The sequence below is a fragment of the Vitis vinifera genome, chromosome 18, assembly GCF_030704535.1.
Source record: "Vitis vinifera cultivar Pinot Noir 40024 chromosome 18, ASM3070453v1".
Lineage (NCBI taxonomy): Eukaryota > Viridiplantae > Streptophyta > Magnoliopsida > Vitales > Vitaceae > Vitis > Vitis vinifera.
In genome coordinates, this window is record NC_081822.1 from 24,802,195 (window position 1) to 24,874,283 (window position 72,089).

At 33.5% G+C, this 72,089-nt stretch overlaps 3 protein-coding genes across 6 annotated transcripts; all 3 read right to left on the reverse strand.

Moving 5' to 3' along the window:
• Positions 1 to 2,788: 2,788 nt before the first annotated feature.
• LOC100267567 (eukaryotic peptide chain release factor subunit 1-3) lies at positions 2,789 to 7,147 on the reverse strand. Of its 3 annotated transcripts, none has more exons than XR_009464967.1 (3): positions 7,020 to 7,147; positions 3,849 to 5,333; positions 2,789 to 3,259 (listed from the first exon to the last, which is right to left on the reverse strand). XR_009464967.1 is itself a non-coding variant. In XM_059734693.1 (2 exons), exon 2 carries the CDS (start codon positions 5,293 to 5,295, stop codon positions 3,982 to 3,984), a length of 1,314 nt encoding a protein of 437 aa, XP_059590676.1. In that variant the 5' UTR covers positions 5,296 to 5,333; positions 7,020 to 7,147; the 3' UTR covers positions 2,789 to 3,981. The 3 variants fall into 3 exon arrangements, 1 of the variants encoding a protein (XP_059590676.1); XR_009464968.1 differs by lacking the exon at positions 7,020 to 7,147 and adding an exon at positions 6,824 to 7,019; XM_059734693.1 differs by having other exon boundaries at positions 2,789 to 5,333.
• A 7,431-nt stretch (positions 7,148 to 14,578) lies between these two features.
• On the reverse strand, positions 14,579 to 33,469 carry LOC100248770 (uncharacterized). 2 transcript variants are annotated; one of them, XM_002267646.5, is made up of 7 exons: positions 32,913 to 33,438; positions 30,600 to 31,373; positions 26,821 to 27,176; positions 17,836 to 18,047; positions 15,737 to 15,993; positions 15,459 to 15,637; positions 14,579 to 15,127 (listed from the first exon to the last, which is right to left on the reverse strand). In XM_002267646.5, exons 1-7 carry the CDS (start codon positions 33,145 to 33,147, stop codon positions 15,044 to 15,046), a joined length of 2,097 nt encoding a protein of 698 aa, XP_002267682.1. In that variant the 5' UTR covers positions 33,148 to 33,438; the 3' UTR covers positions 14,579 to 15,043. The 2 variants fall into 2 exon arrangements, with proteins under 2 accessions (XP_002267682.1, XP_059590442.1); XM_059734459.1 differs by having other exon boundaries at positions 14,579 to 15,993; positions 32,913 to 33,469.
• Positions 33,470 to 43,883: 10,414 nt separating this feature from the next.
• On the reverse strand, positions 43,884 to 66,046 carry LOC100262413 (calcium-dependent protein kinase 4). The gene is made up of 7 exons (XM_010666801.3): positions 65,225 to 66,046; positions 61,749 to 61,892; positions 61,488 to 61,640; positions 61,283 to 61,398; positions 60,771 to 60,938; positions 60,429 to 60,653; positions 43,884 to 44,278 (listed from the first exon to the last, which is right to left on the reverse strand). Exons 1-7 carry the CDS (start codon positions 65,754 to 65,756, stop codon positions 44,147 to 44,149), a joined length of 1,470 nt encoding a protein of 489 aa, XP_010665103.1. The 5' UTR covers positions 65,757 to 66,046; the 3' UTR covers positions 43,884 to 44,146.
• Positions 66,047 to 72,089: the final 6,043 nt, after the last annotated feature.

The following is a 72,089-nucleotide window of genomic DNA, read 5'->3' on the forward strand; positions in this document are numbered from 1 at the left end:
ACTAAGAAAGAAATGAGAGCTTTTTGATCAAGAACAGGTAGGTAGGCTTTGAATGCAATTGTTCTCTTGTCAATAAATGAAGAGGAGCTCTCAATTTATAGGTTTCTAAGCTCGGGAGTCAAAAACAGCAAAAGGCAACCTCGTCCGGTCGAGTTAGGGGTCGACCGGTTCACTAGCCATTGGAGCATTTAATGTATGACAGGTTACCGTTGCCTCAACCGGACCTCGACCGGTAAAGGAATCACCTCGACCGAGAAGAGAAGGCTACTGGGAGAGAGAGAAGGTTTTTAACCTTCCTCGACCGGTACTCGATTGGACGACCTCAACCGGTCGACCGGTTCCTCAATCGATTGACCGGTTGGTCTTAGCCTCGACCAGTTGAGACTTTTTGGCCCCGAAAAACCTATTTTTTGATTCCTTTATTTTCTAACAATTAGGCAAGGTCTATAGGTGAGTTAATATGCCAATTTTGAATCAATTTGCCTAAGGTATATTTGATAAAACTCGGGTTTTAAAGAAAATCAAGTTTTAAAGAATAAACCAAGTTTTCTAAGATAGATGAAAAGGTATGAACATCCTAAGTGCACTCATGCTATCATCTTACATTCATTTCCTATGATCTCAAGTCTTCCAAGCATCTCGATCTTGTATCCATTTGGTCATTTGATGAATTTTCAAGTTTATACTTGAGATTCTTAAACATTAAACCAATTAGTTACTTAACCATGGTTTGTTATCATCAAAACCCGATTAGGAGAACCCTTGGGCTAACAACTTTAATAATAAATTATTTATATTTAAACTTAAAAATATAGTATTACTTCAATAAACATAAATTGGTAAATATAATATAATAAATTAATAATCTTCAAATAATAAATTATATGACATACAAATAAGCTATAAAATTTTATAATTTATGAATTTAAGATATTTAATTTGTTATTTTTTAAGATATTAATTTATTTGTATTATGACAAATTTATCTTTATCGAAATAATAGTATACTCTTAAGTTTCCATAGATAGATTTTTTGACATAATTAGTTAATGAAATTAATTAGAAAAAGTTTACTTCAAAATATAATTTTTAGTAGTTTCATCAAAGTCACAAAAAATACCCACTAAACATCTATATGCTATATATATATATATATATATATATATATATATATATATATATATATATATATATATATATATATATAATTTCATATGTCTCCACAAGGAGAAAACCTATGGATAAATTTGACATAATATAAATAAATTAATATCTTAAAAAAACAACAAATTAAATATCTTAAATTAATAAATTAAACAATTTTATCATGTAATGTAGAGCTATAAATTTCTAATAGACATTATCACAATTGAATTTGAGTTTTGTTAATATTTGTTTTTTATGATGTTAAAAGGCACACCCAGGAGCATCTCAACTCAAATACAAACCTATTAGAAATTATAATAAGTTGTCCATTCTTCTTGGAAAAGATCGAGCAACAGAAAGTCTTGTTGCAAGTGCAAAAGAAAGACAACTTCATTAGGCCTACGAACAAAATTTGGATGGCACAATTCCATTAGGATCATCACAATATGGAATCAGAAATATAACATTTGCTTATGTTGAAAATGAAGCAACAACTGAGACATATTTCTCAACTGTAAATGCATTTGTTTCTGCACCAAAGTCAAACAAGGAAACAAAAAAGCGAAAAGCAAAATATGCTAACATTGTAAGTGCACAATTAAGGTCAATTAGAGTTGGAATGAAGACTAAAATTATTTTTTAAAAATTATCTTGACACTTCAAGAGAAATATATATATATAAAAGAATATTTAAAAGTTTGACCTTCATGTGTTAATCCATCTCCAATAATAATTGTATGGGTACTATTGGTGTAAACTTCTTATATTACATAAGGCCCATATCACTTTAATTTAGGTTTGATAGGATGTTAACTCCCACTTGATAGATTTGTATTTACCCTTTATGAATCACACCTAATATATTTTTTCTTACTTTGTTTCGCTTAAGAAATAACTAAAAAGTAAAATATTTAGATTATGTTTAATTCTTGAAAATTTTGAAGAAAAATATGAGAGAAAGAAAGTAAAGATGCAAAGTTTAAAGAAAGAAAAAATAAAAGAATAAAAAAAAATTTAAATTAATAAATTATTTTTAAATACTTCTTCAAACTTAATTTATTTTCTTATATTATATAAATATTAAATAATTTTAAAATACATAAATTTTTAATTAATTTTTATTATATTTGATTTTTTTTTTCATAATGAAACCATACATGAGACAAGTACTTTCCTTAACATTTTTTTTTCTTAATACTTTTTGGAACCAAACATAGTCTTAGCCTTAAAGATAGTTGTTTGCATCTAAGATCTTGGAATAAAATCTCAAATTTCTAAACATGGTCGCACTTTCTCGAATCAACATCTCAAAACATTGAAAACATCATTCATCTCAAGATTTGATCGAGGCGTTTTTGCACATTTTAATCAAATTTTGAGTCATCAACGAAGAAAAAAGGTATCAATAACAACAATAAAGACAACAATTTTTAAACAGGAAAACTAAAAAACTAAAAAAAATGATCCAGTTCCTTACTAAAAGTGTTTCAAGATATCAACACATGCATACACACCAAAAGAACATGAGATAAATCAAGACATAGTAATCCTCATGTTTTTACCTGAGAAAACCATTATTTTGGTCCATAATTGCATCAGTCAGTGCTTAGCTTGTAAAACTCTTCATAACAGTTCATCGCAGTATACCAACAAACCATTTTATTAAGATACTTCCTTCCTCTGGGAATAGTTCAGAGAACCCCAACAAAGAACATCCCAAATCTTGGGAATAGTTCAGAGAACTACAACAAAGACAATCCAAAATCAGTCGATCCATCTGCTGATCATTCTGCAGAAGAAGGGTCTTCTTATTTCATTCTTAGTGGTTCAGAAACGCATTGAATTCGCTGTATCAAGCCACATTCATAAGTTTCGGAACTAATATGTATGACATTGTTTACCAGGAACTCCTGCAACGGAACAACTATAGTATAAACCTTTTACCACCATTCATTGTTTCCCCAAATATTGATGCATGTATCTGCGTCTCTTGGTCCAATCAACAACCACGCTGATTTAAAATGAAAGCAAGCTTCAAAACAATCTCCTCCAAGCAAAAGGGTTAGAAGTAATTGATATGTCCTGTGTCCTTCCAGCAAGACAATCCTCAATGCTGCATCATAAAACCCACATATTATCACCAATTAAACTTGTTCAAGCTTTAAATAAATATGGCAACCTCCCTTAATTTCAAAAGGGCAATAGAGAGAGATGCAATTGAAATATGAGTGAACCACTGGTGCAGGTAAGGATCAGGCGCCCAACCAAAACACTGTGTCCTGAGTTGGGCTTATCTTGATGTGATGGCAGGAAGGGTAAGAGAGGGCGTATAAACCTTTGGGGACAAATTAAATAAAAAGGAGAAACTCACAAATCAAACCAAATAGCAAACTCAAACAAGTCTTTTCACCACTTGAAGTTTAAACCAAACAGAAAGAGTAAAACCATCATCATCATGAACAACCTAAAAAAGCCCTAAACTCAGTTTTTAAGGAAGATTTTGTTATAGAAAGTATTTGAAAATTATAATCATATATTATATAATGGATAATGGTTGGGGGCCTTGGTTTGCACTGACTTCAACATGCCTGAGTTGGAGACCTGATTAGTCATAGTTAAAGGAAAATTCTTTCTCCCTGAATAGTTATAGTTCTATTCCATATATTATTAGATTTATAGAGGAAAAGTTCAAAGATTAGGACCTTGATTAAACCTCCATGAAACTTTTCGGGCATCACCATAGGAGCAGCTGCAAGAAGCCTGAGATCTCACACACCAGTGCAGGCATTTTACCCCATCCCCCTGCGCCAGCACTGGGGAAAAAATGATTGATTGCTAATCTGAATCCTCATAATTTTCTCCATCATCAGAAACCTCATCAAATAATCTCATATCCAGCTGGTAACGAAGGATTCCACCTATCCCACCAAATCCTCTGCAGAACTGGGATCCCTCTTGTGATTTGTTGGTGACGAACTCAAGTGCACAACCAAAGCGCTTGTACTCATTGGCAAACCACTCTAACAGTGACATTTTTTCTTGAACCTCCAATTCAGCCGAGGTGGCTGAATCCCTGAAGTTGCTCTGATCAGTCGCTTGCTCCTTGTTCAAGTGTTTTATGACAATCTCAGTTGTATTGCTGTTGTTCAACACGTACCTATTAATATCAAGATTTTCCCACATAATCAGAATCTCAACAGCACCCATCTCCAAGGCTTTCAGTGTGTCATCAACACCAAAGACATACTTCCCAGTATCCCGGCTGATCTCCTCAAAATATTTGCCTATCAAGCGCTTCTCCTGAATGAACTTCACATTGGATAGGATCTCAGATGATAACTCTATTGCCTGATTGAAACCATTTTCTCCTCCATAAGAAACATCCACTACATTCAGTAGTTTGGCCTGAAGACGGGGATCAAACATGTCAGACTGACTCAGCTCAGTTTTGAAATCAGCAGAACCAGCAAGTATCAATCCTGCAACATTGGGCTGGCTGGTGGCAGGATTTATAAAAAACTGTGTGGCTAGCTCTGCTGTCTTCCTCACATAGTTGTGACGCTTCTCCATTCTAAGACGAGCAAATCGAAGTGCTGATTGCCCACCTCTTCCATGTTTTTTTGGAAGGTCAACAGTAAATTTATGAAGCACCTCTCGGGTGTTGCCACTTAATGTGCCAAAAAGGGTACCATTTCCATCCATGACAATAAAACCAAACTTGTCATCGGATTCTAACAGTTCATTCATATCTTCTGTATGGAACTTGTTGTCACATAGGTAAAGAGATGCATTAATAGGCCTAAAAGGCTCAAAATCAATTGTCACCTTCTTATCCTTTCCATCTTCAGTCACAATGGTACCTGTATACAGCACAAGTCCATTAGGAGGAACCTTGTTGTACAGCTTCAGTCTCTGCTGTGCAGATGTGATTGCACCTAAAACAGATTGACGATTGACCCTGCTTTTAATGTTTGAAGCAGTTCCAAACTCATCCCCAAGCATCTTAGTAACTCTTGATATTTGATCACGGGGAGGCATGACAAGAGATATCATGCTAGTGCCATTGCCTCTAGCAGCTTCCAATGCCTTGATCAACTTCTTGATCTTCCAGATCTCAATGTTTTTATCCGTTTCATGAGCATCTGCCATTGCAAGGTACAGTACTAACTGGAAACTAACAAAATTGCCTGCAAAGACGGCACAACATAAACTCAAAATTGGAATTCTAGTAGTTCCATGACAAAAAGAAAAGAAAAGGGGTTGCAATCCTAACAAGGTTAGTGGCCAACAATAACCATTTAACAAGTACAGAAGGAAAACTGTCTGTGGTTCAGGCAATTTACAATTAGTTATGTTGAATATGGAAAACTGGAAGAATGCTATATAAAATTAGTTTTATACAGAATTTTAGATGTCAGAAGTCAGGTATAGAAAAAAAAAAGACCACCCCACTCATACAGGAGTAACCCCATAAGATGCATTTTTTTAAGGATCATTCAGCCAAAAAATTCAGGATTTCACAAAGGAACCATGCTTCACTATCTCAATAAAGACATGTATACGCGTTTTATCCGGAAACAAAAACCTTAACAAGAATACAAATAACAGCCTAATATTCCAAATATCATGCCAGCAACTGACGAAACAGATGGGGGGAAGGGGAGCAAACAGTATTGAATTAGCCAAAAGTATTAGGACATCAATATAGTACTGCAGAGGCTTAATCCTAACGCCTCCTCAAGTCTAAATTATTTAACTACATAAAGTAGTTCTTCAAAAGACAAAGGTATAGAATTTTCTTTTCATTTTTTTTTTTTATAAAAAAGACAGATGTAGATCATGCACCATACTCTAATTTTTAAGAGACAAATAAATAAACAGAACAAAATTTCCAAAACAATAATAGTCCTTTACCCAACTTGTAATATGAATTACACAAACTTGTTTGGGACTAATAAATCATCCATAACGATTAAGTTTCTATGGTAAATGGGTTCAGGAACAAAAGGAGACAAGTGACTGCTCAATCATCCTTTTCGCTTTCAAACTCTTTCTTTGCCATTAAAGAGGATCAAAGCCACTTGTAAAACAACACAATAGTCATGGATGACTTTAAGATAACAATTGGATGCCCAAATTTGGCATTGGATTTTGAACTTTTAAACCTCATACTAATATCTCTCTGTTGCTATTTCAAATCGAATTAAACTGCACTCAAAGATTCACCAAAATAACACCACTGGTTTGGCTTTCAATTTCAGTCCTGAAATTTAAGATTCTTGCTTTTGTTAATTCAGTAGCTTTTGTCGATTTGTGATCAATGAAATTTAAATTCATTACCAAATCCATCCCTGTATATAAAGCAATCAGAACAGCTTTGGCTTTGTCTCGAAAAGGATCAAGAATCGAGTACTCAAGCTTTCTCATAAGTTTCCACAAAACTACTATTCAGAATTCGAAAAAAATTTCAGGTATTAGAAAATTGCACAAGCACAAAATTTACCACAGCAAAACATTACAAAAAATAAAAGACTACAAAGAGCAAAAGGATATCACATAACAAGTTTCAACAGATCTACACATCGCTCAATACAAAAAGGTTTATTCTCCGTTTGGTTGCCAAGAAAATGAAGGAAATAGAAGAACACACAACCGGAAGGCCGAACTCGGCTTTAACCTTAAGCGATCTTTAGAAAAAAAATACTCAAACGTGTTCCGGTCGTTATTTCAATTTGATTCAACAACAACAACCATATCATCTGTATCCGGTTTTCCAACGTTTTCAGGAGAAACAAACAGATTGGTATTAAAGTAAAAAAAATAAAATAAAATAAAATAAAAACCAAAGGAGTTTGATATAGAAAGTAACTCACCAAAAGCAAAAATCGAATAGAATAGCAGCGTAGAGAGAAACAGAGCCCTCGCCTTTCCTCACTCCACCACTCGTAGTCTAGTATTTAAAAGTCCTTGAGTCGGTCTCCCAGTAACCAATTCAATTCATATACACCAATGCTTAAACAGAAAAAGTTACGTGTTCAAACGGTCGACTGATGATTCATTTCTATCCATAATATCACAAATATATCACTTATAAATTATTAAAATTAAAATTAATTATAAAAAATTAAAAATCATTAATATTTATTTTTATCTTTATATTATCAAACTAAATCATGCATAAATAAAAACTTATTAATATTTTAAATTTTATTTTAAAAAATATTTGTAATATGTAAATGTGAATATCTTGAAAATGGAATAAGCTTTAATTATTTCATTTTAAAAGTTATATACTCTAATTTATAATTTTAAAAAATATTCCATTATTTTATTTATATTATTTACATATTTAATATTTTAATTTTTTTTTCCATTTATATTATTTATAGTACTTTATAATTTTAATAATATAAAATATTCCATTATTTATATTATTAACAAGTCATGTTGAATATATAATAACTTTTGGGATGTATATGAATAAAAAAAATTAGAATATTATTAACAAGTCATTATTTACGTAGTTGTGGAGTAAAAAATTTTTAAAATTTTAAAATAAAAAAAATAAAAAAAAGGAAGCATGGGTAGAATTCATGATTGAAAATTTAGAATATTGTCCTTTTGTCAACTAGCTAAGTTTAGTCAATTCATAATATGCTATCTTATCAAAGGTAGGTTAAGTAAGAAGTCCTAGGAAGAATTGCATGCAACTAACTAGTCCTAAGATATGAAAAAGAGTAATACAAACATTCCTTATAATTGGTATCTGAGCCCTAAGTTAGGCTTTGAGCATGCTAGGATCCTTTCTAGATTGTGCTAAATCCATTTTGTAGAGGTTGATATTCATTTCATGGCCACATGGATAAATGTATGGATGTGTATTAATATCATATGATTAAATATGATGATTATGGTTGTGAATTGTTGCTTTTGATCTCATACATGGGTTGTACATGTAGGGAAACCCAAATTACTCTGTTCCCAAGCCCTCGATCATTAGGGTTCTAGAGCTCTTTAGATCTAACATAGTGGAATATGACAATAAAAACCATAATATGTGCTAGATCTCCATGTTAAAGTTACATACCTAAGAATTGGATGTTCCTACATCGATTTCTTATGGTGAATAGAGTAATTGAATTTTGTGATAGTCACTAAAGATCTTGAAAACCATTGATCTTCCACCTGATGACTCCTCCTTGAGTCTATGCACTGAGATGGTCGAAATCTCAACGTCGAGGTTAGGGTTTTCTCTCTACATTATAGGGAGAGGGTGACAAACGTCTAAGAATCTAAAGCTTAAACCTTTAAAGAGATATATATAGGATTCTCACATGCACTTGGGTCACTTAATATAGCCCCAAAAAGGGTCCTAATTGATTAATTAACATAATAGGACTCCAATTAATCAAGTAGTTCAATCTAGAGATATCATTCACTAACTCCTATGCAACCTTATATAATTATCAAAGCATCTTTATGCACATAAGTGAACTAAAAATTAATCTAACCCTCATAAATCATGTCATTAAGGTATATGAACTTCAACAAGGACTATTGGGACTCATAGGATAGTATTAGCTCTCTCAAAATCCAATTATGAAGTTGCCTCAACATCTCATTATAGAGAGTCAACTATACTCTGGTACTCTATGTATATTATAATGAAACACTAAGTGTTCAGGTTTCGTGATCTACTATCTAGTATATATAATTCCCCCATGAATCGATGTTCATAATTTAATAAGATGAAAGTTATCAATCTCTTAAGATTATCTCTACCATCCTTGAGTTATTAGTCCTCTTATTATGTAATCAAATGACATACTCTAACTTACAAAGAGTATTTGGCAAATCCTACTAAATGAATTACTACAATACTATAGATTTCATGATCACACATCGTTAGGATCATCCAAGATGACACACTATCTCAAAGTCCATGAGATATCATGTTGTCCCTATTGAGAATACTTATTGTTATCGGCTTCTATCAACAATGACCCAATTCATAAAAAATATATGATCACTTTAAGATATCACCTGTAAGTCAAAGCCACCACTAACTTTAGCACAAACTCAATATTCTCTCAAGGTTGAGAGACAATACAACATAACAGTTTAGTGAAGTCATGATTACCTAATAACTTTATGTCATAACTCATTATAGGTCTTATCCAATGTGTAACTATCACGACCCAAATTTCAGGCGACCCAAAATTTGGCCCATGACCCTAGGTCAAAGGTTTGATCCTAAGGGTTCCTCCTATTCCATGCTGGCAGTCAACCAAAACACTCTAAATTTTTTTTTTTCTACACATACGTCCCACTAGAGTTCTCACCAACTAACAATATCCCAAAAACTACTAAAAAACAATAAGATTTAATAATTATCATTATAGTCCAAAAATAAAAGTTCACAATTAAACAACTTAATCAAAATAGGGTCTCATTACAAATCCATAGTTCATAGTTACTAAAACAAGTCCCAATACCACAAACACAATAAAAATGACATGCTCCACTAGGCCGCTCCAGGAGCATCCTGAAGTCCTCCCTGCCCCACCTATGGATCCTCAGGAGTGATATCTGCATCTAAAAAGATATAAAAATGAAGGGGTGAGCATTTCACATTGCTTAGTGGGGTGCCTAACACCCAAGGGATAATGGGGATTACTAAGTTTCCAAAGAACACAAAAGAAGCATTTCAACAACATTGATCAAGTCACATAAATTAATCTCTATAATTATACACAATTCCACAATATTTAACAATTAAATGAAATGCATATGAACGTGTGACACACAGTCATATAATGCACTGTCATTCTCAGGCTTTCACCAAAAGATATGCGTCCATACCAAAATACAATCCCCATTCGGAGTCTTCTCGGGGTAAACTTTTGGGTCTTTCACCCTAGGGATCTTTCTCTCTTCTTAATTCGCATCACATGAGCTTTTACTTTTCATCACTATTTCTTTTCTTTTTTTTTTCCATTTCATACACTTTTCACAATTTTTATCATTTTTTCACACAACCATGATGCAAATGAATGTCATGAGGTTAATTTCTCTCATTCATATGTATCACCAATATAATTGGAATTACAGTCATGCCAAAATTCCAAAATTTCCCAATAATTTCAACAATTCCAACAATCTCAATAATCCAATATAATTAATTTTCCACAATAAAATTTTTGAAAATATTTCAACAATTTCCCAAAAATTCACATATCAATAAATTTGAAATTATACCACAATTTCGGAAATTTCCAACAATTCTAATAATTTCCAATAATCAAGTATAATTAATTTTCCGCATTAAAATTTCCGAAAATATCCCAACAAATTTTCAAAAATTCACATATCAATAAATTTAAAATTATACCATAATTTCGAAAATTTCCAAAAATTCCCATAATTTTTAACAACCCAAAACAATTATTTATCAACAAAAAAGAAATTCCTGAAATTACAAAAATTCCAAAAAAAATCCCAATCATCCAAAAAAATTCCTACAACATCAACATTACCTACTTAACTCATAACGACAAGATTTACAATTTTTTTTCAAGGAAAAATGCATTTAATTAAAGTTTTAGGGTTAGATTCCCCTACCACAAATCTAATAATTCAACCGTTAAAATCATGATCGGCCACTCTCTCGTTGAGTAGAACACCTCCTCAAAATTTGAGTCGAAACGGATGTCATTTGGTCGTCCAAAGTTCCGGCAACCAATAAATTTCTCCACAGTCCCGTGAGTCTCCTTCGCTGCCACTTTCTCCTTCTTTTTCCTTTTTTTTTTTTTTTGTTTTTTGTTTTTTTTTTTTTTTTTGTTTTGTTTTTAAAAGCCCACTTGCTTGGCCCTTTAATCCAGCCACAGCTTAGGCCCAATATCCAACCTTTTGATTTTCTTTTCTTTTATTTATTTTCATTTGCTTTTTTTTTTTTTATTTCCAATTTATTTCATTTTTCATTTTTTTAACAACACAAATTAATTTATTAAACACCAACCCAAAAATTTAATTTTCTCAATTTTATTAATAAGCAAATTAAATTTAATTTTTACTTAATTAATTCACTTTTCGTTTTCGTTTTCGTTTTTCGTTTCCGAAAATTTTCAATTTCTAAAATCTTAAGAAATTTTCTACCATAAGACTGGCGTGACACAAAATTTTCAACTCGCCTAATTAACTAACAAAATAATTTGAATTTCACCAATCCAAAATTAACACGTGTTCTCCAAACACTTTTCTTTTTTACTTTTCAACCATCACTCAAAAGAAGACTTTTCAACGTGGTAAAAAAAACCCGGTTATTATAGTAACCATACACATTAGTGCATTGATCATCATGAGAACTCCATCTCAATAGCCAAGACCAATCATCCCTCCAAGTAGGAGGTAGTTCACTACAACCTCAAATGGATTACCTAAGTTCATGATCCAATTGTGAACAAATCATCTACTTGCGAGGAACCCATGACCTAGATCTTTTGTGCAACTCCTAATGCACTCAAGTCATGTACAATACAAGACATGTTAGGCAATAATTTTCATAAAGTATAATGCGTGAAATAAGGATAGATAAAAGTTAAACTATAATAAATAATAATTCCAAATCTATTACATCATGTCATACTTTTAAGGCTCTATCTTAGCAATCTCCCACTATCTCTCAAAGCATAATGCTATCAGAGTAAACTAGATACTCAGTTAAAACTTATGTTATCCATATGACCATCAAAGATTTTCCCTATCAATGTATTACTTGAGGGATCCACTAGATTTTCCACATAAGGTATCTTTTCAACTGTCACGCCACCCCTTTGTACTATCTCAACACTCTACAATACAAGCACATAATCCCTCGTTCTCCTAAGATACTTGAGTATATGCTTAGTAATTGTCGTGATTTGGATCTTGATTTGACTGATTTTTACTCACCATATCTACAATAAAACAAATATCCAGTCTAACACATAACATCACATACATAAGGCTACCCATTGCAAAGGCATAAAGTGTTGCCTTAATGCAATTTCTCTTCTCATGTGTCTAAGGACACCAATCCTAAGAAGGAATGACTCCAAACCTAAAAGGTGGCAAACCCTTCTTATAGTCCTACATTATGCACTTGACCAAATTCTTGTCAGTGTTAATGACATAACACAATTTTCCTATTCTTGCAGTCCCTAAGGCCCTTAAAGCCAAGAATGTATTGTGCTCATTCAAGATTTTCCATTTATAATTGAGTAGATAACCAGATCTTGATTAATGACGATATCCCTACATCATCCCCAATGAGTAGACTGTCATCTACCAAAAAAAATCTTAGAGCACTACCATGCTTCCCTACGCCTTCTTGTACACACAAGGCTCTTTGTTATGAAAATATTTGGTTGCATCATATAGATGTTAAAATCAAGATAATCATTCAAGAATATTATCTTGATATCCTACTATCATATCTCATAATTGAGATGCACCACAATGGATAGGAGTACTTTGAATTTGAGTATGGCCACTAGTGAAAAGATTTCCTATAGTCAAAATAATGTTTTGAACAATAACCTTTAGTTACAACCTAGACACATAAATTTCAATCCTTCCACCTATTCATTTGTTCCTCTTGTAGACTAACTTGTATCTATGGGTTTTATCTCTTCAGGTGTTTCTATAGGTGTTGGAATTGAGCCCTAAAAAGTATGACATGATGTAATAGATAAATATTTATTTATAAATGTATTTATTTATGTTTATTGGTTTTCCATTTATTATCCTTTTTTCATTAATCGGTTATTTGAGCATACACATCCAACATCACTTGCATTGTACATGACTTGGGCGCATAAGAAGTTACATAGAAAATCCAAGTCATAAGTTCCTTGCAAAGTGATGAGTTGTCCACAACCAAGTCGGATTTAGGCAATCCATCTATGACTATAGTGCACTACCTCCTAATTGGAGGAATGACTTATCTTAGCTATCAGAATGGTGTTCCCATGATAAGTACAGTAGTGTATATGATACAGACTGGACAGGACCTACATAACCATTAAAGGCACCCGAGCTTAAAATTGGACAAGCCCACTATAATACCTAGTAGTAATTTAATAGCAACAATAAAAACCTTAATTATCTTAGTGCTTAACCTTAAACATATTTAATTAGAGGTTATAACTAGTTTAATGATAATCATGTTTAATTATGAATTAAACTTTGATTATGATTAATCATTATTAATTAAAGGTTTAAGGACATGTATTAGCTTCATGGGGGTTAAGTTTAATTAAGAAGACTTGAGGGGTTAATTGGTAGGTGTTAAAGCATAAAACATCACAAGTAGGGTGACTAAAGTGCAATTTAGAGAATGTTGGTTAGTTGAAGCCTTAGAGCTTTGTCACCTCGTGCTTGCTTTAGGATTCTATATAAGGGTTGTTAGCCTTCATTTTCAAACCCATTTTCTACAAATATTTGGTGGATCTAGAGAGAGAAGCTAGAGAGAGAGAGTGAAGGAATCAAGGTCAGGAAGAAGACAAAGTCAATGATTTTGGTAGATTTAAATTCCAAATAATCTTTTGAAGCAAATTATTGGTTAAAGTTTGTTTGAAAATTGAATTTAATTAGTTATAATCATGTTTAAATTATAAATCGAAGTTAATTAGGGTTTTAAGTGCTTTAATTTAAGTATCTTTTAAAGAAAGAATCAACATGTTTGCTTGTTTAGTTTGTTTTAATTGAAAAACATATTAATGAATCATGTGATTAATTAAGTTTATCTATACACTTGGAGCATGCTAATGGATTAAGTTCGAGGAGAATCATAATGATTACAGCATTATAATTAATTGGGGGACAACACAAACACCCACTAACTCAGGCGCTCACACAAAATGAATCACTGTGAAAGGTAAAAACACTATGGTTGTTACCTTCCAAACCACAATTAAGACACTGTGAATGCTAGTTTTGCAACTACGTAACTTGAGTGCATTAGAACCTATACAGGTAGGCGAAATGCGAGTGAGGCAAGCATCTCAAACTAGGTGAAACTGCAATTTAATTTCACAAGTGCTTCTCCACTTCCGTTGCCTTCATTTTCTTACTCTGCCACTACAGCCGCTGGAGATGTTCTGGAGGCAACTCTGATCATTAGATGGACTTCCCTGCTCTACAGAATGTCACTCCTAGAAGATTATTATTGTTTGGCAGGAAAATTTTCCCAAAATTCTTCCACATGGACACACATCTAGAAAAGGGGATCAGAGCAAAAGAAAAAGATTAAGAGCAGTACAACTTCAACCTTTACCTTCCTCTCATTTGCATTAAAGCCATCCACTCAACTTTCACAGTTCAACGTCCAGAAGGTGAGTAACAATGTAAGGTGCAGTCAAGACTGAACAAAAAAAGGTGGCATCACCAGTCATTTAGCTAAAAATATCACATATATATATAAGCCCCAATGATTCATCAAAATTTCGTACAGACAATGAATAGACCAGATATTTTGATGTAAAAAGAATACATGGTATTAGTTGTTGTAGTGGAGGTAGTCTTCTGCATGCCTATAAACAGGAGGATGGAAACCGAAGGCTTCGATGAAGACTGTCTTATGACAAATTTCTTTTCTACAGATACCCAATTTATGACAAAGAATGCTTTAATACTGACCGTGAACTTTGCTCCCCTAATAGGAATGTGCACCCAACCACAACATTTCTTCTAACCCAGGTTGCAAGATACAATGGCCATGTGGTAGACAACAGTACTGCAACATGCTGTGGCATTAGACAACATAGTTCCTTGATGCAGTAAACATCCATGTGGCCAAGTATAAGAACCAAACGAAAACAAACCAGCTTTCTGTGGAAAGCTCAATATAACACTTTTTTCACTCTGCTGCTGCTTGAAGAATATTTCGCTTCTCCTCAGACCTGTGACGGAACAACTTAGCTATGGCTCTTCTCTCACAATCCTGCAATACAAGGAACCAATAAAGAATATAAATAGATGTTTTGTTTTAATTTTGCCTTTCCATCGTTTTGTTTTATCTTTAGTTTTTCATTTTTTGATGTTATAATAGTCATGAAATATAGTCTAATAATAAGGTTTTTAAGTGTTATAAGGTCTACACTTTTTCGCCTATTTTTTTGTTTATTTATTTATTTGGTGTGTTCCCAGTGAGACTTCAATATGGAGCCTCCAACAACTCCATCCAAAAATCTTGCTAATTGACCCAGGCCTAAAGGGCTGTTATAACATTTCCATTCATTTTGGTTGATGTGCAATATAATAAAATTCTTCACCTTGAACATATTAAGATGAAATGGTTTGCCTGGATTAACCCTTCTCAACTTTTGATATGTGTATGCAAAGCTTAGTTGATCACGAGGAGTAAATCGATCAACTTCATTGAACCAAAGGCAGGAGAACAAGTTTGACATTGGAGTGTGTGCTCTCACAATAAAAGATCCTTCAGGAACATCTGTCAATAGAGCAAACAAATAAAGAAAGCTGTGGAAACAATAGATGCAAGCTGCAAATTTAGCATAAAAAATAGAGAGATTCTTGAACAAAATCATACTGCTGGGAAGAAGCTTGTTAGGATCTGAGGCATTGAATCTTTTCAGCCCATCAGCCTGGTAGAATGCAAACTGCTGATCTATAATACTATGGTTATACTTGTTCAGTTTCTTATTTTGTGCCACCTCCTCCCATACACAGTGCCGGTCATAGTGATTAGAAATGGCATACTCGTGACCTTTTCTCCATAAGAAGTATTCCAAGATGAGAAGAGGGTCAAGTTGGAGACGCAATTTGCTATCCAACCAAATTGAATACCTGAGAAGAATTCAAATGCCAAAGTTTAGGACATGGGTGCCAGATCTTAAAGGAACACCCACCTACCTAGCAGAAGAATAATTCAGCTGTACAACTTATACCCAAAAAAAGACATTAAAAACTGGGCTCCTGAAGACAACAAAGACTCTGTACATAACAAAAATATAAAAAAATAAAACATAAAAATTGCATGAAGTTCTATTCATGGCTTGCACTTCTTGGGTTCTTCATTCTTTATCATGGTGTATTACTCATGTGTATAGTCCTGTATTCTGTACAAGTAAACTTAAATTTACAAGCACCACAACTGGTTCTTTTCTTGTTTTATCACCCAAGCCTTTCACCAACTTGCATGCATAAAAGTGCAGTGATCTTGTGACAATAACTTGGTTCACATATATGGAATTAGAAATATTTCAATGAAGAATATTCAATGACTACAGTGTTCAAAGTTGGGTACAACTAAAAGTTTAAAAGCGTGAATTAATATTGAAATCTCAACAATTAATTCGATGATTATATATCTAATTACCATGTGGAGATGGTACAACTGATTGTTTGGATGTAAGCATGATGAACTCAAATCTTCCATTGAAAAATTCACATGTAACCACTCAACTTTCTCAAGAGCCTCTCCGGATCAGGGTAGAGGGGAGAGTATTGGTTCTAGGTTGTACAATCATACACAATTTGTACAATGTCTAGTTCCAAACCCTCCTTCAACAAACCCCTTCCTTAGATCTATTCCCAATATATTTATAAATAAAATATCACATCAGCCTCGTCAACTTCAGAACCCTAACCAAATTTTAAAATTTCTGTCAATCTGCATATTCTCTCTCCCACCCATAACGGGAAGATTTTCTTCACATTCAAATGAAAACTTTTGAGTTCCTTGAAATATTCTGGAAATATTTAGAGAGGACCCGAGTATGGCTCTCACTATTATAATGAGTAGTCTGGATTTGGTTGTAATACATTATAAAAAAATTTTGGTATTTGACCAAAAATGTTCAATATAAGGTAAAAGCATTTAGTTTGTTTAGATGTTTCCTTTTCCTTGTGTTGAAATTTCTTTTCTTTGAACTCCGGAAAAACTTTGATGACTAACTCAGTCCACAACAAGAGAGCCCTACATCATATAACTCTAAGACTAGCTACACAAATTCTTAACTTTCATTTAATGGTCCAGCCCATTAAATTAAAGAAAATCATATCTTTTCTCACTCCCCTTACACAAGATACTTCACATTACTTCTCATCCTCCTCTTGTCCTCTGAGCTTATTCAACTTATATCAAATCATTCCTCATGCATTCATTCTCACCCATCTTGCCCCTAATTGGTGCTTCCTCTAGCCTCCCATGAATACATCCATTTTTCATTTAAGTGTCCTTGGTTGGCCTCTCATCCATCTTAACAACCTCATTTAAACCACAAGCTGATTTAATTTTTTGTTTCTTCATTACTATATTCTAACCCAAAGCAATGAAGGTTTCAATGCTATCTTGTAAAATTTCTTGAACCATCCTGCTTCAATTTTTACATGCAATTTCTTCCACTATTATACCCATTAGGTATCTTTGACCATACTAGAGAGCACTTCCATCAGGAAAAGAAACTGCATTACAGAACCATATTAAACAGGTTATTTATAAACATCTTTACTAGAACCCATATTTCATTATTAAATTACTGCATTAAAGTTATACATACTCCACAACATATACCTATAATCATCATTGCAGAAGAGTGTAACAAACAATAAAAACTATCTAAACAAAGTTATCTGAAAGAGGTTACTAGAAGATAATTCCCATATACTAATTGATCTAATTCTTACCTTGCAGAAGGAAAAAGCCGATGTGCCAGAAGTTTGGGTATTTTTCCGACTCTCCGCATATCAGTATAAGGCAAATTCTTCACTACCACAGTCTTCCATAAACCAATAAAACCCATTCTATCTGGCATTTGGCGTTCTGAAGAAAGTGTTTGCAAAGTAATTTCATCCATGAACATAACAAAACAGACATTTTTCCTTGACAAACGAGAGATCTGAAATGAAGAGAGATCAAAAAATTAGGTACGTATTATAATTATAAAATACATTTTTAACAGAGGCAAGCAAATATGTATCAAAAATTCAGAATAAAGTCGACATCCAAAAGCATCCCTATACAATTCAAGATTGTGTGGCGCAGCAGAGAAATACCATAGCAAATATGAACAGGGAAGAAAATGCATAAAGAATGAAATTAGATTAGAAACTGCATGGAGAAGGGTCTGGTCAGGAGGAAGGTTAATTATCTAATATAAGATGCAACTACCATTGGATCACATTGCAGTTCATTTAGGAAAATCACAGATAAATAACACTGTCCCATAAAGCAGCAAATGGAAGATTGGTTTAGGATAAGCAATGGTCTAGAGTTCATAAGGAAGCAAAAAATAAAGGAGGTAGGCTGGGTTTAAACTACCAGACTATAGGACTTTAAAGAAAAATCTAGAAGGCACCAGGATACAGGAGCAATGGAAATCAAATTCTAAAATTGAAAATGTGGATGACAAGCCAGATGGATAGAAATAGATACACCATGCTTCTTGATCAAGGATCAAATCTCTTTTAAAGGAAAATAAATAAATAAATAAATAAAGAGCAAAGATTTCAATAGCCAGGTAACAAAACCATCCAAAAATCACTGGCATGAAAGCCCATAAAACAAGGTAGCCAGATCCCTCCACTAATCACATTCATGAAATTCTCTAAGTCTTCATATGTTCCCTAATTCTTAATTTTTCTTCCTCGCTGATGGGCCATATGTTCATCAATTCCTCACTTTGGGCAAACCCAATCAGGATTGGCTGTTTTCATAGTTAATTTCCAGGAGTGCCTAGAAATCATCAAATCTAGTAAAATGACAGCAAAATCCCACATTTTACTTGACCTCACCAAAAAAAATCCCTCACTAGGGGATGGGCAAACTAACAACAAATAAATAAACTGATTTTCCATCTCTTGATCAAATTTTCAAACTCTACCAACAAGGAATTGTCCATTTTTATCAATCATAAGAATCTTCTCCAATGTTGCCAGACAAACTAGGGGAGAGGGAGGGAGAGAGAGAGAGAGACCTGAACGTTCTCCAACTAGGAATTAGCCATTTCTAGGCAATAAAATTATCAGACATAATCTTCTCCATTGATGCCAACAAGATTCACACGTGCTAGGGCAGAGTGGGGAAGAGAGAGAGTACAAGGTACACATAGTGTATACAATTAGTGCCAAAAGCAAATGAAAAAAAAAGAAAGAAAGAGAGAACACAAAAAGCAACCTCCCTCTCCTTAGTGCTCAATCAAGCTACAAGGTCTATCATAGACATAGGATGATCATCTTTTTATACCCTAGCACACTCTAAAAAGATATACATAAGTGAAGGTTTGATTACTTGATATAATTGTTCACCTCCTTTGAAAGATCCACTATTTCGTTTCCTCCATAATATCAAAACAGATAGAAGAGAGGCCCTTCAAACTTTCTTCCTCTTCTTTCCCATACAAGAGTGCATCACCCAAGCCACTCCAAATAGAGAAAACCAATTACCATAGGGTTATTGCTTTAGAACAGTGGAGTAGCAAGTAATTGGTCGACCCTTCATCGCATTTGCACATATAGCATCTATTCAGAATGCTCCAACCTCTCCTAATTTGATCAAGAGTTAAAATCTTTCCCCAAATAGCTTCCCAACTACATAAACCTATCTTCTTGGCACTCATAGGTTCCATACTATGCTTGAGGGAAAAGGTTCACTTCTTCTCTAGATTGAGGAAGCATAGAAGGATTTAATTAAGAACTTGTCAATCTTAGTTTCCTTCTAACCCAATCTATCCTCATCATCCCTTCTAATTGAAACTGATAGTAGTCTTCAGATGAAGACCTCTACTCCTTCCAATTCCCAATCATTGAACTATCTGTGAAAGCGAGGACTCCACTGGCACCCCTCTCTAGCCTATTCCCATATTTTTATATCCAAGAGTCTTTATTACTACTAAAGAAAATAACATTGAGAAAGACTTTTACAAATAACTTTCACTATTTTATCCTTCTTCCATTACCCACAATGAGGAGAGTTCAACTTTTAAAAACTTCCCAACCATTTTTGATAGTCCTCCACAACCCACACACTATAGCCATTCCTCACCAACCTCAAGCACCAACCCCTTTTTTTTGTCTCACACTTCCCTGAAATGGCACGTTCCAGAAGATACTCACACTCGGAAGCAAATCTCCAGCTCCATTTACCAAGAAGAGCCTTGTTAAATAGCATGGAGATTTCTATTGCCAAATCCTCAATCCTTCGTGTCCAAACACATGATAGACCAGTTAACAAAATGGGGTTTTCTCTCGAGCGGCTCTTCACCCTAAAGGAAATTCCTTCAAATATACTCTAATCTTAAGCTCACTCTAATGAGAATGACAAAAAGAGAAAAAATAAATTAGTAGACTTGACAATGTGTTTTTGATCAAGGTTGAGTCTCCCCCTTTTCAATAGATATTGTCTCTTCAACAAGATAAGCTTTCTCTTGTTGACATAAATTCTCCTTCATTAAATCTCATGTCATCACTAATTTGTGAAAAGAACCAAAAGGCAAGCCCAAGTATATAATAAGTAGGCTCCTAGCTCTATATCCCAACATTAAAGCTAAACCTTCCACATTTGCGACTTCCCCTATAACTCATTTTTTCTCCATATTCACCCTTAAAACCTTATATTACTTCAAACCACATGAAACCCCAACTTAAATATTCTCATTGCTCTTAGTATAAAATAAATAAATAAATAAGATGTCATCAATAGACAACAAATGGGACACTTCTATTCCCTTCCCACCTCTTCCTTCCACTTTGAATCATGAGATGAAACCCCCTTCATTAACTCTCCTTAAATTTCAATTAAGAGCCACCATAGCCAAATTAAAGAGATAGGGGAAGAGAGGGTCTCCCTACCTCAACCCCCTTAGGCTTTGGAAAAAACTAGATGGGATCCCATTGACTAACACAAAGAATTTTTTTATGGAAATACATCATTTCATCCATCTCACCCATTTTTGGCCAAAGCCCATTTTCTCTACGATCGCTTCAAGAAGTCTCAATTTACATGATCACATGCTTTTTCAATGTCTAACTTACAAATGACCCGCTATTAGTGCCCTTTAGGATGGAATCTAAGGTCTCGTTTGCAATGACAACTGCATCTAAAATGTGTCTACCCTCCACAAAAGCTTGTTGGTAACTAAAACCACCTTGCCCACAACTTTTTTGAGCCAGTTAGCCAAAACATTTTCCAAAAAGTTAGACAATGGCCTAATAATGGGTTAGAAATCTTTCAAGTCCTTAGCTTCACATTTTTCTGGAATCAAGACTAAGAACACATTTGAACTTTTCTTGAAGGAGTTATTGTCAAAAAAATCCTTAAAGAAGCCTATCACCTTGGTTTTTACTCGATGAAACCATAAAGTAATTTTTTATGAGAAATAACAATTTAATATATTAAATAAGGATTTAAAAAGTACAAAAGAAGGATATGAAATCATCTTAAAAATAAAGAACTAAACAATTGAAACCCCCAAAACACCCAATACACCACATCGAAAGTACACAAAACAACCTCTCCTTGCCAGCCCACACCTTTGGACCTACACACCAACAACCAATGAAGCTAAACCACATTAAGGGGAATGTCCTTAAAAGTTGTGCAAAAAGCCCAAAAGGAAGCAAGGAAATAAATGGTATACCAAAGAACCTCTAAAATTCTCACCTTATCCTAAAAAATCCTAGCATTTCTTTCCTACCACAAAACCCATATCAAAGCTAGACAAGCTGTTTGCCACAATACCAAGCCTCTAATGGAGCTTCCTAATCCCTTATATGCAATGGTCATCATGTCACAAATACTCATAGGAGGAACTCAGTCCAGCTTAGTCAATCTAAATAATATATGCTATAGCCCCGAAGTCAATGAACAATGTAAAGAAAGATGATCTACCGACTCTATCCTCCATACACAACATACAAACATCAGAACTGAGAGCTTTGTAGAATCTTCTCGGTTGTAACAAGTCATTGGTGTTTATCTTCTTGTGTGCCACTAACCAAATAAGGGACTTGACCTTAAGAGGAACTTAAGATTTCCAAACTAAATTAGTAGGAAGGAAAGGAACTGGGTGATAATGATTAGACAAGGCTACAAAGAAAGACGTTGATGAAAATAAACCTGAAGAAGGTAAAGACCAAGCTCTAGCATCTGGAGTGGATGAAGATAAGGGCAAATAAGTAAGAGGGGACATTAGTCTTTCTAGATCTTCTATCTCAAAATCAGAGAGGTTACAATGGAAGTTAAAGTTCCAAGAGAAGGATATGAATACCCAAGGATTGATGAAATAGGAAGGTTTTTAATTGTGACAATTTTAAATAGACTTTGAAAACCCAAACATTAATCCCCCCACCACAAGTCTTCCAAAAGATGGATTCTCAACTCATCTCCCAACACAAACCGAGTGTACTTGGTAAAATCTTGAAAGACCTATGTAATGGCCTTCCATGAGCAATGTTGTGACCACGTAACTATAATGTTGGCATCTCACCCATTAGTATGTGTCTCATTAATGCTTAGAATAACCTAATCCCATAAAAAAACTTTCCTTAGGAAACCTCCACAACCATTTCCCTAATAGAGCTCAATTCCTTAAGGAGATCTTCCTAAACCCTAGAACCCCTTCTACCTTAGACTTACACACTAAATCTCAACTAATAAGATGGTCTCTCTTGCCCTCCACAGCCCCTAATGAAAGAAAATCTCTTTGCAATTTCTCAATTTTTCTAGCCATTGAAGAAGGGATCTTGAACAAGGAGAGGAAATAGCTAGAAATCTAGGATAGACATGATTTAATAAGAGTTATCCTTCCACCTAAAGAAAAATAGGCTTTTTTCCACCCATCTAATCTTCACGAAATCCTCTCAACCACATAATCCCAAAAAACAAAAGTCTTTTAAGTCCAATGGGAGATCCAGATAGGGAAGAGGCTAGTCAAAAGCCTTACAATCAAGTAACAATGTCAATCTAGTGAGCTAAACCTAATCAATGTTGATGCCAAAGAGGATACTCTTGTCAAGGTTGACTTAAGTCCAGATATCTGCCCAAACATTAACAAAATAATCTTAAGAGTTTGCAATTCTTCCGAACAAGATATAGAAAAGAAGATGGTGTCATATGCAAATTGCAAATGGGACACTCTAGCTCTACGCCTTCCTACAATAAAACCATCTAGCAATGGAGCTTTATCTTTACACAAGCTACACAAGGCAAAAAAAACTCCATCTTCCGAGAAAGAAACCTCCAACATCCTAACATCATCACTTCATAATATTTCAAAGGCCATCCCAATGATACTAGGTCTTCAACCCCTTGTTTCAGAAAAGAGAAATTGGAAGGCCCCGGACACCCTTTGCTTGAAATCTTAAGATTTGATATCGACTTCCCAATTCAACCCCATGCCTATACCTATAAAACACACACACACCATTTCTTTGAAATCTTATAATTTAATGTCAACTTCCCAATTCAACCTTGTGCCTATACCTATAAACACACACACACACCACCCTTTCCTTGAAATCTTATGATTTAATATCAACTTCCCAATTCAACCTCGTGCCTATATCTATAAACACACACCCCCCAATAGAGACCGAAATGAAATCTTATGATTTAATACCAACTTCCTAATACAACCCCTTACATGTACTTGTGAATTCGACTTATTTTTTGTTTATGTTTAACCACTTTTTCTAATATTTTTCATTATGTCTAATATTGAGCATGCAATTTAAAAAAAAAAATGTACTTTTTTTCCTGACTGCACCTCATTACGCACTTGAATCATCTTCCAAAAATGTTCATGGTTTATTTCCTTTCCTACCCTTCAATGATTTTTCTGGAAGTTGAGAAAGATTTTGCTTGGTTTATTCTAGTCTTCAATGACACATCCTAGTAATGGAATCACATACTTTCTAGGTGACTAAGATCCCAAATGGTGATCCCTTTTACTGAATGGAATGGAAGAATGGTTGGAATGGTAAATTTCATTGTTGAAGAAGATATCTTCAAGGCATAACTTCCCTATAGACAATTTTCCCAGACAACATTAATAATCTTCCATTATGAGTAGTAACATGGTTTCAAACACTCAATCAACAAAGTCCTAATTAAAAACATTAGCATCACAGTATATGAAAAGATAAGAATAAGAAAATAACCTTGTATCAGATAATATGGGGTTTACCCAAAATTAGATCAAATGAATTAAATAGTGCATATCAATAGCCAAATTCTTTGTCCTTGTTAATGGACCCCTATCTAGGTTTTTCCAAAGCTCTAGGGAGCTTGAGGCAAAGGGACCCACTCTGGCCCTATTTGTTTATGCTTGCCATGGAGGCACTTAGTTGCCTTCATGAGAGGGCTAGGAAGGGTGGTCATTTGCTGAGCTTCACAATGAGGAGCAAAGGTGGAAAGGGAGCGAAAGTTTCCCATATGTTGTTTACTGACGATACTTAGGTTTGTCGTGAGGCCTCTCAAGATCAAATGGCTAATTTAAGTTAGTTGTTTAAGTGGTTTGAGGCCATTTTGTGGCTAAAAATAAACCTAGTGAAGAGCAAGTTGATTCCAATTGGGAGGGTGGAGAACATGAAAGATATGGCTTTAAATATAGGTTATAAGGTGGGAAATCCTTCATCCACTTACTTGGGTCTTCCTTTGGTGCCTAGTGTAAATCAGTGGCAACTTGGGATGGGTGGAAGAGTAATTTCATAAAAGATTGTCAATGAGGAAAAGGTAATATATTTCCAAAGGGGGTAGAGTCTCATTTAGAGCACTCTATCTAACTTGTCTATATACTTTATGTCTTTGTTTCATATGCTAAGTAACATTAGATTGAGGTTAAGGCATATTCAAAGGAATTTCCTTTGGGGGGTGACACCAAGGACGAGGGGCTTTAGAGAGAAAACTACATTTTGTAAAGTGGGTTATTGATTGTTCAAATAATAAGAGGATATGGGCTTGGGAGTTAGGTATCTTTCTTCGTTTAACAAGGCCTCTTTTTTGCAAGTGGAGAAGACGTTTTGCATCGAAAAAGGAGGCTTTCTTAAAGCAAATCATAAGTTGGAAATATGGAGAAAAAGGGGGGTGGCATTCTCAAGAAGTGAGACACAAATACAAGGTTGGGTTATGGAAAGCCATCAAAAAGGATTAGGAAATTGTCAACAATAGTCCCTCTTTTAGTGGGCAATGAGAGGAGGGTATAATCTTTCCCCTCCTTATTTGCCAAAGTTGCATCAAAAGAGGAGTGGGTGGCAAATTTATGGAATCAATCTTATAAAGGGGGTTCATGGAATCCTTGCTTCACTAGACATCTAAATGATTAGAGATTGGAATGTGGAGAGATTCCTTTCAAGACTCAAAGGAAAGAGGTGAATAGGAGAGGAGAAGATAAGGTAATTTGGTTGGAGTCAAAGAGTAGAACTTTATACGTTAAATCCCCAGGGAAGGTCAATGCATTTCCTAATGGGTGTTGTTTGGAATTCCTTGGCTCAACCTAAGGCAAGTTTCTTTGCTTAGGAGGCTACTTGGGGAATAGTTTTACCTTGGAACAACCTTAGAGGAAAGATTGGACATTGGCTAACAGACGTTTCCTATGTCATATCTAGGAGGAATCGATTGATTACATCCTTCTACATTGTGGTGAGACAAGGGTTCGGTGGCAGTTATTTTTTTTCTCTTTTTGGAGTCTCTTAGGTGTTATCATCCTCGATTAGAGACACCCTCTTAGGATGGAGTAGGTCCTTTGTCGAGAAGAAATGAAAAAAGGTGTGGGAAGCCACTCCTTTGCACATGTTTTGAACAATTTGGAAGTAGAGGCATGGAAGATCATTTGAAAACAAGGAGCTTTCTAACTAAAGACTGAAACACACTTTTCTTAGTAATTTGTTATCCTGGACCAAGTTGTACATAAATGAAGGCCTAACCTCCTTAATTAACTTTGTGGATTGGTCAGGTTCTCATTGAGGGAGGGAGTATTTTTTTTTTTGGTTGTCCCTCTTTCTTTACATTGGAGCCTTTTGGTGGTTGTTGTACACATCCTATGTACTTTGGTGTGCTTATTTTGGCACTCTTTTTATATAATACTCTCTTTGTCCAAGAAGAAAAAGGGTAAAAGGAAAAGGAAAGTTCTAAGACCAAGCAACATAAAGACAAAAACAAATATAGAACAATAAATTGTTTTGCCATTATTCATTGAGTACATAATCCAGAAAAACATGCAGTGTAAACTCCAACAGAAGATCTTATCTTCATAGATCACATGTTTGATTGCTGGCTATGACTTCAAAACTCATAATGGGATCATCAAACACAACCATCTCCAAGAACAAGAAATATAATTAGAACAGTGTGTTTTTTTTAGTAGATATGCATATAAGGTTTTAACTGGATATGTAGAAGTAATGGCATCCGGACATATCAGTGATGCAGATTTTGACACTTCAAAGAAGCATGACATCACCACTACTACAAAAGTGCAATTATCACCACAGCTATGTTCAGCATTGCTCCACAATGAACGTAAGGACACTGTATACATCTCAAAAAAGATACACTGCCAAAATTGAAAGTACAAAGGTACAACCAGTTTATTCAATAAACAAATAGTATATATATATATATAGATATCAAATATAGTTAAAAAAAAACATACAATAATAGAAGAAGACTCATACCGTTTTTCCTGCAGGAGATCTCAAGCGATCTGAATTTCCAAAAATGCAAGAAATTACAGCAATATGGCAACTGCTAATATAGCGCACGTCATCTTCTGCCAAGTCAAATCCTGTACTCGGATAACCTTTAGGACTTTTCACAAAGGCACAGTTTATTTTTTGGTCATGCGCTAAAAATGATTCTTCTCTCTCCTGCAAACTCTGATGCCCAGAAAATCTAGGCTCCCAATGTTCTTGGCCATTCGGCTTCTCTTCTACTGCTGTATACTGCAAAGAAAATCTTGCAAATTTGCGACTTTCTAAAGGCTCTACAAGCTGTGCGGTAGAGTTTAAAAGCTTCATCTCACAAGAGGAACCTGAATTGAAAACATATATTTCAAGTAAAAACCAAAAAATAAAAATAGTATAGAAGCAAAAGAGACATAGCATGAATCCAAAAAATAAATAAAAAATTGCATATCAACCCCAAGGTTTAAAATTTACTTAAGGACACAGCTGCAACCTACCATGATCAGATAACTGAAACAAAACATAAGCTTTACATATTTATGCAAGCATTTAAAATTGAACTTGCATAAAAGCAAAAAGACAAACAATTTGAACAAAAGAGATGAATCCCCTGCATCTTCTAACCAGAGGACTTGAGGACTTGGTTCTAATGGAATTTTATATCATAAATGCTCAGTCTGTTGCCTCCTCAGATGGCTTCTTGCATAATTTTTCCCTACTTAAGTTTATTCTGGAAGTCCCGTGTAACTCTTTAAAATAGTCAAGGCCACTGGATTGCTGTATTGGGAAAAGTAATGCTATTGATGTTTTGCAGAAGAGAAGAAAATTTAAAGCTATTCCTCCAAGGCTCTCCATGGCTACATTAGTATGATCCATATTATGGAAGGCAAGATTATTGGAGAATCTCTTCTTACACCTCTTTTGGGATCTCCTATAGATTTTGCCTCTTTCGAGCCCCCATTCTTTGGTGGGTCTAAGGAGAAGGTGTTACATCTGAATGCATTCTCAGCCACTGTAAGGATTATTTGGTAGAGAACGAGGGAAAATTTTAACAGGATTTTTGACAACAAGGTCGGCTCTTGGAGGATCCTAGGAATGGAGTCAAATTTGAAAGAGTTTCTTCTCCAAGGTTTTCTAGATCATTGGTTCTTGTCTCTCAGGTTCCTCCAACCTCAGTTTCTCAAAATTGAATGTCAATGGTCACTGTCCTTGATACCTGAACAAAATAGGCAATTGAAGGTATTTGAATATATCATCAGTTCATGTTAGTAATAGTGGTCTTCGGCCTAAGTGAGCCAACACATGCAGCATCACTCACTCTTAAAATGGGTTGTAAGCAGTACAAGTTTCATAATTGCCCGAGTAATGGTAAAATGGAATACTGATAATATCATTAGCAGGTGGAAATTGTGACGGATATCATACATCTTTACTTGCTCACTACCCAGCTATCTAATAAAACTAGTCTCACTGGCCGCTGTAGATTTCCTACTTGTAGTGCACAGTGTTTGCAAGCCTGTCTAGCTTTCTAGAGCAGAGATCTAGCAATGCATTCTAGGCACCCATAGTAAGAGTCTCTCCTATGTTGCTTGTCATTGTGTTTTCTTCTTTCTCTTACCATGTTACCACACCATTTCAACCTAGTCCAAACATTTTTTTTTTTATTGGAAATAGAAATGCATTAAATATGAATAAAAAGTACATGAGGGTGATGAGGAGACCTAGTCCAAACAATATGAAAAACCAATGGCGGAAATTTCCAAAGTATGTTTGAAAATCTACATCAATAGAGAAATATCCATATACAAAAAAATTGTTAAAAAGACTTGGAACATATTTTATTCAAACCATTGCATAAAATAGAATCACTTTGTTTTTTGGGTAAGCAAGCAATGACAAGATATATAATAACAAAAAGAGCTACACACCAAGGTACCTAGGTTCTATACAAACAAAAATCAAAATGTGTAGCCTGGAAGAGAGGAAATATAAAAAAGTCCTCCCTCTCCCATCTAGATCCCACCCAATCTACAAAACCAATTAAAAGCACTAATCTTTCTGCTATGCCCATTCTAACCCATAACAATAAACTTTTACAAAGAAGCTCTTCAATGATTGAACAATATGATTGAGCTGATTGTTCTACATTTCCAAAGGTTCTTCGGTTTCTTTTTTTCCACATAAAGTCTAAAAAAATTACAACAGGGTAGCTGTCACAGATGTTCCTACGGTTTCCTCCCACGAAGAAGTCAGGCCACTTAGGAGGGTCTTCCTAACAGAAAAAAGAAGAATCTGAATGACTCTAAATAGAGAAAATAGCAAGAGTCATAACTCCCTAGCTTAATAGCAATGAAGAAGGAAGTGATAAATAGATTCCACCTCGCTTTCACAGTAGTAACATCTGTTTACCAAAGATCCTCTCTATAATCTAAAGTCAACACCTTCCCCCAATAAGCTTCCCAAGCAAAAAAAAAAACTCACTTTAGAGGGAACTCATGAATTTGAAATACTGCCTTCTAGGAAAGGGATTGAGCACCCCAGCTCAGGCATAGAATAAAAAGATTTCACCGAAAAGACACCATTCCTTGAGGTCCTACACACCACCCTGTCCATCTATCCTCTTCACAACTTTCCCTTGTAACCTAAAGAAAAAAACTCCACAATTTCCAACTCCCAATCATTTAGATGTCTAGCAAAACATGGATACCAATGTCCCCCCTCCCCTTGCTCTTCCTTAACATCTACTACCCAAGCCTTTCATCTACTTCACCTTCCTCCCATCACCAACTCAAAAGAAGTTTTGCTAATGAAAGGGTCCCACTCTTTCTTAATAGCTTTCCATAGCTCAGGCCCATACCCACCTCTCCCTATGCTAGACCTCCAGCCCCCCTTCCTCCTTTCCATATTTTTCCTTAGTAACCTACTTTTAAAAAGCCTCTCCTTCTTAGGTATATCTCCAACTCCACTTTCCCATAAGAGTCTTATTAAGTGTAGAAAGACATCTAATGTTGAGCACACCCCTTCTTTTTACTTTGTAAATAATTGACCATTTCACTAAATGTAGCTTTTTCTCCAACTCAACCTTATTGTCCATTTTTAGTCAAATGTTCCTTTTTTTTTTTTCTTGATAAGCACCTTTAAGTCCAATGAAACTTGAAAATCTTTCTTTTGTATCCGTTATTAAGTAGGCAACAAATTTTCATTTTCATTTTCATTGCTCTCCTTTTATGGTAGACCACCAAAATGTACAACCAACCCCCACTGATTCAAATTACCTAAAGCCCCTATATCAAAGCCCATTGACAACTTGACATCTAATCGCAGCTTTTGTTTTCACAGAGGACTTCCTACATTCATCAAGCTGTGGTTCTTCTCTGAGCACCTACATATTTTTCAATCTAAATGAAAGACGATTGACAGAAATGCATAGCCAGCATATGGTGAAGCCAGTTACATGGTATCAACTTAAGAATAAAAGACAAAAAAAAAAAAAAAAAACGAAACAAACACAGAAAATATCTATTTACTCCATCCATACTGCAATTCTATAGGCAGGTCTATGATTCCTAGCACATCTAAATCATCAGAGGTTGTTGTGTAAGTCATCAAAAAGATCTGTTTCCATCTACAAACCTAAAAACAAATTCCAAATTATTTCTATCGCATCCATCAACAAATTTGAATCATATTAAAGTGAAACATAAAATTCACACATCTATTTGCAACACACACTAATAATAAAAATAAAAACAAAACTAAAAAATGATTACCAGAAAATTTGTGCCGTCTTTTTCTTTTTGACTCTGGCCTCTTTTCAGAACTGAACTTTCTTGTAGACCGGCCATCAACAACACTTACATGTCTGGAATTTTGACTGTTTAAAGAAGATGATACAGAGGATGATTCATCAACCTCTTCCACAATATTCCCATCCTTGGTTCCAGCAGAGATACTGTCAGAGGAATCATGAGATTTTGCAACATTAGAAATATCCCCATTTTCATGTCCATTATCATCATCTTCAACCATTCGTGCATCATGAGAATCAATACCATCATCATACTCATCATCAGCATCCATCTCCTCATTATGCATTCCAAAACCTGCATCATCAAATAGTTTATTTCTATCACCATGCTCATTTATTGATTGCCCAACATTCTTAAGAGACGCCTCATACTCCGCTTCATATATTTTCAGCTCATCACGACCAGCTTCATTGTACAAGCCACTGCCTCGCCCACCAGAACCCTTAATAGAATTGTCAAAAAATATTTTCTCGTTGTCATTCTTCCCTTTCACTACAACACGGCTCTTATCAATAGATCCATCCCTTGTTGACATGGTACTGTGCTCCAACGCTTCCTCATTGTAATCTTCATCCCTTCTCCTATCATCCCTTTCCCAATACCTTGAATCCCCACCATGCACTCCCGATCCCTGGCCAAACTCGAGGACTTTAGACTTATCAATCCGAGTTACATTTGTAAGAAAATCAAGTTCATCCTTCGAGTCATCATCCTGAGCATGATAAGTATTTATTTCTGCACCATCAAATAAATAGATGTTATTGCTTAAGTCTAATTCATACACTTCCATGTGAAGAAAGTTCTTTGCAAACATCCATGCCATTGACACCCTGTTTGGAATCAAATCTTTAGAAGTAATAAGGGAAGGGGAAATAGGGAAGAAACTCAAATTTCTTATTTGGTTTGTAATAGAAAATACAAAAGAAAATAAAATATATTAAAAATTATTTGGAAACCTCAAGTCATCATCCTGAGCAGTTGGTATCTTTTGTTGGAGATTATTTGCCTCCTTGAGTCTACTTAATGTTTGTTCAAGCATTGCTTGAACTTTTGTAACTTCTTTCAGTTGTTCTGTTTTTTTGGTTCCTTGTTAAGGAAACTATTCTTGATCTAAGTTGCTCAATGTGGAAGGATGCCTCGCCTTTCTAGATGATTTTAATTAGTAGAAAAGTTTCTTATCAAAAAAAATTATTTGGAAACTTATACATTTTCAAATTCTCATTTCTACATCGAAAAAGTATAAAATAGGAGAATTTTTAGTGAGCTCAAGCTTACTTTTGATTTTTTCTTCTCCTTTTCATTTCCCTCCCTACTTTTGTGATCAAAACAGAATCTAAAGGAAGTAGATTTCATTTCCCTCTTTTTGTTTTTTGTTGAGAATCACTTAAAAGTAGAGAGTAGGATAGGAATGCAGAAAAAATGTCCTGAGTATGAAAAAATGATTTCCAATTCCACCATTGAGGATCCAAGAAAACTCAATCAAATAAAGACGCATTATTACTTGAATTAAACTCATACACTTTCATAAGCAGAAAGAATTTTATTTTTTTTCTTTTCTAATTCCACCACTTAAAGATAGGATTCAGACATTTATTCGAACACATATTCTAGTTCAATCAAATGAATTTGTAATTTAAATTCAACTCATTCTTCCCTAAATCACGCATTTTGAACAAAAGATCCTAGACACTCAAAAGCACAATTCTTACCCAAAAATTTCATTTCTTTCATTTTCCATCATCACCGGATCACACATATTACACCAAAAAAAATGAATTACGAACATGAATTCCACCTTAATGGCAACAGTTTAGCATAAATTTGAAATATTTACCCAGAAAAACCTTCAAACAATTTGTTAATTTCAATTTAAGTCCGCTTTCTACCCCAAATCTTCTGTTCCAAAAAGAGCATAAGGACTCAAAAGCAGAATCCTTCCTACAGCAACTTAATTTTATTTCTTCCACCCTCATTTTCGCCAAAATTGCTCAGCAATAAAGCAGATACCACACGAAAAATAGTTTTAATTCACCATCGCCAACAAAAAAAAAACACTCAAACCGACATTTTCTTTCAATTTTCCTTCACTGTTTTACTGACCAAACCCAGAAATCAAAACAATCTAATATCAGACCAACCGACCGACACTAACCCGAACAAAAATTCTAATTGACCAACATTGACACAACAATCAGACCGACATTTTCTTTTTATCCATTTAAATTCTTATCAACAGAAAAATGAAATCAATAAAACATCAAATTTTTAACCAACCACTGTCTCCAGAGATGTAATTATAAGCGAAAACAGTGACGGTGAGGACGAGCGAGAGAATCAGAACCACTGCGCCGACTGAAATCCTACTGCCCTTACTGGATCGCCGAGCTCGAGACTGCTTGTGCTGAGCGCGAATCCCAATGGAGACGTGATCGGACGCCCCGTTCCCGTTGTGCAGATCGTGTCCCCTGAGCGCGTACCTGTCGGATCCCGATTGCCTGTACTGAGCCATTTCAGCATTGTTCAACTTTTATAAGATTACAGAGCGCTCCAGAAAGTTCGAGACAGAGATATTTGAATGAGCTTCCGGAGGAGTACGAACAATAGACGGGAGAAGCGGGGCACATCGCCGGCGATGAAGTACCGCAGATTGAAACAACGATCGCTTATATTGGAGAGCTCCGTAATTACCAAACGGCCCTTCCCGACCCAAACCCGAATCCAAATGTGGACGTTTGGGATGGCTACGAGATTTGAGGGGACACAAATGGCTGTGCATGCAGACCTGAAATTACTAAATTGCCCCCACAAGCACATGGGGGTGCTTTCTTCCCTCTTTCCTTTTTTTTTTTTTTTTTGTCAAAGATATTTGGGCAGGTTTATTCATTGCATGCTCCCAGGTTTAATTAATGCGAGTAGAATTCATTTATTTGAAAATAAATTTTTAAAATTGATCAGGTAGAATAGAACTAATGCTTAATCACAGACGTCCATTTTTAATCAGATTTTTCCTGATCATAATGAGATAATTTTGCATAATCACAGGGTTGACGTTAATAATGCTTATCCGAAGAATATCACCGCTTTTCCTAATTAATCTTTTGATAACGTTTACCCAAATCCCTTGCCTATTCCAAAATAATAGGAAGAAATTAAATTTTATTTATTTTTATATAGTTATAATTAATAAAGATTTTATGGTCCCGTTTAGAAATATTAAGTATTATTTAAGTACGTCAAAGTTAAGTGGCAAAAAATACAAAGAAAGGGGGATTTTCTCATATTCTTTATTGTTTACCGGGGCTCGTGAAAATTATTTAAAAGCTTAATATTTTCAATTTTTTAATATAAAAAGGGAATGAAAAATAAAGAGTTTTATTTGCTAATTTAAGGTAGTGTTTGGTTTTTTATTGAATACAAAAAAAACAAATAAAAAAAGTTACATATTTTTGTTTTTTCTATTTAGTAAAAACTAACTTATTGATATTAATAATCATTTTCATGAGATATCTAGTTTTGTAATGACCCGCACCCAAATCATGTTGATATTGTTTGCTTTAAAGGCAAAGGGTCTTTACCGTTTTAAAACGCATATATAGGATTGAAATGAGTCCATACTTATATAACACTAAAAACTTTTTTTCATATATCCAATATGAAATGTCACAAACACAACGTCCTTATTGTGTCCCATAAGATTACGAGATCAAATAAACAAACACTCTCTTAACACCAAACAAACCCCTACATTAGGGTCGAAGTTTGACTTTAATACCATTTATAACGATCTGTATCCAACTATGTAAATATTGTTCGCTCTGAATTTAAAAAGGTCCTTATGATTTTAAAATGTGTCTACAAGGTTAAGAAGAGTTCATATTTATATAATGCAAATAACTTTCCCCCTATTCGATCTAAGATGTCACAATTTCCTTATCTTTTGATAAAAATATTCATTTTCTTCATAAAAACTAGGATGTAGAATCAATAAAGATTTCTTGTTCAATTCATCCCTAGAGTTAAACACCTCATTCAATAATTGTTTTTTTTTTTTTTTTTTTATCAAATCTCATATGAATCAATAGAAAAAGCAAATCCCTCATAATACACCAAATCCGACTCAGTTATTAATAGAGTAAATTGATTTGTCGTTTCTAGAAATCTCTTGTAACATAATTAAACTAAACTTATTGATGACAAATTCATTTTAATTACGTTAGTTACTTTTAGTTGAATAAAAAAAAAATCAAATATTTTAGTTTTTTTTATTCAACAAAAATCAAATACCAACTAAAGTCTATCTTCTTTTTCTTTTTCTTTTTAAAAAAATCTTTCTCCTTATTATTTATTTGTTTAAACAAGTAAGTACATATATAAATTTTAAAAAAATAATTATATATAAATTGCATTAAAAGGAAAAAGAAAAATTAATTTAAAATCACATTTATATTGACCACTAGTACAACATGCCATACACATAAAGGGCATGCTAGTAAAAACTAATATTCATTTTTAATTTAAATATTAATATTTATTTATTATTAGTTTTTATTAAAGTAGAAGGCTTATGTTTGAATTAAAGTAAGAGATAGACTCGTGTTGAATTAGAATAAAAGACAAAATTTGAATTCTAGTAAATGATAGACTTCTTCTTCATTTAAATATCCAGCGTCATGTCACATTTTCTATATCTTCTTATTTCTCAATCACCAATAAATAATATTTATAAATAAATATTATATATATATATATATATATTATCTTATAATAAATATATTATTATTTCTAATAATCATCAACGAGTTGCATCATATCCTTTCATATTTGTGTGGTATTTAAAAATTTTCATAAGTAAATAAAAAATAACCTAATACTAAAAAAAATTAAATATTTAAATAAATTTTAGTTTTATCAACCATTACGTGTAGTTATTAGTAAATTTATAATTACATGATTAAACATATAAATAAAAATCTAAGTCCAAACATTTAAAAAAAATCAAAATCAAATCAAAGATAACACACTACTAAAAAATAAATCCGATGGACAAGATATTTTAAGATCGCACATTCAATTAGATATGTTTTGTTATACATATATTTAATTTATAAAATAAATAAAAAGATAGAATATATATATATATATATATATATATATATATATATATATATATATATATATATATATATAATTATCTAATAATATTAAGAAATTTATAATTTTAAATAAATTACCTCAATGTATACATAAGATAGACAAAATAATAATAATAATATTAACACCAAAAAGTTAATTTAAAATAACCAATTAATTCAAATTAATTTTATTTTGCTTTACGTATCACAAAAAACCAAAGCCATCTTCTAGATTGGATGCGTAAAGGTCCAAAGGGTGTAATTTAGGCTCAAAGCAAAATCTGTCAATTCACCATCTTCTTCTTTTTGGGCTAAGTCAGTTTGGGCCAGAGTCGTTCTGAGGCCCATCTTGTAGCCCATATTTGTTTTACGTCGTCTGTTTATACACCACGCTCTTCCCATTAATTTTGGAACTTTCCCACCCATAGCAAGCCCCTCCCCTCCCCCACCCCATGTTTGGTTCTGGAAAAAAAATATCAAAGAAATATATATATATATATTTTAAAAGTTATACATTTTAAAATTATCTGGTCTTTATATATATGTAAAAAAAAGATTTAAATAAATTTTAAATATAATACAAAAATAATTTATTGATTTTAATTTTTTTTCAAATTCTTTTCCTTTTTCTTTTCTCTTGTATTTTCTCTTTACTGAGTTCATCCTCAAAATATTAGGGGAATAAAAAATATTTAAAAGTCCGTTTGATAGTGATTTTAAAAAATGTTTTGAGTTTAAAATGTGTTTGACAAAATATTTTCGTTAAAAATAGTTTAAATAAAAATACCGAGAAACACACTCTTAAAATAGTGAAGCAAACTCAAACTTGTTCTTAAAATTTGCACACTTGAGTTTAACAAACAATATCTTGAAAGCTACATAGGACCCAACTTGATTGGTTTTAGCTATTTCAAAGTCTATGGAAGGATAAGAGGAAGGGAGAGAGACAAATGTCCAGCAAAGCAAACACATAGTTTCCTTGCATGTGCAAACCCTAGCTGCTTTTCTTTTTTATATATACCAACTGTTAGCAGCTTATTATTGTTTGCATTATATCTTTATATACACCGTCTTTGTCTGAAGACTTTGATGCAGATAGTGGGGTTGGCATGGGAAATCATTGTATGTCACCCACTTGTGTCTATCTTACTGACAGCTATCATCTTCTTTAAGGCTTTTGGGACCCCTTCCTTGTGTCACTATTTGAATCCATCTGTTCTGATAGTTTTACTTAAAGATCCTCGGATCCAAGCAATTTATGTAAAGGGCTAGGCTCTGTGATTTTTTGTAATTATTATTATTATTTTGAATGTCAAAGTTCCCTTTTAAAAAAGTATGAATGCTTTTAATATCCAATTTTGGCACCCGAACCCAAAGGGTCGAGGGCATTTCGGTAATTTTGTATGTCAAATTCGAGGGCTCAACATGTCTAAATTAAATGGCCCATAGCCTAATGAAATTAAAATGTAACCAACTATTATAGGGGCGCACACAACAAGTGTTACTTATCACCATTATGAAGATGACATGAGAGAACTAATCAACCATCATCACTGTGCCTCCCAAGGGATCTATCGTGCTATTATAAAGCATTTAATGTGATTAAACCCGCACCATCATTGCTCGAAGCCAAGGGTCGATCTTTGGTGGAGAAGGACCACGGATGAAAGGACCAAAACTAGAGGATTGGGCATCAACGTAATAGTCTAACACTAGATTCAATTATAAAATGAGCCATAAAAATCATTTCATAGTCATTCTAATAGTGAAAGCTTTAAAAGGGGATATAAAGACGTCATTAAAGGTGCCATGTGACTGATATTACTATTAACGCCTCCCTGTAATTGCTTAAATAAGAGATAATAAAAAGAAGAGAACCTTATCATGAACATGTTAGATGTTCTTATATCAAGTACCACTCATAGAAGATTATCTCAACTACCTAACGATCTTCCACTCAATTAATTCTTCTTTAGCCCTTAGCACTTGTGTCGAGTGGTTATATACAATCTTCTTAAAAAGAGAGAAAAAGAGAGATGATGGCTCTTTAGAAGACAATGACTTGAAATTTTTAACCCTAACCTTGTGGGCTTAAGTGAGTTGAGCCTATTTTGGACTTGAATTACTTGATCTAATCTATTGGATCCTAATTAATTAAGTAGGGCTAATGTGTTCCAATTAATTAATTAGTCCAATATAGAAAAACTCAAATTTATTAATCATAAAATTTTGTGCAACCTAAATGATTTTACCAAAATGTCCTTATGCACATAAATAATTAATTCCCCATAAAATATTAAGATTTTGTGCTAACAAAAAATATGAGCTCAATCAAGGGTCACTAAGATTAGTAGGAAAATATTGACTGCCTTAGAATCTATTTTTGAAGTTGATTCAACACTCTATTATGAGAGTCAACTGCACTCTAGTATCTTATTAAATTACATCAAGATGCAAATTAATTAAATCTAATTTAGTCAAATTCTTGGGTTTATGACCTACTATCCACTACATGTAGATTGCTTATGAATTGTTGTTCATAATCTAATGAGGTAGATGTTATCAATCTCTTAAGATTTCCTCTAGAATCCTTAAGTCTTAGATCTTCCAATTTTGTTATCAACTAATATACCCTATTTCAGAAAGGACATATGTTAAATTTCTTTTAAGGAATTACCGCAACCACAAATTACATGATGATAAGTCCTTAGGATTTTCCAAAGGGACACCATGTTTTAATTCCATGAAATATCATGGTGTCTTATCTCAAGAACATGTTATTACTTGTCTTAATCAATAAGGAATATTTGACTAGTTTAGGGTCTCATCTATAGGTCAAAACTATTGAAAACCTCAACACTAACTCAATATTCTCTCAAGGTCAAGAGTTTATACATCATAGTAGCTTAGTGAATAATTACCTGATAGCAAATGTCATGATTCATAGTAAGTTTTGTCCAAAGTGTAACCATATAAACTAGTGCACTTACCATAGGAAACCCATGTTGTAACCAAGATAAATCATTCTTCTAATTATGAGGTAGTGCACTATAATCTTAGATGGATTGCCTAATTTCATGCCTTTATGAGGGTGATCAAGACTCGACACGAAGCATAAAGGCATGACTCAAAGATAATAAGGACCGAACATGAAATGCGAAGGCATGGCTTGAAGCTAATTAAGACTTAACATGAAACACAAAGATGTGGCTTGATGTCAATTAGGACTTGACATACAACATAAGGACGTGGCTTAAAGTTGATCAAGATGGACATAAAAATAAAGACATGACTTGAAGTCGATCAACACTCAACATAAAATGTGAAAGGGCGGCTTGAACCTAATAAGAACTTGACATGAAATATAAAGTCATGGCTTAAATTTGACTAGGATTTGATATGAAACATAAAAGTGTGACTCCAAGTATATTAGGACTGGACATGAAACGTAAAGTCATGGGTCAAAGCTAATAAGAAGTCGACATGAAATGTAAAAGCGCGAATTGAATCCAATTAGGACCATATATTAAAAGTAAAAGCATGACTCAAGGCCGATCAAGACTTGACATGAAATGTAGAGGCACGACTCAACCTCAAATGTAGAGGCACGACTTAAAGTAGATAACCATTTAGCATGAAATTTAAATGGGTTGCTTGAAGCTGGTTAAGACTCGACATGAAGCATAAAGGCATGACTTGAAGGCGATCACAACTAGACGTACATGTAAAGATGTGGCTTGAAGTCGATTATGACTCAACATGAAATGTAAAGCTCAACTTGAAGCTAATTAGGACTCGACATCAAATGTAAAGGCATAACTCAAAGCCAATCATGACTCGACATAAAACATAAAGGCACATCTCAAAGCTGATCAAGACAAAACATGAAGCATAAAGATGACTTTAAGTTTAATCCAATTAGGACTTCAAGCTAAACAAGAATCGACATGAAAAACTAAACTCACGACTTTAAGCCTATCAGGTTGTTAGGATAATGCCCTTAAAAGCGTGACATGATGTAATAATAAACGAAATTCAATAATATTTATATTATGATTTTGTTTCTTATTTCATTATCTTATATTTATGCATTATCTATGTTTAGTAGGCTATTGGGTAGTTAAGAATTCATCAAGTTACTATACTACATGGACCCTTAACTTTTAGAAAATATTGAGCTAGTGTTGAGGTTTTTAGTGGTTTTAACGTAAGTGTGAGATCTTAAGGTGGTTGTATATGCCTTATAGATTGGGTCACTATTGATTAAGGCGGGTGACAACATGTATTTGCAAGATGGGCACCGTGGTATCTTATGAGTTTGAGACAATGTCGATTATGACTCAACATGAAATGTAAAGCTCAACTTGAAGCTAATTAGGACTCGACATCAAATGTAAAGGCATAACTCAAAGCCAATCATGACTCGACATAAAACATAAAGGCACATCTCAAAGCTGATCAAGACAAAACATGAAGCATAAAGATGACTTTAAGTTTAATCCAATTAGGACTTCAAGCTAAACAAGAATCGACATGAAAAACTAAACTCACGACTTTAAGCCTATCAGGTTGTTAGGATAATGCCCTTAAAAGCATGACATGATGTAATAATAAACGAAATTCAATAATATTTATATTATGATTTTGTTTCTTATTTCATTATCTTATATTTATGCATTATCTATGTTTAGTAGGCTATTGGGTAGTTAAGAATTCATCAAGTTACTATACTACATGGACCCTTAACTTTTAGAAAATATTGAGCTAGTGTTGAGGTTTTTAGTGGTTTTAACGTAAGTGTGAGATCTTAAGGTGGTTGTATATGCCTTATAGATTGGGTCACTATTGATTAAGGCGGGTGACAACATGTATTTGCAAGATGGGCACCGTGGTATCTTATGAGTTTGAGACAATGTATCCTCTTGGGTGATTCTAAGGACATATGATCATGAAAATTATGGTCACAATAATTTCTTTAGTGGAATTTGACATATGCTCTAAGTGAGTTAGAGTATGCTAGTTGATCATATCATAGGAGAATCTATAAGTCAAGGATTGGAAAGGTAATCTTGAGAGGTTTATAGCACATGCCTTATTAGATTACATACATTAATTCATGAGGAGTTTACAAGTAGTGGATAGTAGATCACAAACTTGAATTCTTGTACCTCGTTGTAATATACATAGAATACTAATATGCAGTTAACTTTTTGTAGTGGGATGTTGAGTCAATTTAAGAATTAGACTTTGAGGGAGCTAATCTTTCCTAAAATTCCTAACGATCCCACTTCAAGCTTGTGTACAGTGATAACATAATTTATTAGAGTTAGTTGAGTTCTTTATTCACATGTGTGTAAGAAGGCGTTTTGGTAAAATTGTAAGGTTGCACAAGAGCTTGTGAATGGTCTCTCTAGACTGGGCTAATTGATTAATTATAATCTAATATGACTAACTAATCAATTATGACTCAAGTGGTTTGGATTAAATAAATCAAGTTTAAGATGAGCTCAAGTTACTTAAATCCATGAGAAGCCTATATAAACCTTCTTAGGAGTTAGGGCTTTAGTTTAATCTTCATATTCACTCTAAAGAGAGGAAAGCTCTAGTCACCAACCCTAGAGAGGATTCTATTCCTTTAATGCTAGGATTCAAGGAAGATTCATTGTCGTGAAGGATTGTTAGGTTTGTAGTGCATTTGACACATCTCTTTATTGACAAGATCTAATATAGGAACATCCAGATCTCAGGTATGACATCTTTGTTCTCTATATCTTGTTTTGTTATGCAATTTTGCTTTTTCTATTAGGTCTAAAAAGACTCTAGCATAGTTTTTCATGCACCCCTATAATAAAAGGCTAAGAATGAAGCAATCTAGATATTCTAACAACTAATATCAAAACCCTAGGTTAGGGAAAAACATTTTAAATCCATTATAGGATGTCCTTATGACTGCAAATATCTGTTGTAAATAAAATACTAAAGTCTATGTATGTAGTAATTTTGGTCAAGAGAAACTAGAAATCGAGTTACCATGACTTTGTAGTATTTTGAGTTGTTCTTCTCAAGGATCAACTCTCAAATGTTTATTTGTTTTTAAATTAAAATGATTAATTATTTAACAAAGATAATAAAATCCTAATTTAAATAAATATGGATAAAATAGAAATAAAGATTTTTAAAAAATATTTAATGAAATAAATCAAACAAAAGAAAGAATGTTATGGAGAGTTTCACAATCAAGTATTAAATCCTAAGAGAGAGTGTGATTTAAAATCTAAGGTTTACGATCAAAGTTAATTTGCAACCAAATTGAATCTTAAGACTAATGTTGCATCTGAAACTAAATTTTTCCTTTTTAAAATAGATTCTTAAAACCATTAAATGAATTAAATTAATTAATGGTTAAAGGTTTAACTTTTTAACCCTTCATACTCTTTATAACTTTGTTTTAGGAGAGATAACAATGGAGAAGACCAAGATAACTAATAATTAAGAGTTACGAAGAATCACTAGTATTGTGGAATAATCTATCTTATCATTCCCTAATACAACTCACAAGGAGAGATGATAATTATTTTTAATTTTTAATTTTATTCAATCAAACCCTATATCCATCTTTGTAGATTTGGCTCTTAGACTTGTTAATAATAGGATCAAATTATAGTAACTAGCGATCAAGGTCTTCACAAAAATCACTAGTATCTTGATAAAAAAAAAACTATAACTTTACCCTGTTCTTGATACTCTTCTTTAGATTCTTCACCTTCATCTCCTCTCTTTTTATACTTTTTTTTTTTCCTTTTTTAAATGGCTAATTGATTTAAAAATTCAATTTTCTTTCTTTCTTTATTTCCCTCTTCAATCACACTTTGTCTTTTCTTTGCTTATTTTAATCAAAGACCTATCTTTCAAATACAAAATTTCAACTTTCTCTTTTGTAATTTCAATCAAAACACATCCCTCATTCTTCAACTTCTTCATTCTCTTTTCTCTTCTCTCTTCCCAATTTTAATTGTCTATTATCTTTTTCTTTTCTTTTTTTCCTTTTTTTTTTCTTTTTTAACATGAATGACTTATATTGTATTAAGGTTAGACAAATTTGGGGGTCTACACCTTATTGAGTTATTTATGATTACAAGCTTTTCAATTTTTCTCTTATTTTCCTTATATATAGTGACAATTTTTCTGTCATCTTTACTATCATAGATAAGTTTTTATTCATATGACTTTATTTATTTATTTATTTATAATATTAGATGAATATTACAAAAAATTCACCCCTTATTGATGTTAGTTGAAATGATGGAGAATTCTTGACTACTACAACATAATTTCTCCCAATAATTTGTTGAAAGATAATGAAATATAATAAAATAATTTCTTATTACTATTCAATACTGCATTAATAATGTTTGATCATGTGGGCCATGACACTATTTGATCAATGAGTAAAATATTAATTTCCCACATGGCAGGAACTGACCTTGAGTATAGGAAACAATAATTTTGAACTATTTTCAAAAGATTTTATTTTATTTTATTTTTGCTTCGTCTTCACACAATTTCTTGGATTTGAACTGCATGAAAAATAGCTTTTTATGTGATATTCACTATATGCTAAAAGAGGAAGTAATAAAAATTTTGATGCAAGTCAAATGCTACAACAATGGTAAATCATAAGCTAATATGAAAAACAACAATGCTATTGTATAAGTTTTGATGCTTAGAGAAAGAATTTATATTTCATACAAGAAAATTTTAAAACTTTGCAATTTTCTTTCGTAATGGAACTTTCTTGGTCAAGCCTAGTAGTTCAATATTGAATTTATTATAATATGTTATATTGACTATTGAACAAATAAAATATAGCTAAATATAGTTAATCTTAATAACAAATACAATATTTACATTGATATTAAACTATAAAGCACTACAACCAAAACAATGGCCTAGTCCATCATTATATGAACTATTGAGCTAGCTTCAAAAGTTAAGCTCTATTTTATGAGAGTTCTATTACTATCAAATTCATCATTCTACTAAAACCATCAAGTATAAGGAAGGTTCAACTCTTAATGATTATGAATAAATTAATTAGCATGCACAAACATTATTATCAAAACCTCTAAAGAGTAGCTCATTTTGAATGAAATATAAGCTCATAATCATGAATCATTAAGAGATTAAGTATATGTTTGGTAGTAATTTTAAGAAGCTTCTAAGCTTCCTAGCACTTGAATTTTTTTATTAAAAGAGTTGTTTTCAAGTGCTAGAAAGGCTAGAAACTCTTCTTAGAATCACTGTTAAACAAGCTCTAATTTTGATGCATTTCTAAAATCAGCTCTTTTTTACTATAAAAAATTACTTGAGTCAATCTTAAGTTGTGTCATTTATTCCAAATGCATCTGCCAAGTTGAAGTTCAAATTATTTCTCATGGTTCTGCTCCCAATTCCTCCATCACCTTTCCTCATCATTGCAGTAAACTCCCCATAATCTATACGTCCATCCTATAAAATATAGTCAAGATAAGTAATATTAGGATTAAAGATTTTTACTAAACAAAAAGATATTTCATTTTATAAGTTGTAAAACATGATTAATAATTTTCATTAAAGAAAAAATATACTTCGGTTTATAAGTTATAAAATAGATTTATATGCATGTGTATGTATACAATAATAGTGCATGGTTAGATTAGCAATTTTAGGCACAAGTAGAATTCCATGTGCAACACATACTTTTCTAGACTAACTTGAATTTGAGTGTCTAGCTTTGGTTGTAGATATATACATCTCATCAAGAATCACTGACATATCAAGTAGGTATAGCATGCACAAGATCATGACTAAATTTAACATGAGGAATCACAAAAAATTATGTAAATGCAACTTAAATTATACATTTTTAGAAAGATGATCAATTGGTTCCATAAGGATGATTAATCACTCCCTTGATGTTGTTTGGAATGGTAGCTAAGTTAATTAAGACCGATGGACTAGCTCCTATGACCAATTGAATATGCCTTAGCGTAGTTTCAAAGTTGTCTTTAAAAATGCATGACTCCATCAATCAATGTCATGCTTAATCCATTAGTTTTCAATTATCTCAAAATTTGAATTGTTTTAGAATTTAACTTTATTAGTTAACAACTCTAGTTATTTGAGAGTTTCTGGAAGAAGTTTTTCCACATAGACCAAGTGTTATGTTTAATCCTTTTCATTTCATTTTGCATGTCCTTTTGAATTGATCTTTGATCCTAAAATCTAACTTTGGACCTACAAAATATCAATCTTGAATTAAATTTAATGTTATCAAAATTCAATATATAATAAGGACTACCTATTCACCCTCCTTCCCTGCTATAAAGTGATTTTATAGTGAAAATAATGATATAAAAGACATATAGTAGACTTATAAGAAAATCAAGAATAAAAGAAATTAAAAAACAAATTTAAATTGAGAACTTAAAATATGACTTGATTTTTACAATCAACCAATTTAGACGTATGAGATGTCATTGAAGATAGCCCAACTTTTCCTTCGAAACTAGTTGATGGAGTCATGGTTCCAAAACCTAAGCAAGAATGAGATGAGTGTGATAGAAGAAAATTCCAATTAAATGTTAAGGTTGTTTATGCTTTTCAATATTCTATGGATAGAAATGAATATAATATAATTTGTCAATGCAAATTGGCTAAAGAAATTTGGAGATTACTTGAAATAACTCATAAAAAGAACAAATCAAGTTAAAGAGTCAAAAACCAATTTACTTGTTCATAGTTATAAATTGTTTTTTATGAAAGATAATGAAACTGTTGTTGAGATGATCACTAGGTTTACTGACATTGTCAATGGTCTTGAAGCTTTGGGAAAGACTTACAATGAATCGAAGAAGGTGATGAAGATCTTGAGGTCGCTTCCATCAAAGTGGCATACAAAGGTCACCGCAATTCAAGAAGCTAAAGACTTAACTAAGCTACCTTTGGAGGAGCTCATAGGATCATTGATGACATATGAGATCAATTTGGCAAAGAAGAAACAAGAAGAGGAAGACAAAAGGAAGAAGAGCATAACTCTCAAAGCTACAACTAAGGAAGAAGAAGAAGTTGAAGAAGAAAAACAAAGTGAAAAAGATGAAGTCTTAGCTCTCATCACAAGAAAGTTCAACAAATTCATAAAGGGTGAAAGGTTTAAGGAAAGAATGTTCACTTTTAGAAGAGACTTCTCTAAAAAGGAATTTTCATCTCATGATGACAAGGAGAGATGGGAAGAGAAAATGGACTTGTTATGCTTCAAGTGTAAGAAATCGGGACACATTAAATATGATTGTTCTCTTTACAAGAGTGAAACCAAGAGGAGAAAGAAGAAAACAATGATGACCACTTGGAGTGAAAGTGAATATGAATCCTCCGAAGAAGAAAATGAGAAAGAAGTGGCAAACATGTGCTTCATGGCAATAGATGAACTTGATGAGGCAAACTCTAACATTAGCGATGAAGATATACATGATGCTTTTCAAGAATTGTATGAAAATCTTGAAAAACTTGGTTTGAAAAATTCTTCTTTAAAAAAGAAAGTTCAACAACTTGAAAAAGAACTTGGAAAAGTAAAATAAAAATTTTTAAATGTTGAAGTTTTTAAAACTCATATTGAAAAAGAGAATGAGATTTTAAGAAAGAAAAATGAATGGTTGACCTCATCTCTTTCAATCTTTTCTTGTGGACAAAAATCTTTTGAAATGATTCTAGCTAGCCAAAAATATGTTTTTGACAAACAAGGGCTATGGTTCAAATCTTCAAAGAATTAAAAGTATTTTAAAAACTATTTTGTAAAGGAATCCACAAGTGCAAGTCCTTCCACTACTTGCAATTTTTGTGGAAAATGACACATTAGTAGTACATGCCTTTTAAGAAATGGTTCTCTAAAGAATTCAAATGCAAAAGTTAAAAAGATTTGAGTTGAAAATTCCAAGGTCACTAACCCTTAAGGACCCAAAAAGATATGGGTACCTAAATAAACTTGAGTTATGTGTTGTAGGGTTCAAAGAAGGATAAATGGTTCTTGGATAGTGGATGCTCAAGACACATGATTGGAGATGAATCCAAGTTTGCTTTTCTTACAAAGAAAAATGGAAGATATGTTACTTTTGGAGACAACGCAAAAGAAAAGATCATTGGTCAAGACAACATTGGTAATGACATATCTTCTCTCATTGAAAGTGTTTTATTAGTAGATGGTTTAAAACATACCCTTTTAAGCATTAGTCAACTTTGTGACAAAGGTTTTAAAGTGATTTTTGAAGCATCTCATTGCATTATCATTGATATTCAAAATGATAAAACCATCTTCATAGGCCATATATGTTATAATGTTTACACTATAAATATTTCAAAATATGATGACCATGATAGATGCTTTTCAAGCATGCATGATCAAAGTTGGTTATGACATAAGAGGTTGGGACATGCTAACATGGACCTCATTTTCCAACTCAACAAAGATGAACTTGTTAGAGGCCTTTCCAAAATAAATTTTCAAAAAGATAAAGTTTGTGAAACTTGTCAAGTGAGAAAACAAATAAAAAACTCTTTTACAAACAAAAACTTCATTTCCACATCTAGGCCACTTGAGTTATTGCATATGGATTAATTTGGTCTCTTTAGGACACCAAGTCTCGGAGGAAAGTCTTATGCATATGTTATTGTGAACGACTTCTCTAGATACACATGGATCTTATTTTTAAGTCAAAAGAGTGAAACCTTTTATGAGTTTTCAAAGTTTTGCAATAAAGTTAAAAAACAAAAAAGTTTTGCAATTACTTGTATAAGAAGTGATCATGGAAGAGAATTTGAAAATGTTGATTTTGAAGATTATTGCAATGAATATGGAATTGATCACAATTTTTTGGCTCCTAGAACTCCTTAACAAAATAGGGTAGTCGAAAGGAAAAATAGAACCCTTAAGAGATGGCAAAAACCATGCTAAATGAAAACAACCTTCCAAAATATTTTTGGGTCGAAGTGGTTAATATTTCTTGTTATGTTTTAAATAGAGTTTTATTAAGACTCATACTTAAGAAAACTCCCTATGAGCTTTAGAAAAACAAGAAACCTAACATTAGTTATTTCAAAGTCTTTAGATGCAAATGTTTTATATTAAACACCAAAGACAATCTTGGAAAATTTGATGCAAAATCGAATGTTAGAATTTTCCTTGGTTATTCAACTTCAAGTAAAACTTTTAGAATTTTCAACAAAAAAACCATGGTTGTAGAGGAATCCATCCATATTATTTTTTATGATCTAACAATTCTTTCCAAGAATGAGAGAATGTTGATGATGATTTAGGATTGGAGACCTACATGGGAAGATTGCAAATTGAAGATAAAAGACAACAAGAAGAAAATGGAGAGGATCCCAAGGAAGAATGATCACCATTTTCACTATTCCTTCCTCAACAAGTGCAAGGTGAATCAAGCCAAGACTTTCCTAAAGAATGGAAGTTTTTCATCAATCACCCACAAGATCAAAATATAGGTAATCCATCTAGTGGGGTAAGAACTAGATCATTTCTTAGAAACATTTGCAATAATCTAGCTTTTATCTTTCAAATTGAGTTTAAAAATATAAATGACGCTTTAGATGATGAAAATTGGATGATTGATATGCAAAAAAAGTTAAATCAATTTGAAAAAAGTGAAGTATGATAATTAATACCAAGACCTTCAAATCAAAGTGGTATTGGGACTAGATGAGTCTTTAGAAATAAAATGGATGAAAATGGTATAGTTGTTAGAAACAAATCAAGGTTAGTAGCCCAAGGTTTTAATCAAGAAGAAGGAATAGATTATGAAGAAACCTTTGTCTCCGTAGCTAGGTTGGAAGCCATTAGGATGCTAATTGCCTTTGCATGTTTTAAAGACTTTATTTTATATCAAATGGATATGAAAAGTGCATTTTTAAATGGTTTTATAAATGAAGAAGTGTATGTTGAACAACCACCCGACTTTCAAAGTTTCAACTTTCCTAACAATGCTTTTAAACTTAAAAAGACACTTTATGATTTGAAACAAGAACTTAGATCATGGTATGAAAGATTGAACAAATTTCTTTTGGAAAATGGTTTTAAAATAGGAAAAATTGACACAACACTTTTCATAAAAACCAAAGAAAATGATATTCTCTTAGTTCAAATATATGTTGATGATATCATTTTTGGTGCTATTAATGTATCTCTTAAGAATTTTCTAAGTGCATGCATAATGAGTTTGAAATGAGCATGATGGGAGAGCTCAACTTCTTTCTTGGGCTTCAAATCAAGAAACTAAAGGAAGGAACCTTCATCAATCAAGCAAAGTATATAAGAGATCTTCTCAAAAGGTTTAACATGGAGGAAGTCAAAACAATTAGGACTCCAATGAGCTCATCCATTAAGCTTGATAAAAATGAGAAAGGTAAATCCATTGACTCCACTATGTATAGAGACATGATAGGTTTTTTGCTACACTTGACCGCTAGTAGACCCGACATTATGTATAGTGTATGCTTGTGTGCTAGATTTCAATTTTGTCCTAAAGAATCTCACTTAAGTGCCATAAAAAGAATCCTCAAATATTTGAAAAGGACAATTAACATAAGCTTATGGTATCTTAAGAGTGATAACTTTGAATTAATTGGTTTTTCAGATGTCAATTTTGCTGGTTGTAAGGTTGAAAAAAAAAACACTAGTGGCACTTGTCATTTCTTAGGACGCTCATCTGTTTCATGGCATAGTAAGAAGCAAAATTCGGTAGCTTTGTCAACAACAGAAGTCGAATACATAGCAACCGGTTTATGATATGCACAAATCCTTTAGATGAAACAAACACTTAGTGATTTTGATTTATCTTTTGAGCATGTGCCTATTAAATGTGATAATACTAGTATCATAAGTATATCAAAAAATCTCATGCAACACTCTAGGACTAAGCATATAGAGATTATACATCACGTTTTTAGAGATCATGCACAAAAATGTGACATAACACGTGATTTGTAAGTAGTAAACCTCTAAGTGAAGAAAAATTTCTTGATATTAGAAGACAACGAGGGGTGATTTCATTATGATATGATGTTTGCTTAATGAATTCTTGATAAATATACCTTTTGATTGCAAAAACTTCATGTCATATGCATCATATAAACATTTACTTAGAAAATGGTCAATTTTTAACCAAAAATCTAATTCCCTTGGCATTGAGCATAAAAAATTGAGGAATTCAATTGAAAAAGGCAAAGAGGCTTAAAAAATTAAAAAGTGTGCAACAATTGGACGGTAAAAAAATTGTTAACTGTGTTGACTAGGTAGTCAACCGATCCTCAGTTGATTGACCGATTCATCAGGGCTATGAATATTAAGAGGCTCATGTACATTTTTTTCTACATTGTTCTCCTTCGTTTTTCAAGGGTTTTCACTGGTTTTGGCTTCTAGAGACCGATTTCAGTGCGTTTCATACCGATTGACTTGATTTTGGGAGAGATTTGAGGGCTTTGAAGGCTAGGGTTTTCATTTTGGGTCATCTTCTCTTCCTTCAGTGCATCACAACTAGCTTTGACATCAATCCATATCCATTTCAGATTGTTAAGGTTTCAGGTGTGAGCCTCATTGCATTTTTCCTACTTTTCTTGGACTTCCATGGCTCCTAGAAGAGAGTCAATTGCAGCTAGGGCAAAGGGCAAGCACCCAACTGAGTTGTTTCAGCCCGAGGCATGCTGGAATGAGTGGTTTGACACCGCCTTGTTTAGTACCTTGGAGGATTACCAACGGTACAAACAACATTTTTCTTAGAGATGAGTAATTCTCGAGAGAAACATCAATTTTCTCCAACTTCAGGACTTTGGATTTGAGGGATTGTTCACGAGGATGGGCTGTTTGTCAGCTATTACTATTTCTAAGCTGATTTTTCCGACATTGGTACAAGCATTCTTCTTGAGGGCGATTTACAACATGGTTGGCCCGATAGCATTTACTGTTAGAGGAGTTGAGATTCGTCTGGACCCGGATAGCATCTGTCGTATCTTTGATATTGCTCTGGTTGGACTTAGAGTATACAGGTCTAAGATATGACCCATTGTGCCGGGTTTTGAGTCTAGAGAGGCTATTTAGAGTATTTGTAGACTTTTAGATGCCCACGGGATGGGAAAACCCTGAGCACACAACTTGACGATCATCAGTAGAGTACTACATCATATGTTGTGTTTTATTTTTCTCTCATAGGGTGGACATCAAGATAAGGTCTCCTATTACGAGACATTCCTTATAGATTCCATTTTGACTAGGAGACGAATCCATTTAGGATATTTGATGATGATGCACATGATTGCATGTTGCGAGAATACAACTTGCGTACTCCCCTATGGTAGTTTCCTTACCAAAGTATTCAATAATGCCGATGTTGACTTGAGTAGAAAGACGAATTTTAAGGCCTCCAGTACATATAATACATATGATGATCAATTCATGGGGATGATGAAATTTGAGAAGGCCCTAGATGGTTCTTAGGTAAGAAAAGCAGAGAGAGCACCAACATTGGCCCGAAGACAGGGACAGTCGTATTTTGGAGTTGAGGAGGAGGTAGAGATTCGAGAGATGGAGGGTGAAGTAGACCCTCAGAGTGGCCATCAACAAAGAGGGCTTGAGCTTGACTTTTTCTCACTCCAAACAAAGACTCCCCCACAGACCGGGGGTGTTTAGTTTGAGACTACCTTCTCTGAGCTCACTTTTGTAGAGGGTCCATCCACTCAATCGTCATACATTGAGTTTTCCTTATTCGGACTTGCATTCATCAAGTCTACCCATACTGAGATACCACCTCTGTAGGCACCTTTCGCTCTTGACCATGCTCTATGGATGGACTTATCTACTCAGATCAGCTCTTTTGGCACTCGCATGGAGGAGCTTGCTGTGGTTAGTGATACATCTTTTTACTTCATGGAGGATCGTATCAATCAGTATCAGGTTGGCTTCACTTCGCTATTTGAGTATCTCCAGTAGAGGATTGATCATATTGAGGATCACTTGGAATGTCAACATGAGGAGATGATAGTCTATTTGTGTTCTGTGTTTCTACCTCCACTTCCTCAACCTTGATTCGTTGGAGATCCCATTGTTATTTTTTTATGTTGCCAAAAGGAGAGATATTTTAAGATCTAGGAGGCTAGAGATAGAAGACTCATACATACATATCATTTTTTTAGATCGTACATATTGGACATATGATGTACTGATTGATACATTTGACTTATGATATATGATATGCCTATATATTTGATGACTTACATTGTTTTCTTGTTGCAAATTCTCTCTAATATGTCTTGATCGTCTTAGTTTTAAAATTCTTAAATATTGATTGTAGATCTATGATTGGTTTGAGGGAGAGATTTTTTTTCTCCTAGATAACCAAGGTTTGTCATCATAAAAAATGGGGAGATTGTTAACCTAAAGGTTTTCCTAATCATGTTTTGATGATAATAAACCATGGTTAAGTTACTAATTGGTTTGAATTATAAAGAATTTCAGGTGTTAATTTGGAAATTTATCAAAGGACCCAATAGATGCACGATCAAGACAATTAGAAGACTTTTAATCATAAAAACCTATGTAAGATGAATGCATGTGTGCACTTAGGATTTTCATATATTTTCATGCATCTTTAAAAACTCAGTTTATGCATTAAAGTAAAATTTCCATCTAAATCTGAGTTTTATCAAATGAACCTATAACAAACGTTTCAAAATTGGCACATTAATTTACCTAAAGACCTTGCCTAAGTATTAGAAGCAAAAAGACAAAAAAAAGATAGGTTTTCTAGCAAAAAATGGTGAACCAGTCGAGGCATTGGCCAACCGGCTAGTATATCGGTCGACTGGTTACTCCTTTTCGATCGAGGTTCGGTTGAAAGATCCAAAAAACATTCTCTCTCTTCTAGTAACCTTTCATTCTCTATCGAGGTCCGGTCAATGTCCGGTCGAGGGTAACAGTCACCTACCAAGCATTAAATGCTCCAATGGCTAGTGAAGCGGTTGACCCCCAGCTTGATCGATCAATGATACTTTTTGGCATTTTGGCTCTTCGAAGTTAAAAACCTAAAAATTGAGAGCTTCATTTTATTTATGAAGAAGAAAACACTTGTATTTATTTGTTTACCTACTTGTTCTTGCCTTAAAAGCTCTTATTCTTTTCTTGGTGCATTAAATCTCCATTTGCATATTCTTTAGTGAACCTTTGTGATTCATCCTAACCTTGAGTTGTATTTGAGTCATTGTTGAGCTAGGTTGAGAGATTCAAACTTACTATTTGAGTGTTAAAACCTTCAAGTGAGTAGAGACTTGAAAAGATTGTGTAAGAGCCAATTGGAGCCGAAATCTAAGTGTAAAAGTGGTTAGAAGCTTGGTTGAAGCTTTAAGTATAGTGGAACCCTCACTTGGTTAGGAGCTTGAGGAGAATGGATATAGGTAAGAAAGTGTTGAACCACTATAAAATATGAGTTTGCTTTCTCTAATCTTATCTCTTTATATTTTTACTTCTTGTGCTTAAGTTTATTGTGTTTGAAAAAGAATTTTAAACTCCAATTCATCACCCCCTTCCCTTCTTGGGTGTTTTCTCTATTAAGATTAGCATTTATTTTCTTAGGTTCCTTACAAATTAATGAGTTAGTTCATGACTAGTTTATGGACTTAGGAACCATCAAAAGTTGTAGTTAACTACCTCATAGTTGGGGAAATGATTTATTTTAGTCATTAGGATGAGTTTTAGATGATGAGTGTATTAATGTATATGGTTACACATTGAACAAGACCTATAGAATGTCATTACTAGTGACTATTAGGTTGTCATGAATTCTCCAAGATACAATGTTACATGGGTTCTCAATCTTGAGAGAATACGATATTAGTATTGAGGTTATTAGTTACTTTGACCTACGAGTGATATCCTAAGATGATCATATATTTTCTATGGATTGGGTGACTAGTGGTTTAGGTAGGTGACAACAAATATTCTCAATAAATACACTATGATATCTCATGGATTGATCCTAAGGAATGATTATGTAGTTTATGAACATAGTTTTTCCTTCAATAGAATTTGACATATGTCTTTTGTGGACTAGAATATGCCAATGATCATGATATAAGAGGATCCAAGACTTAAAGATTAAGAGGTAATCTTGAAAGGTTGATTAATATTACCTTATTAGATTACAAACATTAGTTCATAGGGAATGGATAATAGGTCAAAGACCCGAGTTTTCTATCTTGATTTAGTATCATAGAATACTATAGTGCAATTAACTATCTATAGTGAGATGTTAACTTTAAACCTAGATTCTAAGAGAGCTAATATTTTTTTATGAGTCTTAATGGTCCTTACTCAAGCTCAAACTCTTTAGTGGCATTTATTTTGAAGAAATATTTTAGTACTTAATTAAAAGTGTGCATAATAGTGTTTTTGTGTAAGCACAAGGTTGCATGAGGACTTATTATTAAATGGATTGTGGGTTTTCATTTTAGGCTATTTTATTAATTGGATCTCCTTGGGCTAATTAACCCAAGCCCATGGGGTGGGCCTTAGTTACAAGTCTATATAAACCTTTTTTAAGGTTATATTAATGGATTGTCTTCTACTATTGGACAAAAACCTAGACATCACTCCCTTTTGAGAAAATCCCATACTTCTCTATTACCAAAATCCAAAAGAAAGCCATTGAGTGGAAGATCATAAGGTCTTCAAGAATATGTTCTACATTCAAGAGTTCTTACTACAACTAGAAAATGGATATAAGAATAAACAAATCCAAAGGTAGGAGATTCTAATACTCTAGAAATTTTAATAACTATTATTTTCTATTGCACCTACAATTTTAAATGTATACACCCCTTTAAGACCTAAGGCTTGGATTGAGTTCCTAGTGTAACAACTAGTATAGGATAGAGCCCTTTAAAGCATAATATGATGTGATAAAATAAATTTTCATTAATATGTTTATATATTGTGACTTTTATTTCCACTTTTCCATCCATTATTGTTATTACTTATTTGAGTGTTCATTCCTGTATCACTTGCATTGTATAGGAGTTGGGTACATTAGGATTTGCACAAAAGATCTAAGTCATAGGTTCTATACAAGATGATAAGTTGTTCATAGTTGGCTCAAAAAAATAGACTATCCATTTTGAAGTTGTAGTACACTAACTCATAGTCAAAGAGATGACTTATCTTAGGTCTTAGTATATTATTTCTATCTTATGGTGTAATAGTGGTTTATAGTAGGACATGGTCATGGCTTATAAGCACTAAATAGACTATGGGTATCAACTAGAATTTTCCTCTTTAATAAGGAGCCTTCGTTTCCCATAAAGTCCTTAGTGGCAGCTTCATCAAGTTTGATAATGAATAGTGCATAAGAGATGAATAGAGAACAAGTGAGAGCACTTAGGAACACACAGGGATCATAACATAATTGAGAAGTAGGCAAAATGCAAGTGTACCACAAAATCTACTTTAATAACCAATATACATCTTAGATGGATTTTTCCAACAAGTCTATTGAAATATAAGACTTTTTTGCTCTTTTTTATGATTGTATGCATTGAATCTCACTCTATATAGAATTTTATCTTATTAATAAAAATTTTTGTTAGGAAATTTATTGCATACCTTAGATAAGTTATACTTATTTTAATGCATGAGTTATGTATTAATGTGTCTATGTGTATAATACTGGGCATTTATACGATTATGTGGTTTTAAGCTCCTTCTAAACTAGAACGTAGTTTACAATCACAAATGGAAATTAACATTCCATCAGTCGATTACGATGCATAATTGTTACATTTGTAGTGTGGCCTAACTTGGTCATAAAGGTGGTTTGCCTCACAACTAATGCATTGGCACTTGGTGTGTTAAACAAGGTTCACTAACCATATAGATTCACTAAATAGCTAGTATAAAATGTAACGCTTGACTAGTTTGTTACATAGAAACTTCTCTAAATCATAAAATGATTAATATGTTCAAGGCTCTTACGTGTTGCATTTTATGTATGATCCTAAGATTTAGGATTAGAGTATGTTAGATGTAGGGTGTATTAAATCTATGGATTAATTTATTCAAGAAATCTATGAAGAAAATATACTCTCAATTAGCTATATATAATAATAGAAAAAAAATTTAAGTTTAGTGGTTTCATCCAAAGAAAATAATATACAAAATCTTCTTCTATTAGTAATATGATTATATATTACCAAAAAAAAAAATGGTATTGACTAAAAGGTTTTTTTTTTTTTCTTTTCTTTTACTTTGTGATTATGTGTGAATAAGCCAAATATCTAAGAAGAGTATGTTGAGAATTGCATTATTTTAGGAGATTTGATTCAATCAATCTCATTATTTTAAGGAGCTAAATTTGGGATTGTGATTTGCAATTATGATTTGATTCTTATTCTAGATTAGGTTGACAATTATATAGTTTTCTTTTGAATTTATCTTGTATAGGTTATAAATATCATATTGTACTCTTCAAATTATATAGAAAAAATATAGATTCAGTCCATATTTGTTTACATGGTACTAGAGCAGTTCTTTTGATCTATAAACCCATTCATTTGTATATATATATTTTTTTTTTCATATTTTGTTCAAAATCATGTTCGGTGTAAGTGACTAAGCTACATCCAAGTCAAACATTGAGCAACCACCATGATCATTTCAAGTTGCTACCCATGAAAATCCTTCTCTTCATATTACATCTCACAAACTAAATAGATAGAACTACTTGCAACAGTCTCAATCAATAAAAATGTTTATTTGAGGTAAAGGAAAATTAGGTTATCTCAGTGGAGCAACACAAGCACTAGAAAAGAAGATGTGGTTGCATTTCAAACATGGAAGGTAGAATTCTCAATGGTGATGGCTTGGCTTGCTAACTCAATGGATCTAGAAATTGGACAGATTTATGTGTTATTATCAATAGCAAAAGAAATGGGGATATAGTCAATGAGACATTCTCATATTTAGGCAATTCATCTAAACTATATGAGATTAAAACCTAAATTCGTTAAACTAAGCAAGAAGATCAGGGTGTCACGAAATACTATAGTATTCTTAAGGGTCTTTGGAAAGAGTTAGATTAGTATTATGAATCCGAATGGGAGAATGCTAGAGATGCCACCCAGTTCAAGAGGTTATTGGAAAAATAATGTGTTTTTGGATTTTTGGTAGGATTAAACTTGGAGATTAGTAAAGCAAATGGGATAATCCTTATAAGAGAACCTCTCTCATATGTTGAGAGGTTTTTGCATGTGTTAGAAGAGAAGAAATCAAGATGAATGTTATGATGAATAACTAACAAATTGGCTAAAATTCAGAAAACTTAATCTTATTGATAGCAGCATTTGAAATTGTCCTTGTTGTTTATAAGAAAAATTCTAAGGGAATGAGAAGAAAAGGCTAAAGTCTAGTGTGATTATTGTAATAAACCTAGACATACCAAGGAAATATACTATAAAATTCATAGGAAGCTTGCTAACTTGAAAAACAACCATGCTTTTCAAGTTGAAAACTCACAATCAAGCGACCTTGGAGGAGCTGAGACTTGACCCTTCACAAATGAACAACTAGAGCTTCTACACAGGTTTATTAACTAATAAAAAAATAATCCAACTCTTAATCCTTCCTACTCTCTTACTCAAAAAGGTAATTTCTTTAGTACCTTAAGTGTTTCTTTTGAAGTAAAGCTCCTTGGATCATAGATTCAAAAGCAAAAAATCATATGATTGGTTGTGCACAATTATTTTCATCATATAGTACTCCATGTTCTGGTAGCCAAAAGGTAAGAATAGTTGATAGGTCTTTGTCCTCAATGGTAAGAAAGAGATTTATGCCTATTTATAAAATGTTTGTATTAAATTTTGTTTTACATATGCCTAACCTTTCTTGTAATTTGTTTTCCGCCAGTAAGTTCACCAAAGACAATAACTATGTAGCTAAATTCTTTTCTACTCATTGTGATTTCAAGGACTTGGCTTAAGGGATGAATATTGACAATGCTAAAGAAGTTGACAGGTTGTACTACTTTACTAATAATGTCGTTATAGAAAGATAAACTCAAGTAGTAAATAAAGTCTCTTCTCAAACTATTGAGAATGAAATAATTTTATGGCATTATAGATTAGGGCATCCTAGTTTTTATTATTTGAAAAAACTCTTTCCTACATTGTTTAAAGAAAAAGGTTCATCTTTATTTCAATGTGAGGTTTGCGAATTGGCTAAGCACCGTAGGTCTCATTTTCTTATAAAACCTTATAAAAAATTTGCACCTTTTGTTTGTATTCATAGTGATGTGTGGGGTCCTTCACATGTTACTAACATTTCTAGAACAAAATGGTTTGTCACCTTTATTGAATATCACACTCGTTTTGTTGGTTGTATTTACTAAAGGAAAAATATTAGGTGGAAAAAATTTTTAAAGACTTGTTTGCTATGGTTCAAAACCAATTTCAAGCAAAAATTAGGGTGCTTAGAACAGATAATGAAAAAGAGTATTTTTCAAAAAATTTGGGAGAGTATTTTTTGAAAAATGGAATTATTCACCGATCAACATGTTTTAACACATCACAATAAAATGGAATTGCTAAAAGGAAAAATAGACATTTATTGGAAGTAGCATGAGCAATCATGTTTGCCACTAAGGGCAATTATGTTTACCACTAAGGTTCCAAAATGTTTGTGGGGAGAAGTTGTTCTTATAGCCTCATATTTGATAAATCATATGCCTACAAAGATTCTACAATTTCAAACGCAATTGGATGTTTTTTAGCAATTTTATCCACACACTAAATTGTTCACTTCATTACCTCTAAAGGTGTTCGGTTGCACTGCATTTGTTCATGTGCACAACCATCTCATAAGTAAATGAGATCCTTGTGCAATTAAATGTGTGCTTTTAGGGTACTCTCCAACAAAAATGGTAGAAATGGTATGACCCTATTTCAACAAAAATGTGTGTCACTTTTGACATTACTTTTTTTTAAAAAAACAAACTTTCTTTCCCTACTCCTCTTCAGGGGAGAGAGTGTATGTGAAGATAAGTTTTATGGAACTTTGTCTATCCCCCCTTTCCAAATTGCTCCTTTTCGAATTGAGAAGGTCTAATCTAATCCATCAAGAAGCCTTGATCCTATAATGCTTAGTATTATTTTAGGACGATAACTAGCTAAGCTTCATGTCTACTCTAGGTAACAAAGTAAAAAAGAGACAACTCATAATTCTTCAAAACAGGACTATGACTCAAACCAATAAGCTAAGGAAATAAAAATTACAAAAAACCATGAGTCATTTCATCTTAATTCTTCATCTTCTATGGAGGATATAAATTAGAAAAAATCAAATTTGGGGAGCCAAATTTGGGATTATGATTTGCAATTATGATTTAATTCCTATTCTAGATTAGGTTGACAATTGTATAGTTTCCTTTTGAATATATCTTGTATAGGCTATAAATATCATATTGTACTCTTCAAATTATATAGACAAAAATACAAATTCAGTCTGTATTTGTTCACAAAGTATAAATAGTTAATGAGAAAAGTTTATAGTCCTTTCAGATTCCTTGCATTGACTACTGTCATGGAGGGATAACTTGGTAGTCTTCTAACAAGTTTTGGATTTTAGTATAATATTCCCTACATCTTAGACTACAACTATGACATTATACTTTTAATGTGTTTTATATAGAACCAAGTAGTAGCAAGTCTTCCAACATACTTACGCTTTTGGTTTCAGAAAACCAATTTACACTTAAAACTGGCTTAAAGATTAATAATGCTAACTCAAGAATGGTTCTTTAATGCATTAATAGAAGAAAGTTCCCAATTCCACTCTTAAACAAAGAATATCTTAATTTTGAAACAAAATGGCCAACATGAATTTGGTGATGTTTCAATCTCCCTTAATAGCCCATATTTGTTGCAACAAACTTCAACTAGTCATACATTATGCTTTCCTGAGGAATTGTTGAGTATATTACATTTTAGGCAAAATTCCTAACATAGTGTACATAAGGTTCCTCTTACTAGAGTTTTGACAATTTTTATGACCATATTTATTCAAGGGCTATGGATTTTAGTTTGAAAGGGTTGGAAGCTTCATTTATAGCTAATTTATATTTATCAAAATTTGAAGTTGTGTGATTACTTAGTTTCATCCTTGCATCTCTTCTCAATAGTATGAAAGTACCCTAATAGGAAAATATCAAAATTTACAAATTGACTAAATAGAGAATTTGAGAGGATTTTTGAACAATCTCCTCTAGTTGATTTTTTTTGTTTTTTTTTTAACTTTTCTATTTTTGTGTAACTCAGAAAGATCCTACCACTTTTTCTAATGTCTCTCCTTAATTTCAAGGTTTAAAGGCCCTCTTGTATTAATTAAGTACCAAATGAAAGAGATCCCCTCCCAAAAGAAGAATTTTAGTGTAATACCATCTATCATACTTATGGAGGCTTAGATAAGAAAAAGAGGTTGACATGCAAAAGTTAATCATGGATACCTACCTACTAGAACAGTTGCAAGGCAATAGAAATTTAACTATGAAAGTATGGTATAACCTGAAAAACTTACATTGTCTTGATCAATTTCTCTAATCATCTCATCCAGATGAGCATCACCTAGACCAAACTCTCTACAAGCCTGTTGAAGCTCATCAATGGTTATGTAACCACTACCATCTTTGTCGAAAAAAGAGAAGGCTGCAATTAAATTCTCTTCTCTCTCCATCTTATTCAAGTGCAAGGTAGCAGCAAGAAATTCACCATAGTCTATTGTTCCACTGTTGTCAATATCGGCCTGCCAAAATTCCCCAGAATCATCTTACAGGACACAGGAAAGGCATTCCAATTAATTAGACAACCATTTGAAAGTACCAAAATGATTTGAGTCACCACATAATGAGAACTTAGTTACCGCATCCATAAGAGTCTTAATCTCAGATTCCATTAGTTCAGAGCCCACTTTCCTTAAGCCCTCTTTCAGTTCTTCAAATGTTATCGTCCCGCTATTATCTGTGTCAATCATTTTGAACAGTTCTTTTAAACCACCAATTTCTTCTTCTGAAAGTCTTTCTGCTATAACCTGCAAAGCATGATGGCTCAAAGTAAGCTAAATATTCTTTCATACACATCATCATCAAAGTTTTCTAAATAATTTTAATTATGTTTGTTTATTTCTTGTTCTGTATCAATTTATAATCAGCAATTGAAAGTAATTCAAGTGGCTCATAGCTTGCAAAGATTCTGCATGATTATGTCGCTCCTAGAAACATAAGGCCTCTTGACATTAGATTCGAAACATTCAGTCAGTATTCCTAATGTGATCAGATGCAGTTCAATATTCGCATTGATCAATGAAGGGAGGATCTGGTACTATAAGTTTCTAAAAAAAATGTTGAGCAAAAGATGTAGCATGCCAACACATACACGCAAGGCCATCTTCTTGAGTTTGTTCATTGCTGAGAATTGCTTCAGGCGTGATAATACTGCAGAATCCAATGGTTTGTCCGGTGCAACTCTGTCATCCACAATCCAAGGATGACCTGAAACATTAACCAACTCTACCATGATTCTGGCATTTCCTGTCTCTAAATCAAGCATATTCTATCAAGTACTAATTGAACAAACTCACATAGGACTTCATGAGCAGATATTCTTTTCTTAGGGTCCATTTCAAGCATTTTCTTAATCAAGTCTTTTGCACTCTCTGAAATACTAGGCCAAGGATCAGATTTAAAATCCAATTTGCCTTTCAAGATCTCTTTGAAAATTCCTGTGTCATTTTCTGCAGAATAAGTAAGAAAAAATATTAATTGATACACAACACAACACAACAGAGAATAAGACTTTCAGGAAAAGATTTGTAACAGTAGATGCCAGATGAGACAAATACCTGCCCAAAAAGGTGGAACTCCACTTAGTAAGATGTATAAAATAACACCAGCACTCCATACATCTACTTCATGTCCGTAATGCTTGCGAAGCACTTCAGGCGCCACATAATAAGGACTTCCAACAACTTCAAAAAACACTTCACCTGAAAAGGAAAAAACAAGAAAGAAAAAAAGTTGCCTAAAGTAGAAGAGTCAGAAAGCTCCAATTCTGTTGGTCCTCATGGCAGCAAAAGAGGGAGAGTAGATCCTCTTTTTAGGTCTATAAGAGGCATTTTTTTGAAGACTCTCATAGTTCTCCAGCCAAGAAAGTGACAGCTAGACAACGATCACTAACTGAAAAGAATAAAGAGAAGGGAAAGGAAGCGAAAAAGGCATCTTCTAGGAAGAAGTCTATTGGAAAGAAGCCGGTTTATGCAAAATCTCTTTAAATAAAAATGCAAGTTGATAAAGAGGCTCAGGTACAGGCTGCAGTTCCTTGCCCACTTCAACCCGTTTAGAATGATTATTCTAGACTAGATTTCATGAAGAAATGCTACTTTGATATTAACTCAATCAGATCTTTTAAGCATACTGTCCAGCCATTCAATAGTTTTTCAAGAGCTTGACAAAGAAGAAGAAAGGAAATGAATATGGATTTAAAAATTCATGGGAAGAAAGACCAAATAAATCTAAGGACTATTGCTGAACCCTTGGGGCTACCCATGCATCCATCTAAAAAGGGTCCAACTTTCTACTGTACTGAAATACAAGCTTCAAGGAAATATGTCAAGCTTTAGCTCCACAAGCCATAAGTCATTGTTTTCTTGAAACCTATACCACATATAAAGAGAAGTGTGGTAGAGCCCTGCTATTCCAATTATGTATGCTATAGTACATTTCTATAAAAAGGTGAAATTAAAGAAAATCACAACATCAGAGAAGTATTTCTCATCATTCCTGTGATTTGCTTACTTCATACTTTCTGAGGACAGGGGTTTTGAATTTTCTAAGGACATAAGAACAGTGACACTTGAGGTGTTAGATTAAGATGATTGGTCACAATATAAGATAACTGCTAAGAGGAAAGAAGGGAAGCAAAGGAAGACAGTTGAAGTGGGGACACTAGCAGTTGATCCTCCTTTTGAGACCAAAATATTCCAGAGTGAGCCTAAAGGTATAGTTCTATTCCTCCCCCTCAGTCTACAATATCAATCATATCTGGTCCACATACACCAGCCACATTATGGGAATTTAGTTTGAGACAGGACTGAAATCTGGATATGAGTCAGCTATGAGCTCACTTCTTACCATGACAGGTTTGGCTTTTTTCAAGATCTCTTCAGCCTAATGGCGACTAAATTTGATGTTGTCACTTCTAGTTAGCATGATACACACTCACACCTAGACCATATCAGGAGTAATCAGAAGCTGCTGGTTGTTAGAGTTATAAAGCTTACTAGTGGTTTTTCAATGAGGCAACCAAAGACAAAGAAGACGCAGGAGCATAGGATCGAGGATGGCGATGCTAGGCAGGAACAAATATAGGAGGGAGATGGAGACATTAAAATTGAAGAGATTCTGGAGGTTGTTAAGAAGGATGTAAGAGAAGATGTTATTTCAAGCTCAGAGGTAGTAGTTGGGACTTCTTCAAGAGGCATATATGCAGTTGCTGAGACTATTTCATGACCTTGGTAGAGCTTAGAGAGATAGTGATGGACTGAGAGCTTCCTATACTAGTGCAGGAGTGGAGGCCATTATGACAGACACCCCAACCATTGTTTCTACTATGCCACCAGAGAATCCTCCTACTTCATCTTGGATACTTATTACACTTCTCTATTCCTCTGCTTTGAGAAATTTTTCGACATTTTATATTTAGGATAAACTATTATTTTCCTTTTTGGATTTGTTACTCTATTACTTATTCATTTCTCCATTGGTTGTATGAGTTTACATCTTCTAGCTCTTCTATATTGGAATTGTGATGAGGAAACTAACTTCATATGTTTGGATGTTTGCTGTTCTGAAGCAAGAGTCAAATGCTTCAGCAGGGACAGAGAACTTTTCCTACCATTTTACTATGTTCTATCCACCTGTTTTCTTTCACACACTGGGGACTTTGTGATATTGTGGTCGAGGAAAGGGGATACCTAAATCTATCCCCAATTTTTTTTGTTAAGCTTTTCTTGTGTTGTTGCTAATGATAATTAACTTTCCAGGTGGATGGGTGAAATTTTCTTTGAAATATGTTTGGATTGAGTCCTTATTTTCAGCATTTGAGAGACTAGAAATTAATCTAGAATATTGTTCTTGATTTTGAGACTACTTTGAGAAAGTAGTAGTTTAGATCTTATATGAGTTCATTTACCTTACTATATAATGGATTGCTCGATTTTAGTTAGAAACCTTAGTCATATTTGCTTTATCTCTTAACTCTATGATAGACTCATAGGATACACATTGAGAACCTTATTCCGTAGTTGTGTCTTGAGAAAGAAAACAACTCTAATTGGAGTAAGGAGGTGCATGTGAGTTAATACTTTACTGATTTGGACACCTTGAAAAGAGGCTAAAGAGTCTACTTATAAAAAAGGATTTGAATGCAAAGGGCAATGGTTGCCCTGATGCTTGAATGAGTGTTTTGAGGGATTATGGCAATAATGTCTTCATGCCCCAATGCCCATAACCAATTGGTTTAAAGCCACTAGCACTACATTTGCTACATGAGTTAAAGGGTCGGTTATCAATTGAGGCAACAAGTTGGAAATTGAATCTTGTTATAAAGAGTTGGAGATAGAACTATGAAGGGTTAGTGTCCTTAAGCGGTTCTTAAAACCTAGTATCCAATGTTCATTGATTAAGAGCTTAAGCTGATCCCTTTTAAGACACAAGGAAATTTATGAGCTAAACAAAGTATACAAGCTATTCATTCTTTTACACCGATGACGAAAAAGTGAGAAACAAAGGACAAAAAAGGACTAAAAGGGTGATTTCTAATCGATTGAGTGCTTTTTTGAAAGGTACACCCTTGGTAAGGTTGTACCGAGGTGTTCCTTCCATAGCCACAACTAGAGGATAAGTCTTTTTACACACATGAGTCTCTTAAGAAATGACAATAAACAAATTTTTCACAACTTTCTATGATTCTGTAAATTGTTGCAAATTGATTATGAACAACTTAGATTCTTGGAAAATCCATTGGCTATCCAGCCTCCTAATCAAATCAAAGCACAAATTTAGATCAGAAAAACTACAGAAGAAATTCCTTTTGTTAAGCAATCAACACAACTTCAAATCAAAATCCTCATAAAAATTTTCATTTAAAGAAAGAAGAAGAAGAAGAAATTTAAGACAATCCCATCAAGCAACCAGCAAAAAAATCTTTCCAAATTTCACAACCCAATACCAACAATTTCATTTCCAAGAAAGAATGAAGGAAAGAGCAAACAGAGGAATTCCAAAGCAATGAAACGGTAGCCTAATCCTGCAAACTAACCTGGCTTATAGAAGACAGACAAACCAAAATCGGTGGCCTTGAGCTTGGCATCCTCGTCGGTACTCTCGAAGAGGAAGTTCTCGGGCTTGAGATCTCTATGCATGACGCCAAGAGAGTGACAAGCCTCAACAACACCCACAATGATCTTGATCAAATGAGCGGCTTGGCGCTCACTGTAGTGGCCCCTTTGAATGATACGATCGAAGAGCTCACCCCCAGCGCAGAGCTCCATGACCAAGTGGACGAAGACGGAGTCCTCGTAGGTGGCTTTGATTTGGACGACATGGGGGTGTTCGGAGAGGTGATGCATGATCTGAATCTCTCGCAAAACGTCGTCGTAGTCTTCTTTGCACACCAGTTTCCGCTTTGGAATGGATTTGCATGCGAAGTGAGTGCCTGAGGATTTGTGCGTGCACAGGTACGTTATGCCATACTGCCCCTGACCCAGTTTTCTCCCTATCTGATACTCCTCCCTCAGTCTTGGTGTTGCGTTTGGAAGCACTGCTCTTGGTTTTGATGCTTCTTTCCTCATCTTCTCTACTTTCTTTCTTCCTTTTCTTAATCTTAGATTTCAAAACAAATCTCTCTATCATTCAACCAAAAAAAAAACCAAAAACAAAAGACTTTGTTTTTTATTTCCCTATCTTTCAGCTGTCTGATTGCCTGTTGGTTGGTTTTCGTTTTCCTTCTCTCAAAACATCCCATTGAGATCGCCTACGATGTCTCTCGGCTTTGTCTTTTTGTCAGGTGGCACTCGTATCCCTCTGCGTGCCCACCTCCCTACAAGCCAGGTCAAAGCCTTAGGCCACCGCATTATTTCTGTGCCCATATTTCTTCATACCAATGCTTTTAGCTTGCAAAAATATAAATATTTTATCTTACTTGCCAGCCTTGCACTTTTCCTATGCCATTTTAGAATTTTGTTTTACACACCATCATTTAGAGCCGGTTTGATTGTGTTTTTGGGGAATGCTTATTCTTTTTTTGTACTTAAATTTAAGTGTTAGAAAGGGTGTTAGAAATGATAGAAACAGTTCCTAAAAACACTATCAAATGGACTCTTAGAGTCTATTTAGTAGTGATTTTATGAAGTTCTAACACTTGAAATTTTTTATTTTTTTAGTGTTAAAAAAGTTATAAACGTTTCCTAAGATTACCATCAAATAGACTCAATATGTTTTAGTTAATTTAATAAATTAATTGATGCAATAACTAAAAAGATTTATGTATAAAGTTTGATTATATTTGAAGTTCTAAATTTAGTAGAAAATTACTTTTGAACTGTGTCATAAATTATCTAAATATGTTCATAACAATCTTGTAAATAGCAATTAGATCATAAGTGGAATTGAAAACAAATCGAAAATGTACCTCCCGCCATTGTCATTCTTACAAGTTAAAAAACAGTGTATTTATTTATGTGTTTTTTCGAGTTTCTGGTGCTTCTAAACCTTTCTCAACCTCTTCTAGATGGTGTTTTTTAAAACTGAAAGAGATTGAAGACTTAGGGGACCCTACTCATTAGTGCTCTGCCCTTTTACAATCCTTAAATAGCAATTAGATAATAAGCGGAATTGAAAACATATCGAAAACGTACCTCCCGTCATTACCATTCTTACAGGTTAGAAAATAGTGTCTTTATTTATGTATTTTTTTCGGGTTTTTGGTGCTTCTAAACCTTTCTCAACCTCTTCTAGATGGTGTTTTTTAATACTAAAAGAGATTGAAGGCTTAGAGGACCCTACCCCATTAGTGTTCTGTCATTTTTTAAAGATTCTTTCCATCATCGAGTTTGTTTCGAGTGTGCACAGAATATGGGGCAGTGATGCGAACGTGGTTTTGAACGTTAATCATCACTCCTAAATTGATGGAATGAATGTGGATCACATTCCGAATCATGTCTTCGGTTAGTTACTGAAGATCCAAGAGAAACAAAATCTCGACATTCTCCCACTTGGTCCATATATTCCATCATTGATCACCATAGCAAGAAACAAAACACATGAATCATGGTGATAGGTCCTCTAAAACCGAGTATTATCTTCCATGTATCATAATGCTTCATGTCTCTTAAATATTAGCCCATATAACTTAATGAATAAACCCTATGTTTATTCTAGGTTCAAACATTAATGATATTTCTCAATAAATGAATAAAAGTATACACAAAGAAAATCAAATATGAGAAAACATCACAAATAGAGTTTCATTGAAAATAACATTCGTTCTTACAAGGAAAATCACACAAAGGAACCAAGTCCCAATCTATCTACATGATCCTTAAATTTCAACGGTGGCATGCCTTTAGTCAAAGGATCAACAATCATCAATTCAGTGCTAACGTGTTTAATAACCATTGTTTTTTTTTTTTTTACACGCTCTCTTATGGCTAAATACTTGTTGTTTCGACTACTGATTTTGTTGTTCTTTGCCATAAAAACTGCAACTAAATTGTCACAATATATCTTCAATGGCCTAAAAATTGAATCCACAACTCTAAGCCCAGAAATGAAACTCTTTAACCTTACACCATACGAGGTAGCCTAAAAAAAAGACACGAACTCAGCCTCCATAGTGGAAGTTGAAATCAAAGTCTACTTTGCACTTCTCTAAGAAACAACTCCACCGGCTAGCATAAAGACATATCCTGAAGTTGATTTTTACGAATCAATGCAGCCAGTATAGTCTGAATCAGAGTAGTCAATCACTTCCAAATTATCAATCTATCTATACATAAACATGTAGTCTTTGGTTCCTTGAAGGTACCTCATCACCTTTTTTGCTGCTTTCTAATGGTCTATATCTGGATTACTCTGATATCTTCCTAACATCCCAACAACAAATGCAATGTTAGGTCTTGTGCAGACCTGAGCATACATCAAGCTTCCAACAATAGAAGCATAAGGAATGTTCTTCACTTGTTCCCGCTCAAGATCATTCTTCGGGCACTAGTCCAGATTGAACCTATCGCCCTTCACAATGGAAGCTACACTTGGTGAACAATCTTTCATCCAAAATATCTCTAAATCCTTATTGATATAGGTCTATTGAGACAAACCCAAAAGGCCTTGAAATTTGTCTCTATGTATCTTAATGCCAGTGACATAAGTCGCATCACCTATATCCTTCATGTCAAATTTTTTAGAGAGAAATCGTTTCACCTCATGTAGCAAACCCTTATCATTGTTTGCAAGTAAAATGTCATCCACATACAGAATAAGGAAACAAATCTTACTTCCACTGACTTTCTAGTATATACATTGATCCATAATGTTCTCCACGTAACCAAATGAAGAGATAACATCATGAAACTTCAAATACCACTAATGAGATGCTTGTTTCAATCCATATATGGATTTCTTAAGCTTGCATACCAAATTCTCACCACACTAGAAGAAAATCCTTCTGGTTGTTTCATGTAAACCTTTTTCTCTAGATTTCCTTTAAGAAATGTCGTTTTCACATCCATTTGTTGCAACTCTAAGTCAAAATGTGCAGTTAATGTCATAATGATATGAAGAGAATCTTTCTTAGATGCGGGAGAAAAAGTCTCCTTATAGTCAATTCTTTCATTTTGATTGAATCCTTTAGCAACGAGTCTTGCTTTATATATTTCAATGTTGCCCAATGAATTCTTCTTTGTCTTGAAGACCCATTTACATCCAATGGCTTTTACACCATTAGACAACTCAACAAGATTCCAGGCTCCGTTAGATGCCATAGAATTCATCTCATCTTTTATAGCATCATACCATAAATTTGACTATTTGCAACTTATGGCTTGTGAAAATGTTTTAGGATCATTTTTTACTCCAATGTTGTAGTCCGGTTCTTGCAGATACACAACATAATCACTAGGTATTGTTGTTCTTCTTGCTTTGGTAGATCTCTTTAATGTTGTATCAACATTTTCATGAGGATCATGTTGCTCAACTGGTTGTTCAACAATTTCTGGCGAATCTTGAACAACTTAATCTACTAGATTGTTATCAAATGTTTGTGGAACTTCAATGATTGGTTGTCCATCACTTGTTTGAACTTGAGGGGCATTATGAATATAATCAATCTATCACTTGAAGTGGAAGATTGAACATCAATATGATTTGTTTCATATTCAATGTCCTAAAATCGATCACTCCCAATAATCAAGTCATTCTTAAGAAACTTATCATTTCTTTACTCCACAATCCTAGTGCTATGAGATGGATAGTAGAATTTATACCCTTTAGACCTTTCGACATATCCAATGAAATACGCACTAATGGTCATTGGTTCTAGTTTCTTCTCTTGTGGGTTGTAAACTCTTACTTCAGACAGGCATCCCCAAATGCATATATGTCACAAACTCGGTTTCCAACCTTTCCATAATTCAAATGGCGTCTTGGGGACAACCTTTATTGGAACTATTTTCAATATATACACTGTCGTTTTAAGAGCTTCAGCCCACAAGGATTCAAGAAGCTTGGAGTTGCTACGCATGCTCCTAACCATGTCCATTAATGTTCAGTTTCTTCTTTCAGCCACACCATTCTGGTTTGGGGAACTAGGCATAGTGTATTAAGCAACTATCCCATGCTCTTGAAGAAACTTTGCAAAGGGACCAACTGTTTGTCCATCCTTGGTGTATCTACCATAATATTCTCCACCTCTATCTGTTTTCACGATCTTTATTTACTTTCCGCATTGTTTCTCTACTTCAGCCTTAAAAACTTTAAAGGCACCTAGTGTTTCATTCTTATTATGAAGCAAGTAGATATACATGTATTGTGAGTAATCATCTATGAAGTAGATGAAGTATTTCGGACCATACGCATCCATGTTGAGACAAAAAAATATCTGAATGTATGATTTTTAATATGTCTGTGCTCCTTTTGGTACCCTTCTTAGACTTGTTGGTCTGTTTTCCCTTAATGTAGTCCACACAAGTGTAAAATAAGTATAATTTAAAGTACTAAGTACTCCATCATTTACTAACCTCTTAATTCTCTGTATGGAGATATGTCCCAATCTCCAATGCCATAACATAGAGGAATCTTCATTCATAACACATCATTTTGTACCAGTGTGAACATGCATAGCATTATTAGTGCTATCGTTTTGTAAATTGATAGAGAAAAGGCCATCAAACAATGCACCATTTCCAACAAGATTAGATTTATAAAACAAACTAAAAGATGTCTCATAAAAACTAAAGGATTAACCCAAAGGTACAACTCTTGAAACTGAAATCAAATTCCTAGAGAAACTTGGAACATAAAATGTCTTTTTTAAATTCAAAATAAAACCACTACTTAAAACTAAATTGCATGTTCCAACAACCTCCACATGTGAACGCATCTTATTTCCTAAATAAATGCATTGCTCACTTGGCATTGGCTTCCTTAGGTTTCGCATACCTTGCAAGGTATTCAAAACATGGATTGTAGAACCAGAATCAATCCGTTATGTGTTATAAATAACATAAACCATATTAGATTCATAACAAATAAATGAGATTGGTTTACCTTTCTTTTCAAATCATTTCTGGAATTTGGTGTAACTCTTCTTCATGTCCTCCCTCTTCTTGCAGAATAAGCACCTATTGGACTTCTTAATTCCACCTTAGAGAAGTATTTTACCTTTCCCTTTCTTTTTGGCCTGGTTTTGATCATTTCTTTCCATTGCCATTAATGCACTCTCACCCAATTCCATTTTCCCTCCTCTTGAACACACATGGTTAAAAACTCATTAATTGACCACTTATCCTTGTGTGTTATAAGATATTTTGAAGGGTTCATATTTTTGTGGAAGAGTGTTCAAAATATAGTGCACAAGGAAGGAGTCAAACATTTCAACCTCAAGTGTCTTCAATTGTGCCACAATGTCCCTCATTTGCATTAAATGCTCTCGCACACCACTCACATCAGTGAGTCTTAAGGATGAAAACTTCATTATTCGAGTGCTGGCAAGTGCCTTATCTGAAGTCACAAATTGCTCATCAATAGCCTTCAGTAATGCCTTGACATTGTCGTGCTGATTGACAGAATCACGAATACCATAAGAGATTTTGGTCTTTATGACCATCAGACTAAGGTGATTTGATCACTTCCATTGTTCATAAAGAGCCTTTTCAGTTGTAGTGTTGATATTAGTAATGGTTGACTTGTCTTTCCTGATAGCATAATCAATGTCCATGCACACCAAATGAAGGACAATTCTCTCCTTCCAAACCTTATAGTTATCACCTTTCAATTCGGGAATGTCACATTTTATATTAGAGAAATTCGCAGGTTACATGACTGCACAAAAATTAAACATACATGCTTATAATTTAAAATTGAGACTAATAACCATATATCATGTTTTACCAATGTAACTTATGTTCCAAAATTATGAATCTAGTGACATAAAACTTGTTTGTGGGTAGATGATGGGTATGAGAGGATTTTGAATGTTAGTTTATTGTTGGTGGTTTGGTTTGGATTGAAGAACTGAGAAGTTATATATATTAGTATGTAGTTGAAGTTTTGTTTCTATATTAACAATTGATGACTCATGTGGTAGTTTTAACAAATTTGAATAAACTTCAATTGATATGTATCACTTATAATATTATTCTTATTCAAAAAATTGGGTATCCTTTTATTTGTCTTAAGTTGGATAATGTTTGTTTAGAGCTTGTTCTACCCCTTGGTGTCCTTAAATATTTTTTCAAAGATTCAAAACTTCAATGACTTGTGCTCAGGCAAAACCATTAAAAAGAAGTTGCCTTGTGCATGTTCTTTTTTCTATCTCATCCCATTCAAGACAAGATTATGGAGTGAATTTTATGAATAACTACTGAATTGTGAAAGTTTTTGTCATGGCTGCCAGGTTCTTTCTTCTT

What these genes read in the sequence shown, in the direction of transcription:
- LOC100267567 (XM_059734693.1), bottom strand. Translation starts at nt 5,295, where the DNA reads ATGGCAGATGCTCATGAAACGGATAAAAACATTGAGATCTGGAAGATC.
- LOC100248770 (XM_059734459.1), bottom strand. Translation starts at nt 33,147, where the DNA reads ATGGCTCAGTACAGGCAATCGGGATCCGACAGGTACGCGCTCAGGGGA. An exon ending in GATCTCCTGCAGGAAAAACG is followed by an intron (nt 18,048 to 26,820) that starts GTATGAGTCTTC and finishes TCTTCATTTCAG; the next exon opens with ATCTCTCGTTTGTCAAGGAA. An exon ending in CGGCTTTTTCCTTCTGCAAG is followed by an intron (nt 15,994 to 17,835) that starts GTAAGAATTAGA and finishes AATTCTTCTCAG; the next exon opens with GTATTCAATTTGGTTGGATA.
- LOC100262413 (XM_010666801.3), bottom strand. Translation starts at nt 65,756, where the DNA reads ATGAGGAAAGAAGCATCAAAACCAAGAGCAGTGCTTCCAAACGCAACA. An exon ending in AGTTCCACCTTTTTGGGCAG is followed by an intron (nt 61,641 to 61,748) that starts GTATTTGTCTCA and finishes CTTATTCTGCAG; the next exon opens with AAAATGACACAGGAATTTTC. An exon ending in TCAAGAAGATGGCCTTGCGT is followed by an intron (nt 60,939 to 61,282) that starts GTATGTGTTGGC and finishes CATGCTTTGCAG; the next exon opens with GTTATAGCAGAAAGACTTTC.